At 52.6% G+C, this 61,338-nt stretch overlaps 7 protein-coding genes; all 7 read right to left on the bottom strand.

Annotated features, from left to right (window-relative positions):
• Positions 1–34,495: 34,495 nt before the first annotated feature.
• On the bottom strand, positions 34,496–34,597 carry CHC_T00000074001 (hypothetical protein). Its single transcript, XM_005718887.1, has one exon. It carries the CDS (start codon positions 34,595–34,597, stop codon positions 34,496–34,498), a length of 102 nt encoding a protein of 33 aa, XP_005718944.1.
• Positions 34,598–34,604: 7 nt separating this feature from the next.
• On the bottom strand, positions 34,605–34,712 carry CHC_T00000073001 (hypothetical protein). Its single transcript, XM_005718886.1, has one exon. The coding sequence runs from the start codon at positions 34,710–34,712 to the stop codon at positions 34,605–34,607; it is 108 nt and encodes a 35-aa protein (XP_005718943.1).
• Positions 34,713–34,903: 191 nt separating this feature from the next.
• Positions 34,904–39,263, bottom strand: CHC_T00008789001 (Alpha-glucan water dikinase). XM_005718885.1 is given in 2 exon segments: positions 34,904–35,201; positions 35,202–39,263. 1 exon segment carries the CDS (start codon positions 39,261–39,263, stop codon positions 35,202–35,204), a length of 4,062 nt encoding a protein of 1,353 aa, XP_005718942.1. The 3' UTR covers positions 34,904–35,201.
• Positions 39,264–40,585: 1,322 nt separating this feature from the next.
• On the bottom strand, positions 40,586–40,783 carry CHC_T00000072001 (hypothetical protein). Its single transcript, XM_005718884.1, has one exon. The coding sequence runs from the start codon at positions 40,781–40,783 to the stop codon at positions 40,586–40,588; it is 198 nt and encodes a 65-aa protein (XP_005718941.1).
• Positions 40,784–40,820: 37 nt separating this feature from the next.
• On the bottom strand, positions 40,821–42,940 carry CHC_T00000071001 (hypothetical protein). XM_005718883.1 is given in 2 exon segments: positions 40,821–41,317; positions 41,318–42,940. The coding sequence occupies 1 exon segment, from the start codon at positions 42,938–42,940 to the stop codon at positions 41,318–41,320; it is 1,623 nt and encodes a 540-aa protein (XP_005718940.1). The 3' UTR covers positions 40,821–41,317.
• A 939-nt stretch (positions 42,941–43,879) lies between these two features.
• CHC_T00000070001 (hypothetical protein) lies at positions 43,880–45,493 on the bottom strand. The gene has a single exon (XM_005718882.1). The coding sequence runs from the start codon at positions 45,491–45,493 to the stop codon at positions 43,880–43,882; it is 1,614 nt and encodes a 537-aa protein (XP_005718939.1).
• Positions 45,494–48,645: 3,152 nt separating this feature from the next.
• CHC_T00009194001 (ATP synthase subunit alpha, mitochondrial) lies at positions 48,646–50,506 on the bottom strand. XM_005718881.1 is given in 2 exon segments: positions 48,646–48,862; positions 48,863–50,506. The coding sequence occupies 1 exon segment, from the start codon at positions 50,504–50,506 to the stop codon at positions 48,863–48,865; it is 1,644 nt and encodes a 547-aa protein (XP_005718938.1). The 3' UTR covers positions 48,646–48,862.
• Between the last annotated feature and the right edge of the window lie 10,832 nt (positions 50,507–61,338).

Below are 61,338 nucleotides of genomic sequence, written 5' to 3'. Positions count from 1 at the left end.
AAGATGAGTGGCAGGCCGACCCTGTCCTCATCACGCAAGGCTTCGAACGGGCAGGGGGCCGACCCCCTACGCCAGCTTCCACCGGTTCGACCGGAAGCTTCGCAACGGCGTTCGCACATACGCCGAGGGCCATGGGTGGTCCGAACCACAACATGGCCGAGCTGGATATCTCCCGTCGAGAAGGAGAACGCGGGCTGCCTAACGTGCCTCGACTCACCGATGAGGAGGCACGCCACGCGGCGACTTTCGCGTCGACCGATGGCAGCGCGTACATTTGTTGGCTGTGCCGGACGTACGGCCACGCCATGTACGCGTGCCCGTTCCTGTCTCCTGAACAACGTCAGTTCACGGCGTACAGGAACTACCGCTATCAGATGGAGACGCGCCCCGGAATGCGCAATCTCATCCAGCAGTCTACGCGGGCAGACCGAGGCCCGCGTCGAGGTGACCCGAGCCGATCGGGTGGGGGCGTCCGTTTTGCCCCTCGTGAAGGCGGGTACCGATACCCGGGGACCGATCAAAGGGATCGACGTGACCCTCGTCGGATGGATACGCGATATCTTCGTCGAGATGGGCGAGGCGACCGGGGCCGACCCCCGTTGCCCCAAGGGATACAGAACGCCATCATGTACCTCCAAGACTGGGCTGGTGAGACGCACCCCCAGCCCACGGAAGGAGGCGGAGGGGAGCCCGTTCTCTCCGCCCCTCGAATATTGCAACGGCCGGACGTTGCAATCCAAGGCCACGAAGTATCCGATTACTTCGTAGAAGATGCCCAGTCGGGGTGGGGAAACCGTCCCCATCCGCGCGGCCAGGGGCCCGTCGACGCGCTAGCTAAGGATAGCCAAGCGAATAGCACTGACAGCTCGGGTAGTTCGAAAAACCGGTAAAGACGGTTACGTTCGCGCGGTCGCGTGAACCGTCTTGTCAAACCAACCTTGACCCGCCCCTATTTGTCCCCGGCGGGGGAGGGGAATGTTTACCGATATTATTCCCCTCAACCCCGCACAAGCGCACCGAGACACCCGTAAGCTCGGTGCGAAAGGACGAAGACGCTGAGGCAACCGTGAGCCCGGCGCACATGAAGGAAGGCACTGTGGCAACCGTGAGCCAAGTGCCTAACAAGAAGCGCATCGAACGCGCCAGCGGCCCGACCCAGGGGGACCCGGGGCCGCCAGAAGAATTCAAGCCGCGTACGAACGCGACTTGTCGCGGGGACGCGGCCGACCGAAGGGCGCCCCGCGACCAAGGCCGAAGGACGCGGAAGAGAAGTCGGAACCGGCGCCAGCGGCCCAGGCGGAACGATCTCACCGAGCCGGGCACGCCGAAGGTAGTCGACGGCGCCATTTGCCTTATGACGTCGAAGATTTACAACGTCCTCGGCTCGATAGCCACGGAGGGAAATGCCCTCAAGCCCCGCACGATCGCCGTTGATACGTGGTCAGGGTACAATCTGGTGAGGAAGGCGGACCTTCCTCCCGATTGGTCGCGGTACGTCATCCGCGACGCGCCACTGCCCCGATTGGCAGGCGCGAATAGCAACCCGCTTAAGCTCTCGGCCGTCGTACGCCTGGCCGTGCGGTTGAGGAACACGACGTTCCGAATTCCGTTCGTCGTGGCGGACCAGCTCGCCGTGCCGGTCCTCCTTGGTACGGCCTTCATCGATACACACGTACGAAGTATCGACATCGAAGCTCAACGGTTGGAGCTCCGCCAAGGTGGCTCCGTTGCCATCGTCGACGGGAAGGGGGAGCCGACTCCCCCAACCAGGCGGCACGGACGTCAGACAAGCCGGGCTGACGCACGCGAAGAAGCCCCGCAGGCGATCCGAATCGCCCGCTGGGTTACCATTCCCGCGAGGTCGCAGGCCCGTGTGCGCGTTACTACGACGGGGAGGGGACTCGTGTTTATAGAGCCGAAGCCGTCACTCCAACACCGACATGGAGTGAGGCTGACGAACGGCGTCGTCGAGGTCCTGCCGAACCAGACCTTCGACGTCATCGTCGCGAACTTTTCGCGACAGGAAAGGCGGCTTCCGAAGCACACCGTCGTGGGATACGCGAAGCGCAACCCCCTCGCGATCTTGACGCCCGAACGTCGCATCGCCGAGGGGATCGCGCACGCGCTACACCTCACCGACTTGACCGATCAAGTCGGAACGGCAGGAGCTGGTCGACCAGGCTCCGCCCAGGGGGCAACCGTTGAGAAGAGAGGAGCCGGTACGGACGGCCGACCGGCGAAGTGTCCGCCGCCGGAAGGGGGCACCACACCCGCCTCTGAAAAGGATCCCGAAAATCCGCCGGAGGATTGGGAAAAAGAAATCGACTTGTCATACATCGATGATGACAAGTTCCGGGTCCACGTGCTCAAGATGCTCCGTAAGCACTCGAGTCTGTGGAGCGGGGCGCTCGGAACGATCCGAGCGACCGAACACCGCATTCCCCTCGAACCGGGTACGAAGCCGATACGTTCAATGCCCTACCGAAAGGGGCCGGCTATGCGTGAGATGGTCGCCAAGGAAGTCAACAAAATGTTGAACGCAGGGGTAATCGAACCTGCGAGCACCGAGTGGGCGTCCCCCGTGGTGCTCGTACAGAAGAAAGACGGCTCTCTTCGGTTCTGCGTGGACTACCGGCGTCTCAACGCAAAGACAGCAGCGGATTCGTATCCGCTGCCCCGGATGGACGACTGCATCGATTCGCTCGGAGATGCAGCCGTCTTTACGACGTTGGACTGCAATTCCGGTTATTGGCAGATCCCCGTCGCTCCGGACGACCGGGACAAGACCACGTTCACTACGCATATGGGAACGTTTCGCCACTTGCGTATGCCGTTCGGGCTAAAAGGGGCACCGGCCACCTTCCAACGTGCCCTCGACATCATCCTATCTGGCGTCCGATGGCAGATATGCCTCGTCTACCTGGATGATGTCATCGTGTTCTCCCGTACGCACGGAGAACACGCAAAGCATCTCGACACTGTCTTGAGCTTGCTGAGGAGCGCCGGAATCTCCCTCAAGCTCAAGAAGTGTAGCTTCTTCCAACCGAAGGTGCACTACCTGGGGCACGTCATTTCCCCAGGTAAGCTGAGCGTCGCCGAAGCGGCGGCGGACGCCTTCAAGACGTTCACCTTTCCGAGGACGTTGACGCAGGTGCGCTCGTACCTCGGAGCGTGCAACGTCTACCGCCGCTTCGTGAAGGGGTTCGCGAAGATTGCGCGCCCATTAACGGACATGGCGCGCAAGGACGCGGACCCCAACTTCGACGACCCGACCGAGCTACAACTTCAAGCGTTCGAAGCGTTGAAGGAGCGGATGATTTCCCCGCCGATCCTAGCATTGCCGCGGTACGGTCGGCCGTACATGATCGACACGGATGCTAGTGCCTACCAACTGGGCTGTACATTGCTCCAGGAACACGAAGGCGCCAACGACTGGCGCCCCGTGGGGTATTGGTCGTACTCACTGTCCGATAGTGAGCGCAACTACAGCGCTACGGAGCGCGAATGCTTTGCCGTAGTGTGGGCCGTCCGCACACTACGGCCGTACATCGAAGGTACCAAGTTCATCGTCCGGACGGACCATGATGCCCTCCGATGGCTTATGTCCCTCACCGAAAGTTCCGGAAGGCTTACCCGGTGGCGACTGCGGTTGGCGGAATACGACTTCACCATACAGTACCGCCCCGGGCGCGTGCACCAGGTGCCCGATGCCCTTTCACGCCTCGTGTCGCCAAGGGTCACCGACGACCCTCGCCCAGTCGTCGAAGTGGATGACGACATTCCCACCTTCGATGCGGGTACGACCGTCCGTGACATGTCGGACGAGCTCGCGGACCACGTCTGTACCGCGAGCTGCGATCACAAGGCCGTCCATGTCTTCGTGACAACAAGGAACCAAGCCGGATCGCGAAGAGGGTCGCGCGTCCGTACGCGCGACGAGCCGAGGGGCGACGACGAGGCCCCCGCTCTTGAAGGACCCACCTCGTTCTGGGAGGAGAACGACGAGTTCGACGCTGTCGACATCGAGCGCGCCGAACAACCCGAAGTGGGCGCGCCCGCCTCCACGGTCGCCCCTCCGCAGGACGACCTTCCGGCCCCTCTTACGTTAGAGGAGATAGCCGAAGAGCAACGCGTGGATGACTTCTGCCAGACCGTACTGGCACGACAGTCAGAGTCCAGGGACTCCGCGTTCTTCGAGGACCACCACGGGGTGCTCAAACGGAGACACCCCTTCGACCCTGACATCGTGCAGGTCGTGGTGCCACGGACGCTACGAGCTCGGCTTCTCCAGCTCTGCCACACACCAACCATCGCGGGGCACCCGGGCCAGAACCGTATGTACTTCGCGCTCCGTCGCGAGTACTACTGGCCCCATCTCGCTGCAGATGTGGCAGCTACGGTGCGAGGGTGCCGAACATGCGCGATGAACCGTGTTAAGTTGCGGAAACACCTCAACCGCTTGAAGTTGTTTCCGGCAACACAGCCGCTTGAGAGCCTCGCCATCGACATCTTGGGACCGCTACCCAAGACGAAGGCAGGGAAACGGTTCCTTCTCGTAATTACGGACCGTTTCACCAAGATGACTCAAGTTGTGGCACTGCGGACCGTAACCGCGTACACGGTAGCCGTCGCGTTCTGCGACGCGTGGGTATTTAAATACGGCGTCCCACGCTCGCTACTGTCGGATAACGGACCGCAGTTTAACGCGAAGTTCTTCCACAGCACGTGCCGTGTCCTGGGGGTGACGAACCTGTACACTTCGGCGTACCACCCCCAGACGAACGGGCAAGTCGAGCGATACAACCGGACCATCGCTTCGATGTTACGCAATTACGTCGGCGAACATCAGGACGACTGGGACGTGTACGTGGGGCCGCTCACGTACGCGTACAACTCCCACGTACATCGTACGACGAGTACCACGCCCTTCGAGCTCGTCCTCAGCCGACCCCCGCCGGAGTTCTCTCTACGTAGAGCCGACGGTGACGCGCCCCCGTCCGATAGGGGCAACGCGCGCGCTGAGTTCCTCAAGACGTTGGATGACACGATCCAGAAGGCGTACGGGAGCCTGCGCCGGACGCAGGCTCGGTACAAGCGCGACTTCGATAAGCGCGTCAGGCGGCTCAACGCACGTATCAAGCCAGGTAATTACGTCTACCTGAACCCCACCGATGGGGCAACGACGTCTAACAAACTCGCGTCGCCCGCCGTTGGGCCATACCAGGTACTCGCCAACGACCGGCGAACCATCACGATCGATCGTGATGGTGTCACCGAGCGCGTCTCCGCAGACCGCTGCGTGTACGCCCCACCACCGACGGGCGCGGCGCGGGCGAGCACGACAACCCCAAGTGACCTTGCCGACAAGGTCACCAAGGGCACGCAGTACGCGGTCAAACGACTACTCCGGCATCGAGCCTTGGAGGACGGACCTACGGAGTTCCTCATCAAGTGGGCGGATTACGACACGCTCACCTGGACCGCGCGGACTCACGTCCCGGAGGAGTTGGTGTCTCGTTACGCCCAACGCCTCCGGAGACGCACCGGCAGAGACCTCGTCTCAGACGCGAACGCGGACGCTCGCGCTTAAGGAGGGGGCCCTCCACCGCTCTGCTCCGTTGCAGTTAAAGGCAGCCCCTCGCGGTATGACAGAAACCTTAAGAACGGAAGGACAGGTGTCTCGAGAGGCACCAGCGAACTCGCGAGGATGCGAAGACGTCGAGGCGCACCGGCGGTCAAGCCATCCGACAGCCGCCGCCGGCAAGAGGGAGGAGGACAGACAGTACGTACGGCAAAATAGCACACCCGCCGAACCGCCGGCAAGGTGCGGGATGCCCTGGTCTCACCAGGGCCGTCAACCAGCAGGCGAGCCGGTACACCCGACGGAAGACCGGATCATCGTCCGGTCGCTGTGCGCAGTGTACGAGGAGACGGGCGACACATGCAGACGGAGGTTATGCAGCATAGGGCCGCATTCGGTGGAGCGCGCCACAAGACAGTTGCCAAAGGGGGATCGGGCAAGAGCAACCCGATCGGAGGGGCAGTGTTATACCCCCACGGACTCGAAACACCTCGAAACAGCCACCGACGCGTGCCTCATGATACGGAAAATGACGAAAAGAGGAGAACGTTACACGTGAGCGGCGCTCGGCGATGCACGACACGCGCCAACCACGCTTGCGCCGTCACCAAATCACCGCCTCCCCCAGCCTGCGAAATTAGCAAAAAATAATTAAGGGGAGGAAATTACACTGGCACGTGCCTTGCGCGCATGGGCACGGTAGCACCTCCACCGACGACCCGTAACAAGGTGAACGACGCCGCCCCATGGGTACACACGTCCGCCCCCGGTCCGAATACCGGACGGACACCGCAACACCATACGCGCGCGCCCTTGCCCCGAGTGGCGAGGGACGCGCGACAGGTAAAGACCTCCGTTCGGCACTGCGCCCTCGCCCCCGACTGGCGAGGGGCGTGGGGCCTCAGACATACCCCGCCGCGCACGCCCTCGCCGCTGACGGCGAGAGGCCTCAACAAGGACGACCGCCGCACGCGCCCTCGCAACCGATAACGAATGGCGCCGGGTAAAGAAATTGGCCGAGGGCTCGCGCTCCCGTCACAGACGGCGAGAGACGCGAGCAAAGAAGAAGACGTACGCCGACGCGTCCGCCCCGTCGCCCCGATGGCGAGGGGCGCGCGGGCGAGAAGAAGAATGCCGTTCGCGCTCGCGCCTCGCCCCGATGGCGAGAAGCGCGAGCGACGAAAAGGACGAACGGCGCACGCGCAGCGCCCCCGCCACCGATGGCGGACGTCGCGCGAAGAAGAAAACGTACGTCCACGCGTTCGCCCTCTCGCCCTGATGGCGGGGAGGGCACGCGCGAAGAAGAATAAGTACGTCCACGCGTCCACGCCCTCGCGCGCCGCGCCCTCGCCATCGGCGGTGAGGGCCGGCAAACATAAGGAACGCCGCTGTGCGTCGTCTGGCGCCGTGCCCTCGCCACCGGCGGCGAGGGCCGGCAAACATAAGGAACGTCGCTGTGCGTCGTCTCGCGCCGTGCCCTCGCCACCGGCGGCGAGGGCCGGCAAACATAAGGAACGTCGCTGTGCGTCGTCTCGCGCCGTGCCCTCGCCATCGGCGGCGAGGGCCGGCAAACATAAGGAACGTCGCTGTGCGTCGTCTCGCGCCGTGCCCTCGCCGCCGACGGCGAGAGGCCCCAAGAAGGACGACTGTCGCGCGCGCCCTCGCCCCGAACGGCGAGGGACGCGCGAGACGAAGACAATGCGCTGTGCTCCGCCCCGGACGATGAAGGGGCGGGACGTGAAGACAGACGTTCGCTGCGCCGCGCGCCCTCGCCCCGAATGGCGAGGGACGTGATAGATAAGAGCGTTCGTTGTGCGCTAGGCCCTCGCCACCGATGGCGAGAGGCCTCAAGGAGAATATGAGTTCGCGCGCGCCCCTGCCCTCGCTACTGGATGGCGAAGAGGGACGAGGGGAACGCGATCTGCCATCGCCCCTTCCTCCTCCGCTTTGAGGAAAGCACGGGCGGGCGTGCTGTGTCACGCCGATGACAAAGGGGAATTAGAAGCAACGAACAGACTCGAAGAAACACGTCACGATGGAAGCAATGTTTACTGTGTCGTCCTCGACGACGTAAGGGAAGAAGGGCACCGCGCGGTTGACGACCAGACCGCGCGGTCAGCGACTCGCATTGTTCGAGGGCCCGCGAGACCCCGAAGCATGTTTATCCGGGGGACAATACCCCGGATGCCGAGGTGTCTCGGTGTCCAGTTCGGCGAGGCTAGGCATGAAGACATGCGGCGTGCCCTCCCCGGACGCCCAGCTTCGGGGAGGGGGAGGACCGGGCTCATAATCAGCGTACGGATCGCGCCTGACGGGAGGGACCAGAGCGTTAGTAGGAGCGCCACCCGCCGGCAAGGGTACCGACTGAACCGAACGCAGACGGTCGCGTTCGCGTCGATAGCGCTCGCGTTCGTGCAGGACTCGCTCGTAGACGACCGCCTGGCGTTCGGACGCCTCGCGTATAGCGGCCACCTCCTGGGTCACCCGTTGAAGTTCTGTAGAGCGCGCCGCCAGGTCGTCACGAAGACCGCGCGCTTCGTCACTCCGAGCCAGAAACCAGTCTGCAAGGGTGCCCACCAGCCCGCCTACCGTCCAGGTCCGCTGGCTGGCGACCCCCAAGGCCCGTACTACCTTGGGAACGGTCACCAGCTCCCCTCGGGGGAGCACGAGGTCGCGTACACAGTGCGCCGGCGGCGTGGCCTGCGCCACCTCGTCAAGAGGCGGGACGGGGAGGATGGCCCCTGTAGAGGCAAGGCCCCCTGTCCCGGGGCGACCGACCCCTGACATCGTACGGTAGGGGTTCAGGTTGAGACCAGCGGGGTCCACGCACGCGGCGTCGAGGTCCCGGTAGCGCTTTCGCCGGTCCCGCCGACTCTCGCACCCGACGCCTCCCCTCTTCCCCGTGTTGCCGACAACCAAGGGGACAGGAACGGAGCGAGCGACGAAGGCATCCGACGCCGGTTCGTATGTGACGAAGGAAGCCCGGGCCCCGGTGGTATAGTCCATCCACGGGTGATGGTTCCGCGAGCTGATCTCGCCAGCACGGACCATGAGGCCCACGGCCTGGGCGAACGTCCAGGGGACGTGGGAGGACCCGTGCTCTGTCGAATGGAGGACGGCATCAGGAAGGCCGGACACGACGCGTCCTACGAACGTGACCGTAGAGTCCGCCTGAATGAAGACTCGCTTGTTCATGTGCGCCTCGGCCATGAACGCGCAGCACACCGACCAAGCCCACTCGCGCTCATAATTATACGCGAGCCGCGAGTGGGCTGGGTGCTGCGGGTTGGCACATGCAATCCCGAAATGCTTCAAGACCGGAGGCAGAAGCGGGTGCACTCCGAGCGAGGGAAAGCTCTCCCTCACGTCGACAGGGAGAGCGGGGAAGTCTTCCGGAGACAGGCCGGACGCGAAGGCAGACGTCGTAACAACACGACCGTCCGCCTCGTTCTCCCGCCGATAGGCGGACCAATCGTGGTGGGCGAATCCCACACCGTGGAGACGCATCAAGGAGCACGAAGACTTCTGCAGAGCCACCCGGGGCTTAGTGAACGCATAGGGGCGGGGCGACACGTACAGCCCCACCACCTCCGGTAACACGAACCGCCGGGGGTCGACCTGTCTTGCGTTAGACAGGAACGATCCCATCCGGTCGACGAAGAGGACCTCCGCGACACTGTACGCGAAGGTACGATCTCCGATCAGCTCGTCCGGCAGCTGGTACCCGGAGCCGCCGCCTTCGCCCATCAACCGGTGTAGAATGGACGACGCCTCCTGCACACCACCGGCTTCGCGAACCTTGAACACGCGGGCTAGGTCGGAACGAAGCCACGTGCAGGAAGAAAGTTCCTCGACGGTTACCCCCGAGCGGCCGCGGCGGCGCCAGGGGTACCGTAGCTCGCTGATGGGAGCGGTGGGACTTCGAACGACGGTACCCCTAGCCACCGAGTGGCAGAGGGCGACTCCCCCTCCCCATTGACGGTAGAGGGAAGGGGATCACGGGGTGGAGGACCGAAGGACGCGCCATCCATCTTGCGGGCCGCCCCCGACGCGAGGGGAGCGGCCGAGCCGCACCGGGCGGCAGAGAGAGCGGAAGGCGGGATGTCAGCTGCTGGGACGGAAGGGGTAGCCGGGCGAAACGAAAGGACCGGCTTGGATGGCCCCTCACCGGGGGCCACCAGTTCCAAAGACACGGTCGTGGACCGCGAGCGGGACTTCTGGAAACCCGGCGGAGGGAGCGGACCCGCTTGGGCCAGGACGACGCCACCCTCACGCCGTCCGGATGACGCACTTGGGAGTCTGAGCCCGCTCGAAGGCGGGGTCCCGACGGCCACCGCCTCCGCCATAGTTGGCTTCACGACGCCCGGGGGTGACTGCGGGAGAGGAATAGACCGCGGGTCGGCCATGCTGACACGGGCGGTGACGCGAGAGGGGACGACCAAATGGCGCTGTCAAGGACGAAGTGGGACAGTGCGCAAAGGGGGGGGAAACTCGTATACCAGGTCGGATCTGCTCGGGGTTCAGGGAGTGGGACGGACAGGTTCTGCAAGCCTCAGGAGTGAACGCGGACGTTCACTCTTGAGGGGGGGGTGATGTGGTATAACCCCAAACGCAAATTAGATTAGGATTGGATCAGGGACAGTAAGGCAACGAGCCTTACAGCCATGCGCGCACACACGTGTCCTCCACGTGTACGGGACGCGTACTACACGTGGACTGTCAGCCCCGCCGGCTGACAGCGCTACAGTGTCGGTAGACCGGCACTACTGTAGAGTTATGATAGACTACGATGTACATTAAATATGAGCGGACCGCCGGCGGTGGAGGACGACAAGCACGGACTTGTCAAGGATCCTCCACCTTGGTCCGCCCGCTTACTTTTAGGTACTTCCGTCCGTTTTACCTAGGAGTCGCACCGCGCGCGGGTTGAGGACGCGCGTAGCACGCCCACGAGCCGGCTCCGCCTCCGCCCGTCGGTACTGGATCGTCACCCAGTACCTCTCCGGGGCGTCGAGGCGTAGAACCGCTCGCGCGTGCGCGCGTCCTCCCCGATCCCGCTCTACCACCGCTACCTCGAGCCCGTGCTCGGTACCGTGGGTGGGCCGTGCTTCTGTCTTCCCGCCGATCGGGGTCTTCCCGAACTGTCAGTACTCACCCCCCTCGTCGTTGGGGGTGATTATACTACACTACAGTACAAACATGTATTCAAAGAGAGCGAAAAAGTAACACTTGCTAACTACTTTGGAGTACGCGTTTTTGGAGTACACGTGCCTAACAGTTCTTGCGGAGGCACTACAAGCTCACACGTGTATCATCCGGCATGGTTCAGTACTCAAAGGATGAAGTTATTTAGTTGTGTTATACTGTACAGGCTTTGTCGTGTTTGTGTTAGCAGTGTGCTTTGTCCCCAAATATATGTATTCGAGCCTCCTTTATATAGTGCCATCCCCCCAATAGTGCCATAGCTAGAGTTATGTCACGCTATAGCACTACAGTAGTCTCTCTTTAAAAGAATGACCCGCAAAAGAATATTCTTTTTATTAGAATACATACACTGTTTCCCGTCCTGGGAATGGCCAAAACAACCATATTTTCATGACATTTATTCATATGCGACATAAGAATATAGTATGTCGAATGTCGCTTTATCCCATGTAGTACAGTATGTAGGAGGGAACATATTTTGGTCCTCTAAAACGGCTAAACAGATGTCCGATATCTGGTTGGTATAATGGTCAGACAGATGTTCCGAATTTGGCTGTACTACGCTACCTTCGGTGCATCAAAAGAGATCTCTCAGCTGCCAAAGTGCAGAAGCAGAAGCAAACGAGAATTGATTCCTTCTTTTCAGGGGCCAGTAACCTTGCTAGACAAGCATCATATGTAACTGCCGCCATAGGAATATTCTCTTTACATGAATAATAATGTCCTTTCCCGTCCTCATTCTTATAAAGAGAGATTACTGTATATCGTAGGAGGCACTGTAACTGAATTTCAGTTGTTGAGACAAACACATTTTGTAATGCAGATGCTGGATTGAAAGGACTCCAGAAGAGAGCAACTTTTGAAAGAGGTTTCAGATATAGTAAGATAGTTTTTGCATCTGCAGTGAGTGATCTGTTCCTATTTGTGAAATAATTATCTGCAAATCGTGCAGTATGGTATCAAAGACCCATACTCCTGATTATCAAAACATAACTGAATTTTAGGCTCATCGAATGCTCATATTGTTTCCATGTCAGATGTCGCGGACATCTCCCTGATGAAAATGCCCTCGACGAAGAGGTGTAGTTCGTCATTTAATCGTTAGAAAAGTCTAAACCGCCGCATGAGTGGTGGATTATGTGCGGAAGGGCCTCCCCTTTGCGTTGTGTGGTTTAAAAACGGAATCTCGGAGTATCGCGAACACAATCAGAATTTTCTGCCAAACATGGCAGGTGTCGCGATAATCCTACACAACCGCATGCACATTTTTCATTATTGTTATCCGATGAACAAAACACATTCCATTATCTACCGCCATCCTATCCCGCAAGCATATCCTTTTGGGAGCTTCGTCCCTTATCGTATTAGTGCTGCCACGTCGTCTTGTACGAGCTCCATGCTTCCAGCGGAGGATTGCCGGGTATCCAACAGGCTAACATCCGACTGCAATTCACTCTCCGCATCCTCCTCAATTTGAATGATTCGTAAAGTGGGGTTTGTCGCAATTGGGTTTTCTTGTCCACTCTCCTGAACTACTCTCGCATTCTGACCTGATTGATATCCATTCCTACGGTTCTTGCATAGATCTTCGCTGCACCTGCATCCAATACAACTCTCCTTTTTTCTGAAGCACGAGCATCTGCGAGACAAGCAATTGCCTTTGCAACTGCAACAAGTCATGACGTTTTTGATATTGACCACAACATCCTTCACAGCTTGCTCCTCTTCAAGCGCAATAGACCCATCCATATCATATCCATTCTCTATCCCACATCCTCCTACCACGGACAGAGATATGTCCCGTTCGCTCGCTATTTCTCTGAACGCAGCCTCTTGAGAATAGCGGCTGTGGTTGATGTGGATGTAACAAAGATAATATTTGGAGGGGTCTTCGACCAATTCCCGCACGGTCTCAAAGTCACAACCTGTGCGTCTTCGAAACTCCATCATAAACACGTCATATAGTAAGGAGTCTTCTCTGGAGATAATGTTGTATAATTTCCAGTCACAGCTCGGGGTTCTAACAACATCTTCATCCACAGTTGATGCGTTCCTTATTGATGAGCATATATGACATACTTTTCTTTTTGACCTTTCCCGATCTGGAGCACACCTCGTCTGCCATGCAGGTAATGCGCGGGCAGCATTGTTTTTCCGGTACTTTCTGTCATACGAAATGACATTCCAACCCCAACGCTTGTGACGACAAGGAGTGCAAAGCGAAATAGTCCGGTTTCCGGTCCGTTTGAGCCTGACAAACGGGTTTAGAATGCCCCCTGTATCATCGCTTGCGTATGTCTCTAACTTTGCATTTGTTAGTGTAACTGCCTTGGTCGGTTTCTGTGGGTGACAAAGACTACAGGCAAAGCACGGAGTAACAGTCCCATTGCCAAGAATGTGAGGGTCGGCTGATACCCTCTCCACATTAATCATTACGAAGCAGATCTCCTTAAATTTCGGATGGACAGTTGTAGACACGACGAATGATCGATTGCATAATGTGAGGGGGTTGTCGTCGCTTTGAGAAACGAAACACTTCAAATCAAAGGAGAGGGATCAAGAAAGGCGAGAAAAGCGACGTCGGCGATGTAATTAGGGCAGGTTTTTCGGGGAGTTTCGAACAAGTGGTCACACTATGGTAGGCAGGAGTGCACAAGGATGTTAGTAGCACTGCTGGAATGCGGTCGCGCGTAGCGGCGAATGATAACAGGGGAAGAGGGAGGCGAACGTTGGGGATTTTGCCGACGGGAAAAGATCGTCTCGAGATGGTGCTCGAGAGGATTGGCCGGCGAGAGGAGAATGAGTAGCGGATACCCCCGGGGAATCAGATGGACGCCGGACTTGAGCCCTCTATTTATTCGCCGCCGCACCAGCGGCGACCACAGTACAGCCACATTAAATTTAAATGTTTTTCGGGGCTACCCGCCGTCGGCAGACTGTCCCCTCCAACACACCCCCTGCTGGCCCGAGAAACAACTGCGATTTTCGCTGCCGCCACGCTGACTTCCGCCGCGCCGACGGCCCCCGTGTCGCCCTTGAACCTACAGAGAGCCGGAAGGCCCGGGATCGGGCGGCACATTCGGGTCAGCGATGAAGCTCGTCGTTCGCATGCCGGGTTTGCGGAGGAGTGTCGAAGCCGATGCTGTCACGTTCATGAGCACAAAGTGGAAGTCGACGGCGGTTCGCGTGCGCTACGGAGTGGAGGAGTCGCACATGAGCGTCCAGATGTTAGAGTTGGCTCTGTCGGTGAGTCCGAGCAGGATTTCAGATCTTGTCCAGTGGCTGCGTAGAGAAGCTCGTCTTGAGGCTTTAACCTGGAGTTCTGGCTGCCTGTGTTGGAGACAGGAACCATCTCGACGAAGTTGCTGAGGTAAGGAGATTGGAAATCTAGAAATCCGGCAAAGGGAAAAACAACCACCGCAAGTCCAGACCGAAGCGTGGCGAAGAGAAGAAAAGGGAAGTGGAACATGTTGTACGAAAGGCTGTATTTAGAAGGAAGAAGAGGGCTATTGAGTGTGAAGACGAAGAATAAATATCCACTTCTCAAGTAGATGGATTGTACTTCGACATACGTCGGGCATTGCGTAACAGCTCTTCGTGTACAACTCCACCCTTCATCAACGTGTTCAAGAGACGAAACATGACGACGTTTCGCTTAGTTAATGCGTCTTCTGGATTCTGCTGTCCACCAATCATGTACCTTGACTGGCATCAGAGAAGGCCAAATAGCAAGGTTGTTCGAGAGATTTAGGGCTTTTGAAGGTCAGAGTTTGCGCAAGTGTTTTCAGTTCGGAAAGTAGCTGGTTGGCGACGATCAGGTTGGAAACTTTGAGACGTCCGATGGCCTTTTGAAGATAGCTTGCTGCGAAGGCAGCTTGCGGAAGGATTCCATGACCTAAGAAGTTTAAGCTACCAGCTAAACCTTGATAAGCGGTAAGCTCTTCGATAGTGGCTCTGTGTGAGCTCTGCCGCCTGCGTTCCCTTGTAAATGGCAGAGGATTGATACTGTCAACATATTCCTGCATGCCAAGGACGAGCGACCCATGTGAAGCCTGTTGAAGACTAAGTCTTTGTTCATCACGAAACTCCCGACCACAAATCGTTGAGAGATCGAGTCATGAAACTGCTGAATATGGCGTGCCCAGCCGGCGATAAGGAAGTCATCGACGACTTTGGCCACCAATACCTCAATAGTTCCTCTATTGGAGTAACGGACAAATAGCTGCAGGAGACCAGGTATTGGGAGGAACCCATTACTGGAGAGCCAGTCCTCGGCAACTAGTTGCCATAATCGTCCAGACTCCACTATGCCGTAAGCGGGCTTGAGAAGTTTCCATAGCATTTGTGGAGATGATGCCCAGCCTGAAGGTGGACGAACGTATATATCGCGAGGGAGATTTACTGCCTGGAGGTAAGCACCCTTTATGTCGATGGAGGCGACCGATAGGGACAGAATGGTCGCCAAGGAGAGAAGCAGGCGGACGATCGGAAATTGGGCTGTTGCGGAGTCTTTTCGCACAGAGTCTTTCTCTCTGTCCCGGTTTCCATAAGGAACCAAGCGGCATTTCAGACGGAGCCGTCCTTCCTCTGCCTGGTTCTTGATCTGGAAGAAGTGATGCGAGGTGACCACGTTTGCACCTTTTGGAATTTCTCTAAAATGTAACTCCTTGTACGCTCCTGCGTCATGGTAGTTACTCGTTTCGTCAGCAATAGCTCTGTCTATGATCCACCAAGGCGCGAACTGGAGCTTGAACTCGGAGACTGGACCGTCTCCGATAACTCGCTTCATGTCATGGAGCACCACTTGCTCCGACGATTGCAAGGAATGAGGAAGTTGAGGTGGAGACACTAGCGCAGTATCACCAATGTCTTTTTCCGGTTCTGGCGGTTCATGTGTGCGAGTAATGTTGACTTGAGAGTTTTCCTTGGATTTTGGATATTCTGTACCAAACAATGCATTGCAGCGCTCTACTGCGTACAGACTGACGTCCTGAAGCGGTTTGTTATTGCGATGGGGCTTTTTAACTGAAGACCCCGTGGGGGAAGGCGAGTGTGCGACCCAGTTAGACCATTCTTTGTCAATATCCAGATGGTCATTGCCTGCTCCTGGAGCGGGAATGTTCGGAAGCAACTGCGATTGACAGGGCTTCCGTGTTGTCAATGGAGGGGTGGTATTCGAGGCATTATTCGCAAGTTCTGGATATATTTCCGGTAGATCAGCAGTGATAGGTATTTCACTATCCTCATAATCCTCGTCAACCACGGAATATGACCTGGGGAAGATGAAGTCAATGCGGTCGAGCTTTTGAAGAAGAGTGGAGCTCGGGGCCTTCCGTATATCTTCACAGGCGGCCCGGATGGGCTTTCCGGCATGATCTTGCTTTCTGGAAAGAACTGCGAAGTGAGGATGGCAGTCTCGAATGTACGCGCTTACTCAGAGACCAAATTTCGCGCTGCGTTTGAAGAAATAGACTCCGTCATTCTTCGTCAGATCTTCAGCCGTTAGTGTAACAGGCACGCGTGACTTTTGGAACAGGCTGAGAGCTCTCCTGGCCATCTGCTCATTGTAGGCGAGAAGGAGTTTGGAAGGAACCTTGGCTTGAGGAAGACTGAGAAGGGCGGGGGTGTAACCGCGGGCGAGCTCAAAGCTGCTCATCGACCGACTTCCGTACAAGATGTTGCTGAGATAAACTGCTCGTGAGAGGATATCCTCTTGCTCCGGCTTCCTATCTCGACTTGGATCGAAGTAGTCAGCGTCCTTGAGGAGCCGCTGGATAAGTGTGCGAACGACAGAGTTCTTGCGTTCAACGACCCCCAGCTTATTGTGACGGCGGGCCGGTCTTGGTTGGAATTGAATGTCGAAGTACCTTAAGGCTTCCGCGAACCTCGAGTTAAAGAACTCAGGGTCTGCCGACACGACTGCGGGGGAGCCATGGAGATTGATCCAATTAACTTCCAAAGCGCGTGCAAAAAGGGTCATTTCCCTGGACGGCATGAGGTGAGCGGCGGAGAGGCCAGTATGAACATCGAAGATGTGAAGGATTGAGATATTATCAAACTCATTCGCGAAGAAGAAGCACTACGAAGTAAATCTGGCCCGTAACGTTACGATTAATTTAAGTTTTGATTTGGCGGTACCAATGATAGTCAAGACATTTTTTGAGCAAAATTTTTGATACTGATTTTGCACCGAATTCCGTGCAAGCCGTAATCTATTGGTACTCTTCCAATACCTTGCCGTCGCTGGGCCAACTGAAAAAAATCGCAGATTTACCATTGGACATGGCAGTGCCTCATTGTAATATTTGGCGGTACTGCCATACGTGCTGGGCTGATCCATCTCAAAAACATCCCAGATTAACCACTGGGCATGGGCATGCAGTAGTTTATTGCGTTTTGGTACTGCTAAACAGACTGGAATGATCCAACGTTTGTTTCTGGTCGGCGATGTGCACACGTAGGATCGGGTCAATGCACCGCACCCGTGGTACCAGTTGTCATATAGGATGGGAGCAGTGTGAATTGCGAGCAAGAGTCAGTAGTCGGTTTAACACCATGTTACCTCCTTATCTACATACGCTACGCAGCGCAATATACAGTCTCCTTGCCGCTTCAAGCTCCGACGACCAAATGTTGTGGGGACAAGCGCATTTGTAAACTGAAGTACGTTAGATACTGCGTGCAGCAGGCATGTCCGGCCGGACTGATTCGCGAAGCGTCAACGACAACTTACAATCCATCCAACACTTTCACGCAACAAGAACTGCCTAACTTCCGGCGCCGATGCCATGTGACACTTCTAATCATGACGGAGTTCAGTTTACCATGCCTTCAAGTTCCGACGACCAACTGTTGTGGAGAGAAGCGCAGATGTAAACTGAAGTAGGTAAGATACTGTGTGCAGCACGCCTGTCCGGCCGGACTGATTCGCGAAGCGTCAACGACAACTTACAATCCATCCAACACTTTCACGCAACAAGAACTGCCTAACTTCCGGCGCCGACGCCATGTGACACTTCCAATTATGACGGAGTTCAGTTTCCATGACTTCAAGTTCCGACGACCAACTGTTGTGGGGACAAGCGCAGATGTAAACTGAAGTAGGTAAGATACTGTGTGCAGCACGCCTGTCCGGCCGGACTGATTCGCGAAGCGTCAACGACAACTTACAATCCATCCAACACTTTCACAAGACAAACACGGTTTTAATTCCGTCAGGTTCGCACGCAGACAAAGGCGATCTCATCACAAGAATATGAAGATAGTCAGATAGTGCGGACATACGCCGACAAAAATGCTACCCACGTGCGTGCATATCAACCTACTTTCAGCGCGTTTCCTATCACGACGGCATCGACATCGATCAACTGTAGATCGACCGTTCGCAGCCCCATCCACAAGCAATAGCACTGGCGATCTCTCGCTATCCTGATCACCCATACACCACAAGCGGGCCCGCCGTGACCCTATGGCATCGATCTTGCGCCCTCATAGGCGAAACGAACTGCGTGGTTGTTTGTGTCCAAAGATACTTTCAGTCAGCAGTAGATTGGCCAAGGAAGAGCGAGGTGTCCAACTCTTGACGCGATCGGCGAGACGTGTAACCAGAAGTCCGCCCAATTTCAATTCAGATGGGATGGGTGCTGAAATCTGATAATTTTCCAGTAGAAAACGCCACTCCCCGAATAATCAGGTTTTCCAGCGTCTGAAACACCAGGTCCCTATCTCCTTCATGCCATTCTTGCAGGGTAACCTTTTCTCCTCGTCTGAAAGTAGAATGCCCCGCCACCCAAAACATTGGCAGAGTGTTTGATGGAGTTGTCCCTCGATACGTGACAGGAGTTGGCTGAGCAGGCGTGGTACAGCGCCACGCGACGGACGCCATCAGTGAGACAGAGCACCTGTATAGACTCTGAGTTCAGTTCCGCGGATATCTCTTCAGAGTTTTACGATCATCCACTCTGCATCTTACGACAGCCGCGTGAGGACTCTCGTCCTCTCTCTGCAAGACCCCAACAACTGCGAACAGGTTCAATGACGATCCGACCGCCCCATTTGCATGCAAAAGCAATCCCTTCGTCCCTCCGCGCGGTAACATAACCTGGACGACACATCCCGGCTCAATCGTGTCATGCGAGTACGTCCGTGGGGACGCACTCAAGTAGCTTCTGCGAACGCGCCGAGCAGACGAGAACAACTTGACTTCCGACTTCTTTGACGTATCAAATTATGGACGGAGATTTTCCAGGATGTTTGTAGCCCGTGACAAAAGCTGCGACAAAAGCTGAGATGAATCTATTGTTTCTGTTTCTGATATGCAACATCTGGACAGCTAATTGACATCCTTTTCACAATTCCCCTCCCATCGTACGGAATCTCCCGTCCAAGCGGGGTTGACCTTCCCATTCGACCGCATCTCATCCATCAACGGTTTGACAAATAAATCAGATATACTAACCTCTGTGTCCTTCAGGAATCCCTTCAATTCATCCGAAGCCTGTGACAACTCGTTGCAAGCTTCGCCGAGAAGCAAGCGTCGAAGGCCTCTCCTGCATTCCATCTTCAGTCCGGCATCCGAAGTTTGTGTCATAGTGCTGGACAGCAACGCCAACCGCCCTTGCCAATCATTCCCCAAACAATGACCCACGGCCGCTAAATGTCCTTTTTGGTGATTACCCCGGACTATGCACCTCTTCAAAGGTTGATGAGCATTCTCGAACACCAGTTCCATAAAGTGACGTACATGCCCGAAGGCAGGAATTGTGTGGTTGTACAACTCGATTAACCTGTGCAGGTTCGGCTTGTCCAAGCTGGGGCGACCTTTACCCACTCCTTGGCAATAATTTGCGCAAAACTTGTCTGCCTCAGTCACATACTTCTCAGCCCTTTCCAGCAAGTCTGCATGGTATTGAGCTCCATTATCACTTGTCACATACAAATAATCTGAGACACCATCCGCCTCTTCCGATGGCCACCAGTACGTCAACGCAATCAATTCCTGCAATTGCGTCAATAGATCCAACACAACAGTGGTTTCTTCACTCTGGATCCCCGGGAACAGTTGGTAGAAAACCGGAACGCACACGAGAAGGACACAGAACACACTTGACAGAGTCATGGAATTGAGTTCATTCTTGGAACTAAAAACTGATGATTGCCTCTTCAACCCATTGTCTCGGAGGGCTCCGCATATTGCCATATCAGCTTTTGCCCTGAACTGAACGCGGCCGCGTTTCCTTGTCGGTTAATGACGTGGAAGCCTACCTCGATAACGTTCTTCGCGAGACCGGCCAGCAAATGGTCAGGCGCGACGACGTTGCAGCGATATGCCTCAAAACGTCCTGACACCACACGCTTTCCATCGCTTGTTAACGGTATGTCAACTCGTATGCGCTCAAGTTCCCTTTGCAATGCAAGAAGAGGAGAACTTTCGTCACTAACCTTGTTGCTGTCTTTCATACCAAGCCGGTTTGTGTCTCGACTGTCAATTTCGCTGTTGCGAAGAACTTCATGGCGTTCCATGCACCTCAAGGACGCCGTGCGGTGTGCATGGACTTTTGTCGTATAGCCGTATCCGCTCTCACCGACGCCGGTGTTCTTCCGAAATGTACAAAGAGTGCAGGGCGTATTTGCTGTATGTCCCATAACATCCAATGTTTCAGCGGCCGCTGGATAGTCAGCCACAAAACCCACAACGTCGACAAAGATTCTTACTCTCTCGCCGGTAGGCGTGTGTGCTTCCACACCTTCTGTTGTACACTTAACTAAGTCTGGAATGATTGAGAGCAGTATATTGTTCGTTGATACACCTGGAGGAGTTAATCCAATGATTCTGACAGACGATCGCGTGTTACGACTTCGCGGTGGTAGTCCAAGCGGGATCATGTAGCATCCACCTGTTGAACCCTGCGGATACAATGAAAAGAATGGGGAAAAGTCATCGCAGTATAGGAGAGCGCGATAGACCACGAACTTTGTTCCATCCATTAGGCGGCCGCTGTTTTGCATTCTTCTGTCAATGTTGCGGGTGCATCCCGATATTTTGGGCTCTTGGAGGAGGAAAGGCAGCCCTTTCAAATGTTGAGTACCGAGCAGACGAAAGGTTTGTCTGGAGTTCCATCGCCACCATCATTGAAACGCTGACCGGCCCCGTTTGTACTCATGTTTTGAATTCAAAACAAAGTGTCTGAGCTGAGACCTTCCTTGTGTTTCCAAAACCTAGAAACCAACATACACATTCTCGACGTTGCCACTACTTCACTTTCTGTAGGTCGAAGGAGGGTACAAATATCCCCGGCAACACCTTCTTCGAAGAACGAGCCCTTGCTTCAATATCTATCCCTCCATCTCTACGCCTCACAGATCTATTATACTTTTCCAATGGCGGTGCTGTACAAAACTGCCTGGCCAGGCAATTCTCCACGCCACGGAGAACCTTCATCGCCATGTTGGCGCTTCTTGTAACATTTCCCTCACTTCCCACGCACCACACGGCTGAAATTATACACTTCATTACAAAGTTATTCTCTGCGTTCTCATGAACACGATAGCCCAGCTTGCGCACGTCAGGTGACAAACGTGATGGAAGCAGTTTTGACAGTTCCAGTCGAATCACGGCACCCGGGAACGCCTGCACAGTACATGAACCATTGTGGATGTAAAGTGCTGTCGTAGCTTCCGATATTATCTGCCGCTCTGCAACCAGCTTCGAGCTTTCTATGCATTCTGCGTCCGCCACACCACCATGCCATTGACTGGATTTCGGATACATTGAGTTGAAGAACGGAGCCATCATGATGTCCACTTTCGCCCATTCACTTGGTGGAACGATACGAACAGGAGTTTTAGACCCGTTCGAATATTGCGATGCGGTCTCCTCGTTACCCCCCAAATTTTCCACCAATGACGTTCGGTTGAATGCCATCTTCTTTCGTCGGACGACAAAGTGCTTGAGGTCACTCTTGGGAAAAAGATACTTCAAAGCATGCGGAAAGAGAGTCCTCTGCACGGTGGAATGAGATGGGAACTTAATAGAAGGAGAAACCCAAGACAGTATATCTCTCAGGAGGTTATACTGTTTGACCGTATAGCGGACGCTACCGCAAACTATTACGAAGCCCAAAAGGTTGTACCATGGTTCGAAAAGCTTCCGTCACGATAGAAATAATCGCAAAACTTTCTGGCTGTCCAGCCTGCTTCCCATTTCGGGATCGTCACTTGATAAACTCGGAAGGCACTCCATCCCCTCACAGCTCTCTTGATAAATACTTGGAATAATGATATTGTCATTTCCCACTAAAACACTGTTTGGGTCGCTCTCGGGAGCGAATTGTTCCGAGTCACCAAGTTTTGGGAAGTGGCCTTCATCATAGTCGACAAGATCTATTCCTTCTTCGACGACAACCGTTTCTCGATGTTCCGAGCCCTTTATCTTCGATCTAGTACCATGATCTCCAGTCTGATTGTTCGACGAAGCGTGCCCATTCAACACTCCCAAAATATCAGCCGCTTCGCCAGTTTCCGGAAGCTCGAGAGCTGGGGTTTCTTCTGCTTCCATAAGTGCGGCCGCATCTGCATCCCCATCGAGATCGCATCCTGGTCGTGTATGAACGTCATGGAACAGGGCTGCCAGGTCTGGCAAGTTAGGGACGTTGTCCATCCAAGTAGTGCCCATCGTACGACGTCTCTTTCTTCGACCTGACATATGAGGAACGGTGGTGCTGTCGTCCGATATTTTCGTGTGGATTATGGTGTTGGAAGAAGTGAGAGTGTAGGATGTTGTTGAAGGAACAGTGCGCAGGGGTCCCCAGGCCTGGCGGTTTAGATTTTGCACACCAAATAATTACATTACAAGTGGCGGTCTGCTAGTGTCTATCCGACTGTGAGGACAAAATTTGAGGACAAAGGGATTTTTCTTCGAACTCCTTGCTTGTTTTTTAGTTCTGATTTGACTACTGGGTACTCCACATAGCCCTTGACACAATCAGCATAAATCGTTTGTTGTGGAGACAAGTTCTACCTCCAAAAGTGAAGCAGAACCTGGAAATATTCACCGTAAGCAGTTTTTCTTTGTAGTACGAAATTGAAAATGGCTTCTTCGTGATTTACAAGGTATTTCATTGACAACCGCGCCGTTCAAGTACGATATGGCTGTCTTGAAGTATTCTTTCAGAAGAATTCGTGTCGGCTAAATGATGAAAAATTATTAAATTTGTCGGATCTGTTGAGGTATGATAAGCTTGGTCGGTCGGATACACACTACAGTACAGGGTATTAACTCTGCCTTTCTCTGTCCACCGTTGTTTCCTCCGGTATCCCCCAACCTCCTCTTTCTTTCCCCTCACTAATCCACCATGACCACTGCCCTCGCATCTCCTCCCGTCCTTCTCTGCTTCTGTCTTTCTCTGCGCCCTCTCACGCAAGCCACACCCTCGCTGTCGCACCGGCCCCACCCCTCGCATGGGGCCCTGGAAGGCCGGCCGTAATCCTCCCGAAACAGCAGAGCCGGTATCTTAGACATGTTGCTGGACTGTCTCACTTCGCGAATAACACCTTCGGATTGCAGTCGAATCCTCCGACTCAGCCCTGCTTTCCCAGGTCTATGGAGCCGAACAACTTTTTAACTGCATCAAATGCACTTGCGACAGCTGTTTCCCTATCCATTCGTCTTGCTGAACCCTCTTGTGAGTTTTTATCAACTTCCGACGAGTTGCGTCCTTGAGCGTCCAAACTGGAATTATCCACGACTCGTTATCCCGGGCCTGCCTCTTACCTAGAATAGAATCCACCGTCAATATTATCATCAATATCAATAGACTCGCCATCTCGAGCATCTGGATCCTCTAGGATAATCTTCTCATCAATGCCAGCTGAGTCACCATCGGGTTTTGCTGTTCCCTCTTCAAAGGAGTTCTCGCCCTCTGCCCCCTTCGAATCGTTAACACTTTCTCTCCGGCGAGATCTTGGCCGCTCCGGCCGCTTTTGTGCTAGATTTGGGATATCCTGATCGCCATTCTCCTCTCCGTCAAAAAATCCGAACAAATCACTAGCAGACCGAGAGGCAGAAGCAGTTGGCTGACTTTGCTGAGGGCTTCGTCGGCGATTCTGATTGCGCTGGTTAGAACCTGGGAGAGAACCGGATGAGCGCGGCACAGCGTCTGAATTTTCATCGGCAGGGCCCTCTGTGGGACGCCGCGGTTGGCTCCGATTTGCATATGGGATAGTTCTGCGAACCGGGAGGTACGTCACGAAGCTGAGAGCTGAAGCTTGCGGTAGCGCAGACATAGCTGCCTCATGTTACCCCGAAAGACGACGCGCTCATCAAATGGGGAGCGATCAACCTCTGTGCAGAAAAAGGTGTTAATGCCACACAACTTGTCCCTAATGACATTAATATCGCTCTCACTGACCCTCGGAAACTCGCTCCCCAGCAAATCGGACAGGGTGGTGGTAAGCGGTTGCAGGCCCTGGGACTTTCCCTGCTTTACAACATTGACAACCTGGGGCGATGAATTCTTCCTGTCGTAGGGGTTTGGCTCCCCCACGTGCTCCTTGGTGCCGGCCATGTCCTTCATGTTCTTGGCCTTATCGAGCTCAAGGCGCTTGCGATCGGCCTTGAGTTCTGCGCTTTCGAACTCGAGACGGGCCTTGGCGGCCATCAGCTCGAGGCGCTCGGCCTCAATGCGTGCCTTTCGCGCGCGCTCCTTGCGCTGCTCGGGGGATTCGGACGACTCGGAGGATTCGGGGATGTGAGGGAGCTGGGATGGGAGGGGGGTCTGCTCCTCCTTTGCGACGCAGATGGGGGGGCGCCGCACGACGGCGCGATGCGGGCGCCGGAGTCATCGTTTTTGATCTGCTCATCGTTTGCGTACAGATGTTGGCGGAGAAAAGTTTGCCTGGAGACAAAAGTTGTAGTACAGCTCTGTGCCTTCGCTTTTTGTGTGGACAAAAGTATTGCGTTCACCGTAGATTGCTCCGACGCCGCTATGTGGAAGGCGAGATAGGAAAAAAATCCTAGTCAATCAAAATTGATGGGCTTGCGCATCACGCAAATTTAGTACCGCTGGAGGGTACTTGTAGTTGAGCCCGTGCCGCACCTTCCACCTTCCACCCCCCCGTGCCGACCTTCCACCTTCCACCCCCCCGTGCCGACCTTCAACCTTCCACCTTCCTAACTCAAACATCACACATTCTCAGCCTTCCCTACGACGACTGATCCTGACCCAAACGCATCACTCCCACCCCAGTTGCAACTCCATTTCCGACCCCTCATCCCCCCCCGTTTATTGGAAACTTGGAAACACCTGCCATGTCTGCGCCTTCTGCAGTACCTTTCGTAGTTGACCTCACAACTGGACAGCCGTCCTCACCAGCACCCCAGTCACCGCAGTCGCCAACGGACCACACACTACCACGCACCCCACTTCCTGACGCCGAACACTTACAACCCACCGGCGGCGTTGTAACACCACGGTGCACAGCACCGCTTGTTGACTTTTGTATCCATGGGGGCCTCGTTTTGTCCAGAGGTAATACGGTACAGGATAAAAATCCTGTGCTTCCTACATTTGATTCGACATGGGCAGGCCTGCCTTGTGTACAGTCACGGGCAGACCGTATATTGTGCACGAATGTGAGGGATGGCCCTGAGCCCATGAGGTTGGATATTGGAAGGATGAGGGGCCGGCACAACTGGCACTCGGTTCCCGTTCAGGATTTAAGTTTTCGGAAGTATGTGCTGCAGCACACAGTGCACCAGAAAGGAGATGTGAAGCGGTTCTGTCAGCTCGCGATGCAGGATAATGCATCGGCCATGGAAGGGTGGAGTCAGTTTGCTGCCAATAGCAACTATTGGGAGGTGCCCAGTACATTGACGTGCGGCCGCACTTTCGCCAGAGATGTACTCGATTGTTATTATCTTGACGAAATGGACTACGTGTTGCAGTCCCGTCATACCCTACGTCGCCACAAGTTCCCTCTTTTCGCTGATCCATTGATGGGGCGTTGGTGGAATGCTTTCAAGCACAGAGCAAACTTCTCATCCGAGCGTTATACGAGGAATCGCTATGGACTGCTTATACCTTTCGACTGTTACGAGACCATGTACTTTGACGATGCTTCGTATAAAGAGGTGTTTCCCCAATGCCCACATTGGCTGCAAGCTCTGAAGTTCCCTGAGGGAGTTCCGCTACCACTGCCGCCGGTCATCTACTACTACCATGAAGAAATTGTCGTAAGGGAGGGAGGCGTGATGTCAGAAAGATGTCGCAGGCTTTGGCAAATGTTTCGCATGGAGATATGCCCCATGTTTTGTGCGTTTTGGTTCAACGAGGCAACAAGGGGCGGCCGCCTATTCTTGGTGGGCAAGGGTACCATTACAGTGCTGAAGGACGTATGCAAGGATGTGAAGTGGGTGAATGGGAGCCAGATGCTCTTTCCTCTCATGGAGTTTGTGCATAAGCTGCCACGACATCTGGAATGCAATATGGTGAGCACAAATCCGCATCTATCTAACTGCGTGTACTTCCACGCGTTGCATGGAACGGGAGAGGCGGATATGAGGAAGGCAGGAGGAGAAGTGCGATACCTTTCTTTCAAATCGAGAAGGATTTGATTGGCTGCGCGTCAGCAGCGGCGCATGGAGGAGAGGCGGTCCTCGCCTATGACCCTAAGTCTTCATCCACAGGATTTGTCGTTAGTGGAAGGCCTTCCCGCGCTCGTCATTGCCAAGCAGTGGGACCTCCACGGTAGTCTGACTGTTAGAGGGCTGGTATCATTGCTGTATGATACAGCAAGCAAAACGACCAGAACTGTTGACCAGATCTCTCAAGAAGTGGGCAGGCTGCAGCAGGAGAATGAATCGCTGCGCAGCTTCATTAATGGAACGGCAACTGGGCATCCGTCGGCTGTCCGCGCCAAACATTTACACCATAGGCCGAGTATAACCCCGTTCCATGGCCCGTTCAATGTACCTCATGTACACCCACCCCAGAGGACGGACAGCGGATATGATGGATACAATGATGACAGGAGAGGAGAACAAAGGGGCGGCCGCCATCATTATGTTCGAGATGAAGGGGACTGGCGAGATCGGAACGAGTGGGTTGGTAGGGGACGGGATAATCGTGAACGATATCAACGTCAAGGCATTGGCTATGGCACAGGGCAGAGAATAGAAGCAAACGATGAACTTCTATACGGATACGGTTACCATGATGTTTCTCCGTTTCGTGGTCGAGCTCGGCAGAGGGAATGGACTGCTCCGGAACCAGAGAGGACCAGATTCAGGCGCTCGAGTATGGACAATGACTACTAGTAAACACTTTGGCCAAAGTGAAGTAAAGATTCATTGACTGTACCTATGCTAAATGGCGAACACACCGCCATCCACTGAAGGCTGTATCTCTCGCGCTGATGTGTCCCTGGTACGCTGCCTTTCGACACCGTTCACACCTGCTTCAGTACCATCATTGCGAGGACTCGCCCCAACGTTTAGCTTGCAGTACAAATTATCCTTCATGCGGAGAACTGTCCCCGAAAGGGATCTGATCTGTGATGAACGACCTGGTATGAGCTCGGATAGTCTCAAATTTCCACATTTGATACTTGTGGTGTCCATGTTGTTGATATCACGGACGCGACCGTTTTCACAGTTCTTCACCAAAAACTGAGACGTCAAGTCTTTGAAGACTAAGGCGATTCCGAGAATACAGCGGAGTGCATCTTTGTGACCAAGGAGGAATGAGATTGGACTTCTTTCCGAATCGGAACTTTGCGCAAACTCCGTGCAAAACTTGGCGGCCGCCTCCACAACGTTGATAGCTTTGTTGCTAACACTCTTTTTCGTTCTGTTTCTCTTTCTTTTAGACGAACCTAAGGCCTCAGTCACTTGTACCTCGTGAGAAACAACAAGAATAATGTCCTGTCGCTTCCCGTACAGCTCACTCAGAAGGCTGGAATTGTATTCATTAAGGTTGATATCGCCGGAAGACTTCGTCTTTGTGTTTTTGATGTCTTGAAGGCGGCCGCCCCTTGACTTGGAAGCATCAACTTCTGGGAACCCCCAACGAACCGTAAGCTTTGATTGATCAACTGACACACCAGATCCCGACCATGGCACCATCAGGAAACCTAATTGTTCGAGGAATGCTGACTTGCGCTTCTTCCTGGACTGGTTCAAGTGCTTGCCCATGAGCTTGTATATCTTCCAAGCTCCGTGCCTGGCAACGTCCCGCATCGTCGGAACCTCCTTTACCACAACTTTCTCTGGCGCTTGCATGTTCCCGGGCCCGGGCGTGTATTCACCATCCTCTTCTTCCCCAGAATCACTTTCACTTTCGACATCCTTCAGTCTACGTTTCGAGGCTTCAGACTTACTGTAATCCTGCACCAACCTGGCGTGCTCGATGTCGGTTTCAAGGATGAATCCTTTCTTCAGCCAGTCTGGTTGGCGCAAACTCACAGCTTTCCCGGTGCAACTGAAATCGACGGGAGTGTCCGTTTTACAAGTGTGGCCCTCAGGATTTTCAGCAGTTTCACGAACGGCGTCGGCTGCGATAACATTCTGATCTGCTCTGGCCTCCCCTTCCTCGCCGTCATCCGCAAACATTCCAAAGCTGTTCAGCTGCACATTGTATATGAAGTTGAGGACAATATTCTTCCTGAAGCGACTGTGGCGTCCGCCAATACCCTCTCTGAACTGCTTTCTTGTCTCCCTTGGATTTTTCCCGCACAGCAAAACCTGTACTGCAGTTGAAAAACGAAACAAGACCCGTTCCTTGGCCAAGGTGTTATCACGAGCTGTCCGAAGAACTTCGAAGGGTACGATGCTGCATAGAATTCGATGACAAGCATCTCGGTTGACAACAAGGCCATCACCAGGAGTGAGTTTGTCCAGAAGCTTGTTAAATCGGCTGAGGGGGGTGTCTGTGGATTTGTTAGACGTGTTTGTTCTGGACACAATGGCATGAATATCTGCTAGCTGGGTGCCCACCTCATCAAATCTTTTGTCTGTCTTATCCATTCTTTCAACAAGACTGCTTGTCAGCGTACTGAGCCTTGCATTGAGCACGCCCTCGAGTTTTCGGAACATGGACTGTAAAATGGAATTTGTAGTTGTCACCGCTCCCAATGCATGAGGTTGTTCCGTGCTTTCTATATCGATATCCAGGTCGTCTCCAGGCTGATGTCGGCTGACGCTTGTCCCAGGAACTTCCGTAATTCCCCCGTCATCGCTTTCCGAACAGTATTCCGCCCGGAGATGTTTCTTAAGCTCTCTTACGCCGCGCTCAGCCATAGCTGTGGAACCCTCTTCCTCAAACAAACTTTCGGCGTCTGATTCCAAGATGCGTGCGCGTCGTTCCATCAGTCTGAATCTATCCTTTTCTTCGCGGTCACGTCTCTCCATTTCTGCTTCTCTCTCAGCGTCTTGAGCTGCCAAATCCTCATCTTCTTCATCGTCTGAATCCATGATCATTTCTGGCACTTTGCGAACAGGCTGCTCTTGCAACGCTGTTTTTGTTCTGGGTGAACGTCGGGGTGATGGTTCTAATGTATCCTCTTGCCCGGGACGGGGAATCAGGTTTTTGACTGGTGTGATTTCTGGGGTAATTGGGTGCACTCGCGCTTGTCTAGGTACCATTTCCTCATTCTGCAAATGAAGCACCCGCCTTGACGATCTCACAGTCGTGACTGGGCGCTCATCGCCCTGCGTTGCGTTGGATTCCGGAGCGGCCGCTCCCCGAGACTTCCGGGCTAACGCCCGGTTACGGGGGGATCTTCTACGGCTGTTTCGAGGGGTCAACTGCGAGAGAATAGCCCTTGTTTTGGGCGGAGAAACGTTTGGCCGGCGACGAACCTCCGAACTGTTGCGACGCATCTTCTTAGAGCCTGGTGAAGCATTGGCTGCTTCGGGTATAGCACGTTTCTTGGCGGCCCGTGTATTCGACATTGGGAAAAAGGGGCGGTGTTCTTCAATTTCTGGATACGAAGAACCTGCAGCTATAACAGCATGTGAAAAAGTTGGCCGGCTGGCCTAAAGGCCACCCATTACAGTATTGGTGAATATCAATGTGAAAACGCCCACAAACGTACTGTGAATGGCCACGACTCTTCCATTTTGTTAGAAAATTCCTGTTCGGGGGTGCTTGAATGAGTCGTTGGACAATAGAAATCTCCCCGGAGAATGCTTGGATTGCGGATATCTGGGGTATGCCCAGACCGAATCCGCGCTCGCCACACGACAAGGCTATTTCCCGTCCGAACCATCTCAGAGATCGCCTATCGCGTATCTTCGACAAGATAAGTGGCGTCCGCCTTGACAGAGGAATGCAACGCCTTCGGGCATGCCGAGAAAGAGAAGCGCTGCCTCTACCGAATGATTTCGTCGAGGTTCTATGGATGTTGGAAGACGATGACGACGAAGCAACGTGGTGCAGCGCGCAAGTAACGGATATTGAGGATGCTCCCGCCACGGCCGCAAACGATAAGGTTCAGGTGTTGGCGACAGGTACTATGGAATACGAGGAGAAGGCTGCATACGGTGATCATATTCATCAAGTGGAATTCGTTGTTGGCCGTTTATTGAGACGCGCGGAGCTGGATGGAGACGAGAATAAAAATCCGGTACTGACATGGCGGACGCTAGTTATTCCACAGGCTCATGACGGGATGGATGAAGCGGATAGAGACTGGACTGGAGATGATATTGCAAAAAACAGTAAGAGGCGGAGAGTTGTTGACCAGTACCGGATGAAAGAACTCGCAGATATCGTTGATCGACTGAGGAAAAGCCATGCACAAGTACTTGGCCAAGTAGACATGCTAAATCGGAAGGTCGAGCTAAACAGTTGTCGGATATCGGAGGGGCTGTCGTCGACAAGGGATGAGTCCGTGCTGGAGATAGTGAACTTTCTGCGCCACCGCCTGGAAGTCGCAGTGCAGAAGTCGCTGCGTAAGCCGTCAAGTCATATTGAACAAACGTCGGCCGACAAAATGAATATAGGGACCTTATGGGGTATGACGCAGAGCTTCATTCGGGTCGTTGCGGATTGCGAGCTGGCAGATTTTGAGTTGATAGCGAGGAATCTATACGGCTGCATGGTCGAGGACTCGACATTGCGCCTGGTGTTCTATCCTGAGTATGCAGAGACACAGGGCCCAGCCGGGACATCGCAGACATTCTACATACTGTTCAATCGCATGGCAGGGCTTTGTTCATTTCTGGGATTATACCATAAGGCGGACCGTCTTGCGATGTTGAAGAAGGAGGGCAGTGCGGGGGTCGGAATGTTGAGGTTGATGGGTACGTATGTATATTCGAACGATGTCGGGGCCCCCGCTGCAGGTTTTGTAGGGCACAGTTGCGGAAACACCTTCGAAAGGGATGTTGCTAACCCCGGGAGCGGAGAGCTTGTGTTGTTCAGGAACAACCGCATATGGGACTCGGAAAGCAAGACCTTCGATGCAGGCCTGCGTTGTACTAGGCGGAGGCCGTCCATAGTGGAAGACCCAAATGTGTCAAGCGCAGTTCCTCTGCCCAGTCGGGCTTTTCATTTGGTGTGGCGGAGAGCGCAAGAGGTTTCCGGGCACTGGTCTAAGAGGGACAGGAAAAGGCTCGAGCGGCCGCCAGTGTGCTGGAAAGTATGCCATATGTGATGTTTGTGGGGGACTCGCATTGCGCGGACGCGCGTCGAGAGCTGAACGAAGATGCGATGAACGAAATTGTCAGTCCGGTGCACCCGGGAACTGTTGGTCAACAGGATGTGCCGGGTTCACCCAACACCGCTGGCGGTAATGTATAGTAATGTAGTTTACGGCTACTAATAAACGACGCTGCGATACATTTACACTGAAGCGATCTCGAGCAATGAACTAAGCTCCTTCCCATTTTCCACACGTGGATGGCCACACTATGCAGCTTCAAAGTGTTGGTGCGCACCAGTACAATATCAGCCTGGATCTAGTAGAAACTAACAGATATCCGTCCTATACTATATTTTACATTAAGAATGGCTCATCAAGCTTGACCAGCGGTAGGTTTGATACGATCAGAAAAGTGTGCTGCGCGCGCGCCAAAAAATCTAAAACAAATTTCGAACCACTAAATCTACCGGGCCATTCTAAAAAATCATTTCAGATATTGAAAATCTGACCTCGTAGTGAGTCGAGCTGGACGTGTTTGTTGAACGATCCCAATATCCTTGAAAATGATATTTTCCTGGAGTTTGCCGGTCTTCCAGTTTGCTTACAACTTGAGCAGCGGCTATCTGCTTTCCGAAGCGCTTGTTCAAGCATTGGTGTCAATACGTCACCACGCTGGCAAAGCGTCTTCATATCTTCGAAAGATAAATGCGAGTACCCATGGAGCTTGGAGGCAAATCTGCCCGCGATTTTGCCATAGGTAAATCGTTTCTCCATGTGGTCTGTTCTGCTCTCAGTTGATGATGCGAAGGAAGACACAGATGTGAAGAAAGTTCGAAAGGATGAAGTTTTCGAAGGGACAACCAAGAGATACGTCCTGACAGCATCCTGATAGGACGAAGAAGTGGGCTCAATGTATGTTTGAAAGCACAGTTCCTTCGCTGACAGGCCTCGGACTTTTGTGGGAATAACTAGGAGGTTCTTGGGTCCGAGTTGATATGAACTGATGGAGGATTTCATTTCCTACGAGCAGCGTTCCATTTCCTTTTGTCACATAGAATGGAACTCGGACATGGATGCCGGACAAATCGATGAGGGGTAGATCCCGGACTCCTATAGTGAGTTGAGCGTCGCTACAGTTCTCGCCGTAACCATGAAGAAAAGGCTCTCAGTCGAGCGGTCGGAGATGCAATGGCATATCCAGTGCCTTGCAGAGTGCTGCAACTGAAGTGATGCCACCTACGCTTCGCAGACATCCCGGATCAATAATGGGATTAGGGTCCATGAAGGCAGGTTGTACTTGTGAGGGGGCTCCGGGTTGCGAAATTAGGCTGATCTGCCTTGACCCATTCGGGAGCCTTTCCGAAAAAAACCTGGTCCGTTTGATCCAGTAGGAGGGCGGTCGGCGGTATTCTCCGACTGGCGAAGCTTCTTCTTTCGAGTGAAGGCACTTGGCTCTCTACAAATTTCGTCGCCACGATAGTGACCGGTCTCACCGCAGTCGTAACAAATAGCGCTGTTGCCTTGCGCTCCATTCCAAGACCTCTTCTGTCTGTTGTGAAGAGAGCTCCCGTTTCCTTTCTTGGATCCGCGTTGATAAGAAGGGACTCCTGATGTCTTTGACAGGTTGATGCCACCCAAACAAGACAACACTGGTGCCGTAGGGGTATTGGACTGCGAGGTAAGGAAGGTTCTGACCTTTCTGTCAACCATGGCCTGAACATCCTTCATTGAAAACTGGGGGGAGTCCATAGTCGACGTTTGGGTCAAATTGCGGAGGACGATAACCGCATCGTCTAAAGGGAGACGACAAGACTTGTTCTGAGACAAGAAACGATCGGCAACACTTGTTATGACCGAAGCGGCTTCAGTGTTGACCTTCATCTGCTTCACGACCTTGTTCAGTTGGCGACAAATGCTGACGTTTTTCGAGCGGTAGTCCATGAGTGCTTTCTTAAAGTCTGCAGACGACATGTCGGATTCACAAATTGGAGCATCAAGACTATGAAGCTGGTCGTTCAGCTTTTGAAGTTCCAACAGACCTTCCTTAGGAACTGACTCGATAGAAGCAGCATCTTTTTTCTTCTCCTTGGAACGTGCTTCGGCGTGCGAAATTAGCTGGAGCTTTGCGTTTGTCAGTGTTCTGTCCTCCAGATTGGCATTATTGAGCAAAGTTATGGCCAAAACTTCCCCTATTTGGGACGAGGAGCATGCATTGGAGTGTAAAAGATGCTTCGCAGCGAGGCCTCAAAATCTTGATACGAAGGTAGAGAGCTTTTCACTTCGATCTCTCCTACAGGATATCACCTTTTGGTATGAGGATATAAGGCGGGTGAACATTGAGATGGGAGGATCTACAGCCACAAGTTTGACAATTTGTAAAGCTGCTTCAACCGGATCTTCCATCTGCAAGTAGTCCACTTGCCCTTTCGATTGAGCTTCATCAACGATGGCCTTTTGCGCATCGGGAAAACCGCAATCGTAGAGTGTTCGCCCCAAGAGCTTGAAGATAGTTTGGAAGGTCCTATCTGTGCCTTCTTCATGCGCCACTTTGAGAGAGTCCGCCCATTGACCAACTCTCTTGCGCCATGACTCTAGGTCCCCATCCGGTGAGAAGACAGGTGGATCGAAGAAACCGGATAATTTTCCTGACTTTCCTCCCGGGCCCATAACTATGGTAGGCGGGAGTGCACAAGGATGTTAGTAGCACTGCTGGAATGCGGTCGCGCGTAGCGGCGAAGGATAACAGGGGAAGAGGGAGGCGAACGTTGGGGATTTCGCCGACGGGGAAAGATCGTCTCGAGATGGTGCTCGAGAGGATTGGCCGGCGAGAGGAGAATGGGTAGCGGATACCCCCGGGGAATCAGATGGACGCCGGACTTGAGCCCTCTATTTATTCGCCGCCGCACCAGCGGCGACCACAGTACAGCCACATTAAATTTAGATGTTTTTCGGGGCTACCCGCCATCGGCAGACTGTCCCCTCCATCACACACACAAATTTTATCATATTCCCAAATTGAAGAATAAAGGATTGGTCGAATAAAGGTTTGGTCACTGACTGTCTGAACTACTGGAATAGCTTCACACTGGTTCTGAACGAGATTACCAGAGGGAGAGATCTTCTCAATGTTGGCCATTGCTGCTCAGTGTCCTTCTTACAACGTTTCATGCTTCCATCAGTCTAAACGCGTGAAAGAGGTCACGGGGCCTGTGTCTGGTCCGGTTTTCTCCGAGACTTCTGCTGCTCCGCTTCGTTGGATACATTCTTCTACGACCACATCCATCGCGTGAAGATGACTTCATCGCCCTCCCAGAGATCCACCAAGCTTTCATGTGAGCTATGCACGGTATGCATCTAGAACTTCTGAATATCGGGGCTCAATCCGTATCTGTTCCTAGACCCTAGACCTTAACATAAAAGTTCAAAAGACAGACGAAGAACAAGGACTTTGCGCAAAAACAGGGCATGTTGATGTCTGTGATGGCTCTTCATTTCAATGACAAAGGGCTGATGAAGATATTAGACTTCCTTTTTAAGCTCAGGTTCTTCCATATGAATCAGCGGGGCACAATTCATTGAAATGCGACATAGCAATCGAGCTACTGTATCAGTTAATGATGTCAACCATCCACACAACAACGAATGGGGTCAAGCACGTCACATCCACGCGGGTCGTTACGTCGATGGTGCATGTGTTTCAATGATAACACATTCGCATGAACGTCCGCCTATTCTGTAAGGTGCGGTGCCAGTACTACGTCTACACATTAAACTACACTTGCGGTCTGGATTGAACAACATAGAACTCGCCGTCCTTGAAGCATCCTTCGATGTCCTGCGCAATGCCGCCCATTGTTTCCTCAACTTCCACGCCAATCTTAGCAATACCTCTCATCAAGAAATTGCGAAATTCGTCGTCCTTCATTATCCTTTCCTCTGCGTAGTCAATATGGACAGCCCCGTTCTTAGCGAGTGGAATGGAATCGTGAAGGCCGGCTCCAGCAAATCCGTCTAAATCTTCAGCGTTACTGTCCGAGCGGAAAATGAACTCTCCGCCAACCAACGCGATCGGCTTGCTGGGGTAGCAGCGCACAATCGGTGTTACGGTATCCAAGTCTTGATCTTTCCTTACGGTGAAACCCAAGGCCTGGCCTGGTGCATTACCGACTAGTGTTTCCCCAAGCCCAATCACAACCTCGGCGTAAATCTCGTTTTGATCACCTGTTAAAGGATTAGTGGTGTGTATGACGAAAGCGAAATCTGCGTCTATGACTTTTTGACATAAAACCGCCATTTCCACATCATCAGCACTAAGCTTCAGTTTATAACGCGCGAGGTGCGCCCTGTCATTCCAAATGCTTGCCCAGACTCCCTTGATGGCTGTCCAAGCACCTGGCAGAGACTCATCAATCGTTTCACAGCCAAGGTCGTCGAGTACACCTCGCAGGGTCTCTTTCAATCCGTCGGGAGATTCCAGGCTCAAGATCACATCCTTAATCTTCTGACAGAGCTTCACCTCTGCCCGAAGATTAGAGATGTGATCGATGGATTTGGCTACTGGTTTGGCTGCTGCAATCTCTTTTTTCAAGCGCTCATACTCCTGGAACAAGTCCGAATTTGTGTCGAAATTCATTACCTTTCGCATCGCCCCGTTCGGGATAGCCACCGAGGGAGGGGTTTTGATCCAGTCAGGTAGACCGAGGGCTCTCAGCCTTTGCAAGTTCAAAGATTTCGAGCCAACCAATTCAGTGTTAAATTCCGACGGACGAATTGCCCACGGAGCAGCAGTTTGTCGAAAAGAAACTGCCTTCTTCTTCTTGCCAAGTTCTTGCAACGACCGGTCACTTAGCTGCTTCATGAAGCCAAAAGCATCTCGGGCCCTCAGCTTATCTTTAGAGGCAACAAGTCCTCCCGGTGGTGACATCAGACCACTTGGAGGCGTGATTAGGCCCGAAGACTTCACCCTTTTCATGACAGGTTGAATACCAACGCTCGGATGCATGCGCCCAGAGTCATCGATGATATCAACTACAAAGTCTTCGCCAGTCAGTTTGGCTTTAACAATGCAGCCGTGAAGTAATCGGAGTTCAGCCAACTTCTCAGCATCCAGACAGGCTACAAGCCCGTGGTGTTCGTTGCGGGCACGAACGGCAACATGGGATAGGACATCGACAGAAGAACCAATGACCACGTATGCGGTCTTTTCTGGAACATCCTCATCGCCATCACATGTGTTTGCTATGACAACGGTTCCACGCTTAAATTTCGCTCCTTCAGACTCACGCAGCTTGTCGAAGACAACTACTGGCCCCTTTGTTTCCTTCTCCAAAGGAGAAATGACGGAGAATGGACCAAGTTGTGCAACTCGGCGTACGGCTGGGTCTGCCCTTCTCAGCAGGTAAGACAGTGAATAGGCTGGACCACCGCGAACAGCTTCCTCAATGAAAGTGTCAACAATGTGCCTCTCACCATGAAAAGCCATTCCCAAGCATTTGGCCAGTGGCCCCAATTTTCTTGCATATCGATCAACAATGTCGGTCAAAGCGTTTCTCATGATTGACATTGCAGCTGCTGCCCTGAGCCCGACATCGTGGGATTCCCCTTGCTGACCGAGTCGATCTATGACAGCCATTGTATCGTTTATTGCTCTGTCAAGTTCCCCTTCTGTGTTCTGCCCTGCTTCGGAAATCTTCAAGGCAGTAGCTGCTGCTCGGATGGCTGTGAGATGAGACCATAAAGTCCCGTCATGGCCGACACCATGCGTACCTTCCAGTAAGCGCCTGGATTCCGATTCTATGGCCAAATCCAGGAAGATCATGTCACGCCTCTGTTCATCACTCAAGTGGTCCGAGAACGTGACTTGATTGGCAACCCCCTTTCGCGCGTGCGCAACAGAGCGGAGGATGTCCGTTATGGTTGATCCTGAAGACCGCGCGTGCATGAAGCCATTCACTTGGTCCCGAACCCCTCCGTCAAGGAAACCCTGGCATCGATGCACAATTGAATTCAAGTCCGTACCGAGATGGACTTGTCTCAACAGATCCCCGTACCTACCAAGCTCATGAAGCATCGTGCCCTTCAAGTGCGAAGGATGGTCTGGCTCAGCAGTAATAGGTTGCTCATACGCGGCCATCCTTTCCTTGTTCAAGCCATTGGAATAAATGACATGCCAGTATGCTCCCATGTCACCGTTTGCGTTCCAAAACGCAATGAGGGCATCACAAATGATGACATCATCCGGGCTTGTATTGTTGTGAAGCTTCTGATGCCACTGTTCCATCATGGAACCATGTTTCCAGTCCCTGTGGTGTCGAAGGATTACAAGAATATCGTCACGGATCCGTTGACCAAGGTCTCCAGAGCCACCGCGGCCAACGCAGGACATGACTAAACGAGCTAACCATCGAACTTCCGGCACGTTCTTGAACTTGTTCGCAAGAAGCGTGACGAGGGAGAGTTGCGACCAGCTGAGTTGACGAGGCTGAGTGTTATACCTCCGCTGCCAGTCGAGCACTCGAACTTGAGAATACCTCATCCATACGTACAGGGCACCCCAGCAGTCCACATCTGTTCCAATAACAGAGTCAACTAGATGCCGGGCGTATCCATATCTGTGCATTAGGGTCCATGAACCGTACTCCATCTCTCGTTCAATCACGCCCTCCAACATTGACTTGCACAGATCTGTAACATCGTCTTTCGAGGACAACCCAGGGAGTGGCGGCGGAGGAATCGTGGGTATGAAGAGATCCCCGCCCTGCGCCGCTTTGATCCACATCAAATGGCTAGGTGCGGACGGTGCATGAATGACTGCGAAGATCCCGAGAACTTCCAGGGACAAGTTCTTGATGATAGCGATGCGGACACCAGACGAGCCATGTGGTTCCAATTTGGTCTGCACTGCCTTTCCATCGTCCGTGGCATTAGTATTTGGGGGCCAAGCGTCCGGCTTGGGCGCATGCCATTCTGAGTTACGGCCGTGCTTAACACCCCAGTGTAAGAAAACATCCGAGCCTTGGAGCGCGAGTGTCGACACGACATGAATGATAGATGAACTCTTCTTCCCTGGCACCTCATCCTTGCTTTCACCAGGATTATCGTCCTTTGGAATGAGCACGCGAATCAATAAGCGGCCAAACTCGTAGTCCTCATCCATGCTCTTGAAGATTTCCATACCCATGACGTCTGTGGCCTTCTGCAAATACGTATCGGCCTCCTCCTCCCTCTTCGATTTCATATCCTCCTCCATCTTCTTGATTCTCTCCTTCTCCTCCTCCTCTTTCCTGACCCTCTCCTCCTCTTCCTTCTTTTCCCGGTCTTCTCTCATCTTGGCCTCCTCCAATACCTTGACCCTCCGCGACTTCTCTTCTTCGCTAATCGCGTTCGTCAGATCCACATAAAAGCTCCCGCCATCGATGCGTTTGAACCACTGTCCCTTCCACCCGTTGCCCTCTTGAATGAAAACCAGAAAGACAATACCCGCGGGGGCGTGCTCCTCCGGAATATCCCATTCCAGGACGCCCTCGTCGTCAAACGGGGTCTGCAAGCTGGGCTCGCCGTGGCGCGGTTCCTGTTTCGGGGGCCAGATTTTCTGCGGCGGGCGAATGTAAACAGAGCGGTCATCGCCTTCGTTGAGGACGACACCCCAGTGCATCATGAGGGGCTCGCCGGCTCGCTGGATCGGGGGCCCATCGCGGACAAGACGTAGACGCAAGTTTGGGGAGGAATCTTGGGGGGAGACGGTGACGGAGAGCTTGAGGGGGTGGGCGATGATCTCTGATGTGTGCTTGCAGTCGGCGGCGAGGGTGGTAGCCGAACCGTTACCGGCGCCCATGATGTGATGAGAGGAGGCCTACTGAGCGTTGCACGAAGCAAGGGAGGAAGTGAAGCGTGAGCCAAATGTTAGGGGGACAGTTCGATGTGTCTCGAAGGTGTTAAGGGGCCGAGGGGAGGGGGAGGGGCGGTGTGATCTTGAAGGGTGTGCGGTGGCTCGGGCAGATGGGCATGCTTTGTGCGGGTTGCTGGCAGTGGGGGTAGTGGCGTTTGGTTGGTCAGACGCGAGATATTTCGATATTTGGTGGCGCATTTCTTGAGTGCATCGCGAGCTCAAGGCAATCGTTGGACTCGTTGTGGGGCTCCATGTTTGGCTGGAGGGTGCCGGCAGTCTCATACCGCAGCTGTAGATACCTTTCGTCGATTGACTGGGTTGAACGCCTCCCGCTGATGTGATGGAGGCCCGCTCAATGGTGGAAATTGGTGGGAATTTTCCGGTCTACTTTTGTGCAAATATTTGCTTGGCCCGGTCATGACACAAAGGAAAAGGCTGCCTCCCTGCGTAGATGTATTGCCGGGTGATCAACCCCAGGCTTATTCCGATCTTGCTCGGCGTCAGTCTGTTTTTTCCGACTGCTCTATTCCTATGGTGATTCATTTTTGTGCTGCTACGATTGCATCAAGAATGAACTCTCCGACGTCCTCGGGCTCCCAAAGAAAAGGTTTTCAATACCCCATGGCAAGATTATCCGAGACACTTCGTCCTTCTTACTCACAACTTATTTCTCGGGCCTGCGTCTTCGAACATCACGAGGCAACCTCTATCTCCCATAGCTTCTATCTCAGCCTTCTTTCGTCAATTATTGACACAATGCGGTCTTGAGCTTGAAACAATCTGCAATACCTATCGACAAGTCTCATATTTGTCCAAATCATGGCGGCGTTTTCAAGGTCCTGCGCTCATACTGTAATCTCATCCCGGACTACTTGTTGGAATTACTTTCAACCATTGATATCTGCGCTAGTCTTTGTCGCAATTTTGATGCCTTCATCATGCAGCTTATTTGTATTCATGAAACGACGGGGCTCAATATACTGTAGAGCAACCTTTGCTCGTCTCTTTGCCTCACTCATACAAACTAATATCATTAGAGAGACATCTGCCGCACGACAGTGGTCCACTGGTCCACACTTGTACTTATTTCTTTTTGTGCACACATCATTCGCTGCGGCGTCCAAGAGGCTTCCTCACTATGATTTATTAGTTCCGGATGCCGACATTCCTCGTAGGTGTGCCGCATACCGCAGGTTTTCGACTAATGTTCTGCGAGTACTTTGAATCTCCCAGCAGCACATCTACTGTACATTACTTGTTTAGGTACATTACGTTCCACAGGCTTCTGAGCTGCGGTTTTGTTCACAAGAGCTGTCGACAGAGCTTTTGATTAGAGCCTGGGGTGAACAAAGCCTACAAGGAGTGTGTCTCTGCAGCCGAATAAGTCGATGCCCCAAGAGTTCGAGATTACCCGTGGTAGGATGATCGAAAGCACCGAAACCATGCAAGGTGCGCCGCACTCTCATCAGCTTGCGTGCCCACTGTCACTCTATGTGGCATCCATTACAGACAGATGGTTTAGTGCACAAAGCCTTGTGCTCAAGCCAGTGGAACTATCCTATTTACCGCAACACACCAAGCTTTCGACTTGTACAGTTTTGTATCTAAACCTATCAACCCGACTAGTAATCTTACTGTAAGATGACGTCCCGGCGGTACAGCCATGCTGCCACGGTTTTATACTCGCCGTCGTCCCGGCTCTTGGGGCCCAATGAAGTCCTGAAAAGCACTGCTGATGTCCTTCTAGAAAGGGAGCGCATGTCATTCTTTTTCACCTTCTCCGACGCGGAATCTTCGTACTCACGGTCGTGAGTCCTTCGTTCCAATGGTGATATCATTTCTACCCAGGAGAAATGGATAAAAGTGACTACAGGCGCTCACCCGCACATCATGCAGAGCATCTAGCTCAGGTTAAGACAAGTGCAACCCGAGGCAACAAGAAAACGTTCCGACACCAATGGCTGCAATATCTGCATCTCACGAGCTCCAACTCACGGTAGCTAAAGGACGGCAGCGTACCCGTCCGCGCGATTATCGGACCCAGCTTCGACTACATCTTCCCCTCTCCTAACGATAACCTGGCCACGCCCGAAAATATGCCGCTCCCCAATCCGAACTTCATGCCCTCTCGAGGTCAACGCCTCAACAACATTCTCTCCTATTTCCGGCTCTACAAATACAGCGTCATCTCCCATGCCCACCTCAACAGCGGAAAATGCCCCAGTTACGCGAAAGCGCGAGTGATCGAGTGCTTTTTGCGCATCAAGTCCCTCGTCGACAAGCCTCCGAATTACTTGCACATGCCCCTGTGGCTGCATGAAAGAGCCCATCACGCCTAACACGGCGAACAGTCCACCATCACCCCTTGTCATCAAAGCCGGGATGATCGTGTGATACGGCTTCTTCCCGCCATGGGCAGCATTCGGATGGCCCTTCACTGATGAAAAGTTTAAGCCGCGGTTGTTCAAACTGAAGCCCATGTTTCGAGGAACCAATCCCGTGCCGAAGGGCATGTAGTTGCTCTGAATCATCGACACGGCATTCCCTTCCGCATCCACTGCACAAAACTGTACCGTGCCCCCTGAGGGCCATTTTTCATCGCCATCGCGGAGTTCGCATAATGTATTATCCCTCATTCGAGCCCTCAGCTGATCTGCGTACTTCTTGCTAACAAGGTCGCGAGTCCTGTCGGGCATGACCTTGGGATCTGCGATAACCTTAGCTGCTTCAGAGTATGCAAGCCTCAAAGCATCGATCATAATGTGCGTGGCACGGCCCTCATCGCTGAGCTCCTCCGGCGTGTAGCCATCAAGGATATTAAGGGCCATAAGAGCTACAACGCCGTGGGTGGGCAAGCCGGTTTCGTACACAGTATACTCCCTAAAGCGAGTCGCCAATGAGTCGCGATCTTCCGTGCGATGCTTGGCAAGATCCTCGAGGGTCATTACGCCGCCCATTGCTCTTACGACAGCAACGATGGCACTCGCGACGGGCCCCTCATAAAAGCCACGCTTCCCGGTCTTGGCGACGCGGCGTAGCGTGGCGGCCAAGCCCGGGGCGCGGAATACCTCTCCAGAATGCGGGGCGCGCCAACTGCTTCCTTCCGCGATAAGCAGCTCTTTCCCCCCTCTCGCAGCGCGTAGTATAGAGGTTGAAGCCTTCCATGCATCTGCAGTTTGCGGGGCGACGGGAAATCCATTAGAAGCGAGATCGATAGCAGGTTGGAGCAAATCGGCCAGGCTGAGATTGCCGCTTCCATGGCGTTCGATCATGTCCGCCCACAGGGCGACTGCGCCGGGGACTGTGACGGCGTGCGGAGAGGATGTTGCGACTGGAGGCTGGAGCAAACCAGGGGTGAGAGCGGCAGGGGCAGCGCCGTTGCCGTGCATGGCGGAGACGCCGCGGGAGGAGGCCTTGTAGACCAGGGCGAAGGCATCGCCGCCTATGCCATTGGAACATGGCTCTGTAACAGCGAGGGCCGCTGCGACGGTGACGGCAGCGTCGACAGCATTGCCGCCGCGCAAAAGGGCGCGCAGGCCCGCAGAGGTGGCGAGCGGCTGGGAGCTGGCGACTGCGGCGCGGCCGTACACGGCTCGGCGGGATGGAGTGGGGACGATGACCATGGGGTGGAGGGGTTAGAGTGTGGAGATGGAGGGGAGATCGACGTGCGGAGGCATCGATGCGGGGGGGAGGGAGCGGGAGGGGAGGACCTGTTGTGGGGACTGGAAGGAGAGGTTGGTGAGGTTGTATCGCATCGACTGGTTGACCGGCAGGTGTGAGATCTCGGCGCATGCTTATCACACACTCACCTGCTCCTCACGACGTTGTCATACTGTACGTCCATGTCCAGCCGCGCCCTATTTTTATACTCGTCCCGCCCCGCCTGTCCCGCCTGGCTCTAGAGCTGGAACGGGTTCTCCCCGGAACGGGTTCTCCCTGGTTGTAATAAAGTTTTTTATCATACGCGATATGCACCGTGATTTTAATACAATTCTCAATAAACTCAATTACAATACGTAGGGGCAAAAGAAGCCATTTAACTTAATGTGTACCTTATCATATACCTTACATCTTTATTTACGACAGAGCTAAGACCCAGAACTGGCTGGCTCTAGAACTGGCTGGCTCTAGAACTGGCTGGCTCTAGAACTGGCTGGCTCTAGAACTGGACACGTGTCTCCTGTCCATCTCCATGCAATCAAGCACCGTGCATCGCAGCCGCAAGAACACGGCACTACGGTACCCTTGGTACAGTACCCAAGGCTAGTTCCATCACGTCGAGCCGAAGGATACTGTACCTTCGTGCGTGCGGATACAGTACCAACCACGAGCCCTTACCTTCTCGCTACTGTACACTATTGGACTCCCATCAGTTCCCACTCTTCCACGGAACATCTATTTCATCGATACACTTGAAAAGGCAGTGTGAGTCGAAACCCCGCGGAACAGCAAACGAAATGCCTCCCCGCCTTTTGGATGCGGCTCTTCCTCGACTCTCATTTGCATGCGGTCCAACCTATTGGTTCAATCTCCTCGACTCGCTGCACAAAACGCCCTTCTCCTCAAGCACAAATAAGCTTAATACCCTCCCCTTCATCTCCAAAACTCAGCCAATAGTCGATATCCCGTGACTCATCTTCAACCTCCTTGATATCCCCCCCTACCTGAATGAACACCTCCTCCGTCACGCCCTTAATCCTCAGCAATCGGTTCGCAATCCGCTTCACCCGTTCAATCGTCACATTCCTCGGAACATGCCGAGTCACACACTGCCGCCCCGCCCCCGCTTTCGCAGTCGCTTCCATCTGCACTTTAATGAGGTCGTCCTTCATAGATCCCGTCACTCCCTTGCGCCCCGCACCCATTCCACCGTTGTCATCCAACTCGAACTTTGCCCACAGCTCCTCCAGCCGGGGGTTCTCCAGCTTCGCTTGCGCCATACCGCGTGCGTTTGCTCCCGCTGCGCACACCTCAATCACATACTTCTTTTCTGCATACAGTCGCTCATCCTCAGATATACTCGACCCGTCCAACAACTGCATCTGTCCAACTCTTGCGATCGCGTGCATCCGCCCCGTCATAACTAAAACCCCACACTTCAGACTCTCCCGTTCCACGTCTTCCTCGTCTGCCATGACAGGGTTCCCGGCCAAGCGCAACTGCCTGAGCGCCGGCAACGCGTGCAGTGCCGTGACCACGCGCCACCCGTCCAGCTTATTCCCTGCCAAGCTCAAAATTTCCAGCCGTCTGAACACGGCCCCTCCACCCGCCTCGGTCGCGAGCAGCGCGTCGCAGTCCTCCAGTCCATTCCTGCTGAGGTACAGTTCCCTCAAGTGCGGCAACGCGCCGAGGTGGCTGACCACCGTCGCCCATGACACACCGTTCTGGTCTAGGTCCAGCAGCTGGAGCCGTGCAAACGTCTGCACGAAAGCCTCGGGCTGCTGTAATGACGTGATCGAACAGTTGTACACGCGCAGTTCGCGCAAATTTGGTGTCCGCCCGCACAGCGTTCGTATATCCTTCCACGCCACATTGCAGCTATTCATGATCAAGGTGTGTAGGCAGTCATGCCTTGCCCCTTCGATCGCCTCCGCGGGCGAATCGCTTCCGCCCAACACGTTGCGCGACACGTCCAGCACGGCCAACTTTAAAAACTCGTTGAGTATTTGGTGCACAAACCGCATAGACTCAAACAGCGAGTCCGCCAGACGTAGTTCTCGCATCGCGACGAGCAGGTCTCCCGGCTGCTTCTCCTCCTCCAGCCCCGCAGCGACGCCCAGCCCCGATAAGTCGACAAACTTGAGGCGTCGCATCGGCAGCATGCAGTCCCCAAACCGAAACTCGACCTTGCCACCGGAGCCGCCGATCTCATGGCGCTGCTCGCGATAACTGGTGTCGGAAGCGTCTGTGACGTAGCGTTGCCTCAGCGCGGCCTCGAACGACACGCGGCCGGCCGCGCCCAGCTTGGACTTCTTGATGAAACTGGCGGAGCCGGGGCGATCGACTTGGAAGTATTGGACGCCGTCGACGGCACCTGAGTGCTTCCCGCGCGTGTGGTCGTCCCATTCCAAGCCGACCCAGGTGTCTGCGGGGCGGCCTTTCAAACGGCCGAGGAAGCGCACAGTGGCGCGGTGGCCGAGGTGCTCGACGCGTGCGCCGACGGAAAGGTCGGACATTGTTGGTGGAGTCGGTTGGCGGGTTTGGATGACGCTTTGTATGGTCGCTAAGCGGAATGTCGGTTCCATCGGCGGGGATTGAGACGGCGTAGTGGGCGCTTTTGTGGGCGTGGCCAGCTTGTCCGTGGGCGGGGTGGAGTTTCTTCCTATCGACACGCAGGTGATGAGGCTTCAAAAGTAGTCGATAAGGCTGTGGGATTGATGCATCACGGGTAGTGCTGACTCTCTACAGATAGTGCAGCTGTGTAGGCAGCTGTGTAGGTGAAGACTGTGTCCCGCGAAATTTGATGCGGGCAGTGAAACGTGTCACTACGCGTACGTGTACATGTGTATACGTGTACACTGCATCCGTAGGGACGGCAGAGTGGACTACCCTTCCCAGCACCTTCCCGTGAAAGCTGAAGCATTGGTAATAATATGTTTACTCGTCCTGCAACATTCACGCCGCATTCCTCAGGAACACGGGCGCGATAACTCAACAACAAATATTAAAAAAGATATATGCGTTGCTGCACCCCCCTGCTGCTAAGCCGGGCCGGCAACTAGGCCAGTTAATGAGAAACGGGGAGGGTGTGGTTGACCAACACTATACCTCTGGCGGGGTACCTTGGGTCGGGGTTCTCGTCATTGGGGATAACGTTCCACGCGATGGAGGTTCCCTGGTTGTGGCAATCCTGGTATCCGCTGAACCAGAGCATCTCTCCGGGGGTCTCCGGCATCCTGATGCGGAGGTTGAAGAGCTGGTAATAGTCATCCGGGAGGAAGCCGAGGTAGGTGACGGCTCTGATGTACTCGTGCACGGGGCCCGGCATGGGCGGCTTGGCCTCGGCCTTGTGGATGATGGTCCTCCAGTTGGGCGACTGCTCGACGCTGACGTACGCCAGACGCGGCGGTAGCTCGATCGTGAAATTGGTCGTGCCGATCGTGTCGTCGCCGCAGTCGTGCCCGATGCGCAGCGTGACGATGGCGGACTCGCCGATCTGCGCCTCGGTGGGCGTGAGACCCATGTGCGCGCGCGCGCACAGGGCGGCGGAGAGGACGGCGGCGATGAAGAGATTGAGCTTCATTTTGAGGTGCAGGAGTGCAGGAGTGGGGGGAAGTGGTGCTGGGAGAGGGAGGGGACGCAGGGCGGGCGGGCTTATAACAAAGTCTGGGAGGGGGAGGTATAAGCCGCGAAGGGCTGGGAAGGTCGTATGCTGGCGCGGCGACAGGCAGGCGAAGCTTCCGGCGACAGCACACCGTGCCGGTAGGTTGCGCAGTTGGCACTAAGAACAGGTGTACCTTCCCGATGAGTTGACAAGGCGGGGGCGGCCGGGTATGTACCGTACAATGTTGTACCGGACCCGGCGGGCGCGGGACTGTATGCCATAGGCGCGGGCGGGGACGGCGTGAGCACGCGGGTTGGCGTGGCGGGAGATTGGGGGGCGGCGGGGGAAGGGGAGGGGTGCGAGATCGTGCAACGGGGTGCGTGAGAGTGGGGCGGGTGGATTTTGCAGCGGGCGGCGGCACGGCAGCTGACGCGGCCGGATCGCGCGTAAACGCTGCGGACGGGCGTCGGGCGTGAGGACTGACGCAAAGGCGGCGCCGTGCATGTAACGGGCGATCGGTGAGGTAAGGGCGCGGCGGGGATACGGCGTGCACAGGGCGGAGGGCGAGGCGCGGCGTGCGCGGACGACTGTAGGGGCGCGGTGCGGCGGGTGGCGGTGCGGCAGGTGCCGGCTCTCTCAACCGCCTCTCTCTGGGAAATATCTCGGAGCCTAAACCGCCCCGATGCTGCAGCACGGCGCGTGCAAGATGAGCAGCTCCCGTCGGTAGACCCCGTCGGTACGGCAGCGGGCACACGTGGACACGAGGTGGAAAGAGCGCGGATTCATTCGATGGTTTGCACCAATTAGAGGCGGCCGCCTGGAGGATTCGTTGCGAGGCATGAGAGAGCCCCGCCGTTTTCGAGAAAATTTGAAAAAGGCTGAACCGGATTACCCGGAATTACACAGGCGGGATCGGGACTCCCGATCCAGCTGTGTAAAATGAAATTTGAAAAGGGCTGAATCATCTCCCATGCACTGTAAGAAGTGTAATTCCTCACTTCGCCAACCATTGCTTGCATCGCCAAAGATGCATCTTGCATCTCGTTCCTCTTCTTGCTCTCGTGCCTGTTGGCTTTTACCGCTAATTTGTACAGTACCCTTGGTACAGTACAGTAGCTGAAATGGCGCATGCGAAAAAGCATTCTCAATGTCGGCACCGCATGGAAACAGCCTGATTGTCCTTCCACCAGGATATATGTCTATCTGGAATATCGTATTACATTTAGTATGTAATAGTATGTAGTACTGTACGGCAGGTTGCATGGTGCCAGAGAAAGTATTCAGTCGAGGGTGTTGCTGGTGAGAAAGAGATGTGCGCAATTCTAGTAAGAATGAAGCGTACATGTATGGTGTGCGAGGAATGTGTCGACGTTTTTGCTCCCCTTCCATACCCTTAATAAACGTAAAGTGACGTTTAGTACTGTTGAAGGGTTGGCTGCTATAGGCATAACCATCTGGCTTGATACTGTATGTACGTATGTACTGCAGAGGCTGAAAGGGTCAACTACCGCTCCTGTCGACCACCCATTGTTCTATGACTTCGAATGTGTATGGCAAGCATCCTTTTCAAGGCAAGCATCAAAATCCCAAAACCTACGCAGCCCCCTGTCCACTTGCAATCCTCTAGACTGCTTCTTCTGTTGTGCCTCGCATGCCTGCCTTTTTTTTTTAGTCTTCACTGCTCTATACACATTGTGAATTGCTTCAATAGTTTTCGCCTAAAGGTCATCACGACCAAGGCTGTCCAGCCACCGCCATTTTCTAACGTCACAAACAACGACACACTCACGTGATCCTAACTTTCCAATTGACCCTCTATGGCTCATGGGATTACTGCAGATGCATGCTTCTGTGCGCGTACTATGAGCTGTCCTTCACCATTTCTCATTATATGAGAAATGGTGAATGACTCCATATTATGGAGTTGCACCGCTCCTGCTACCGGCTATGCCGCAATAGATAATGATTTGCGGATACAATTCAAATGCACCACAGTCACCCTTCGTGTAAAAGTAGGAATCAAGGCTTACTTGCCACGTTTCACTCAACTTATCGCCCAGCTAATTTTCAAGATCCCGTAACCTTCGCGCTATCTCATGCGTGAACGCAAACTCGGGGACAAAAACAACTGGTTTACCAAATAGCTCTCCACTTTCATAGGCAGATTAATCTGAGCACAACCGCCAGCCCCTAAACCCTAGAAGAAAAAACCGCTACTCAAACTACGGGGCAGCGTCGCATAGCCGGCTATTCTGCAGACAAGCGCTCCACACCCAGCCCGTTACACGTTGAAAGTCTCCAAAAAGGTCGTAAGTGCGTTCTTCAGAGAGCCATCCGTCTTGTCTGACACACTTCCCTCCTTCCTGATAGTCTCCAACAAATCGTTATGGTTTGCACGCATGTACTTGAGGTATGAAGTCTCGAATTCCTTGATCTTTCCAACCGGCATCTTGTCAAGGAATCCTCGAACACCTGCATACAAAGTCACAACCTGCTCCTCTGGTGGCATCGGAACAAACTGATCCTGCTTGAGCAACTCATTGAGGCGATCACCTCTGTTAAGCATTTGCTGTGTTGATGCATCAAGATCAGAACCGAACTGAGCGAACGCAGCAACCTCCCGATGCTGGGCCAGCTCCAACTTCATGGAACCAGCCACTTGCTTCATCGCCTTCATCTGAGCAGCAGACCCGACACGAGACACGGACAAACCGACATTAATAGCTGGACGTTGTCCCTTGTAGAACAGCTCAGTCTCCAAGAAAACCTGTCCATCAGTGATAGAAATAACGTTGGTCGGCACGTAAGCGGACACATCACCAGCCTGCGTCTCAATGATGGGGAGCGCAGTCAGGGATCCTCCGCCAACCTCCTTGTTCATCTTAGCGGCACGTTCAAGCAGACGGGAATGCAGGTAGAAAATATCTCCGGGGTAGGCTTCACGACCAGGAGGACGACGAAGAAGAAGAGACATCTGACGGTAGGCGACAGCCTGCTTGGAGAGATCGTCATAGACGATGAGGGCGTGCTTGCCATTGTCGCGGAAATACTCACCAATGGCGCAGCCAGCGTAGGGTGCGAGGAACTGCAGCGGAGCTGCATCAGAAGCAGTGGCAGCAACAATGATCGAATACTTGAGAGCGCCAGCTTCTTCAAGAGTCTTGGCAAGCTGAGCAACAGTTGACCGCTTTTGGCCGATGGCAACATAAACGCAGTATAGCTGCTTCTCGACATCACCGCTATCAAAATTCACCTTTTGGTTGAGAATTGTGTCAAGCGCGACGGCAGTCTTACCAGTCTGACGATCACCGATGATGAGCTCACGCTGGCCACGACCAATAGGGACGAGGGCATCAACGGCCTTGAGCCCGGTCTGCATAGGCTCATGCACACCCATACGGGGCATGATACCTGGGGCCTTCACCTCAACACGCTCGCGAGTGACGTTCTGGATGGGGCCCTTACCATCGATCGGGTTGCCAAGGGCATCGACGACTCGGCCAAGCATTCCACTACCGACGGGAACATCGACAATGGCACCAGTACGCTTGCAAGTCTGGCCTTCCGCGATTTCACGATCGTTTCCAAAGACGACAATACCACAGTTTCCGACTTCGAGGTTGAGAGCCATTCCCTTGAGACCCGACTCGAACTCAACCATTTCTCCTGCCTTGCAATTGTTGAGGCCATAGACACGCGCGATACCGTCACCAATAGAGAGGACACGACCGACCTCATCGAGATCGATCTTCTGCTGATAGTTGATAATGCGATCCTCGATGATGGAGGAGACCTCAGCTGGATCCATGGCGGCCTGGACCGGAGCCGAGGTCCGGAGGGTGGCGATCGGGGCGGAACGAGCACGCATTGGGACGGCGCCCGCACGAACGGCGGAGCGCACGCCAGTAAGAAGTCCGCGCATCATGACGGAACAGAAAGCCAAAGCAAGGGCGAGGAAGATGGGGTTGTCGCGAAGGCGGCAGGCAGACGTGGTGGGATGCAGGAACGAGGTGTGTGTGGCGATCGCAGCGAGTAGCGGTGAGAGACCTCGAGGGGCTTGCTGTGGATCGCATCCGAGCAACTGAAAGCCATCTGGTCCAAAGAGGCATTTGTGTGATAGCTATTGGATCCCATGCCGGCTGGCGTGCTCTCCTGCCAAAATCTCACAATAGCCCAATTTCTAATTTTTACTTCTTATTTTAGGCTTACAGTCACCCCGTAAAGAAGCATCAAGTAAGTGCTACGTTCCATATTGCAGTGTTTAATTTTTTCGCGCCCATCCTAATTGGAAAGTATCTGGTCATGAAAAGGCTCATCTGGTTTGACGGTCTCCTCCAAACGTACGGTGCGCAATCCTTCTTTTATCTGAATTCGATTTGTCATGTAGCGTTCCGAACATCCCGGCTCTGTCCCGAAGCTATGCGCTTCAAGGTCGAGAGCACTCTCGATCTACTTTTCTTTGAGGCGCCGTCAGATTGTACAATTTCCAATCCCTGGATCTTTTTAAGAAGATCTCGTCCCAGCTTTTGCACAGCAATGCTCGTCGATAGAAGGTTGAGCTGCAGCTCTACAACGTCCTTAAGCGCATTCATGGATAAGCCTATTCTCCTCTCATCATACTCTCCATGAATTCCATTGATAACGATTGCAAAAGCCTGCTCAGAAATCCCTGCGTTCTGCTGAAACCTCTCAATACTATCTACAGCGTATTTGAACACATTCCCGTTTTCAAGGAGCTGGCAATTCACCCCGCTCGTGTCCGAAACATTTCGAAACACTCGTAAACCAGATTCGATTACTTCTGCCTCGTCCTCTAGATCAGTCAACACCTTCATAATATCACCAACTCCCCCGCATCTGGCAATAACCTCCTTATTTGCATCAGGACCGAAAGTAGCGTTCGTAAGAGCCTGCAACACTGTTACTACGTCACCTCTCTCCCCATTCTTGGACACGGGTTCCAAAATGCTTAGCAACAGAATAAGAGCCCCATTCCTTCCTATTGCTTCTCGTGTCTCTTCTTCAAAGCATATGTATCGCAAGGTTGAGCACAACATGACAATCAGTTTGGTTTCTGTTCTGTACTTTCGCAGTATCTCGGTCAGCAACTCAACACCCCCCGATTGCCTTACTGCTCTCTGGTTACTGCTGTTGTCCTTGCATACCTCTTTTATGGCCACGACGCATCTCTCCTGAACAGTAACGCTTTCTGAAAACCGTTTCATTGTATCAACAATCACATCAATGCACCCGCAGTCCCTCAGTTTCTTTTGATAATCGAGACCTGCGCACGCGACATTTCCAATAGTTGAAATCCCGTCTGTTTGCAGAGCCTTATTCCAGTAAAACCTTTTTAGAGATCGTTGCAAAACTGCCGATATCCCACATTCTCCCGCTACTTTTTGGTTTTCTTCGCAATGCTGCGTCAAATGCTTCAGGGCATTACAGGCCGAGCATTGTATTTCTTCTTCGTATTCGCACCGACTCATGAGGGCAATGAGCATCTCGATCCCTCGGCCACGGCTGATTCTCTTCTTGTTTTCTAATGAGTCGCGTGCCGCAGTTGCCAGAAGCAGGTTTCCCCTGCATAACAGCCGAGAAGAATTTGGGAAGTTTCGCATCGCTGTCATGGCGGCTTGAAGGCATCCACTCTCGCCAACAAGCGTCCTTTCTTCTTCTCTTCCAGACATGCGAATGAGAGACAGAATTGCTCTCACCTGCAAATCTTCATCGTTGGCATTCGCAAGCATCGAGTCTAGTAGAATGACAACAGCCTGGTGTGGTTCTGGGCGACTGTATACAGGATCTGCAACGACTGTACTTTTTTCGCTACCTTTCCCAGAATCCAATGTGTCACTCGCTTTCCATCTCATGTTTTCCATGTGTTCCTGGGCAGCCACTTCTCAATCTTTCAAGAGAAACAGAGTTGTGTGAGCTGCGTCGCTTGTCTGAGCTCATAAGCAAGAGTGTAACTTGCATATATGTTCCCCGCCTGTAGTGAGATCTTTTCCTTCTCTAGTTATCCAACTGTATATGATATACTTGACAATTTCGTTTTTACTGAAGGCATGTCACGTTTAAAGCCTGCCCTTACATTGTATGCAAGTCTCCTTCAGAAGGGACTGTAGGTTCATTGCGTACGTCAGCTGTCAACGTGGTACATTTAATCTTGGTTCCACCACAACAAGCGTTGAAACGTGAAGGGATGATTTACTCAGTTCGCATCTGCATCGGAATCGATAGTCGCTTGAATTGAGTGCGTGACGTAAATTCTGCCACAGGGATAACTAAAGACCTCTCTGAGCATCGGGTTCTCCCTGGTTGTAAATAAAGTTTTTTATCATACGCGATATGCACCGTGATTTTAATACAATTCTCAATAAACTCAATTACAGTAGGGGCAAAAGAAGCCATTGAATTTCTTGAAAAACTCAAAGTATTGCAACCTATCACAGCACTCCGCCTGTCCAGTCCAAATATCCGTCAACAAGTAAACATTTACTTGCCAACAAGTAAACATTTACTTTCCACGGGGTAAAAATTGACCCCCGATCAACAAGTAAACATTTACTTGCCACTGGGTAAACATTGACCAACCGTCTAATTTTCTAGTAAACATTTACTTGCCACTGGGTAAACATTGACCACCCGTCTAATTTTCTAGTAAACATGTTCCCGCTACTGGGCAAATCAATATGAGAATACCATTTCCACTGCTGCATGCGCATGGACACTCTATATTACCTATGTACCGCACTTGATCTTCTGGATGATATAAACTGGACTGTTTTCGGTAGTGAAAAATCGATACAATCTTGGTAAATCATACAAATAGATGAAGTTTTAACAATTCTCATGAGTTCGATCTGTAAAGTCCAGTTCTCTACCATTGGTGAAGCTGTCACGGATTACGCTGCGCTAATGAGATTAAATTACTTAGTAATAAAGCGCAAATGAGAAGGCAACATCCTGCAAACTTTAATATACTTAATGCGACTTCAAGATAGTGAGTGTTTTTCTATGGCAAAGACGCTTGATCGTGGCGACATACATACTGTGCTCTCTTCATGTGTATTGAAACTCCAAAAAGGACCCAAAACTCATTATGAGATTTGGAAGGCCGAAAAGGGACCCAAAACTCATTATGAGTTTCGAACCCCCACAAAAAGGTATTTGAAACTCATTATGAGTTTCGAATACCAAAAAAAGGGGTTCGAAACTCATAATGAGTTTCGAACCCCCAAGAAAAGGTATTCAATATTCAAAATGAGGTTGACACTACATATTCCGTAAACAGGTTAACATTTGCCTGCTGCTCACTTAACATTAACCACCTCAGCAAAGGACAAATGCAAACATCGACCCTGAAAACAGGTGGCTTACTCAATTCATGAGTATAGGACCCATGAAACAGGGCGTTCCATACTCGAAGTGGTAGTTTAGTCAGTCTTTTAACAGGACTATACGCTTTTTCAAAGTCCGTAGGTCGCTGGGTGATCTTCAGAAGAAATATGGGACTCAATAGGATAGCACAGATAGCTTCAACACATAAGTCTCGATACCATTTTACTTTCGTGCCTACTCAGAGATCTCTATCAGAAGCATCAACATCAATACAGTTTACGGCAGAATCATTCTTTTCCAAGCCTTGAGCATTCTTGATATCGTCGCCACTCGTTTTAATTTTCAAGAACAACGTCGAGATAACTTTGCGCAGGAGAAGATCCTGTGTTACTTCCTTCAGGCAACTCAGAATCTCAATTCGGGCATCAAATGCTGATAACGCATTTTCAACTTTCATTGTCAGATCGGTAAGCTTTTCCATCTGTACAGCTGAAGCTTCTTCGACAATTTCGTTCATTGCCTCAGCTACATTCTTCTGAATCATTTTCATTTCCAACAAGTCTCCCTTCATTGTGTTCCGACTTTTATGCTTCGTGTCTGAACGAGATACGGAGGCTTTAATTTTTCTTTCGGAACTGCCTGGGATATTACCAAGAAACTTGGATCTCTTCTGTTTTTTCTGCGGAGATTTCGATCCAGATGGGGCAACCAAAGAGTCAAACCGCTGTCGCTTGCGAAGGATGTTGTACGCGCCAACCCCGCTATCCAATCCAAGCGATTCCTCGACTGAAATGTTGTCGAGGTCTTCGAGTCGTTTGGCGGCAATGGCTGGATTAATCTGCACGCCACAGATGTGATGTCCTCTCCTATTTTGGCTCTCAACGATGTTTGTGTCCTGAAATCCAGTGCGGAAATTTTGATCAGCCATATTTGAAAACGCTGTAATTGCCAACGTCTTGAAGGGGTATTTTAGTACCCAATCTGCCCAAGACCTGTCCAGCGATCTGACGTAGTCCAGAGCCTCGTTTGCCTCCATAACGCTTCTGCAGTTGCGCATTTTCATCATCGTTCTATAGAACACATCTCTGATATTCACCGGTAGTCGGGCCGCTCGTCGCCTTGCATCCCTGTCAAAATGAACAGTACAACCAATCATGATGTTTTCCACATGCATACGTGCTGAACCTCCGATTGTCGATTGAAGGGCCAGGGCAATTCCTTCTATTTCGGCGGCATCGAAGTCAGTAGTTATTGACCTGATTTCGATGCACCGGATCCCGCATTGGTCTACATTGAACACGTATGGTACGCGTATTAAGCATAAACTTTGCGGCGCACTCACAGCTCTTCTCCAGTATGTCTGCATGTGATCCAGGAACAGTTTCCATCCCATACAGTACGAATCACGCGTAAGTCGGTTCATCATGAATCTGGCGACGACAATTCCCTTCGTTCCTGATAGGCCGGGATGAGCTTGTGCTACAACATTGTATAAATACCACGAAACTTTAGCCGACAATCGAAATGGCTTGAAACTTTCTTTTGTCGACATGACAACCTTCACCATAGAAACGTCATTTTCCAATGTCTTGAAGGTCGCATCTCCGGCAAAGCTAGATGACGTCGCTCCTTTTGCGATCATTGAATTAGTTGCTAAAAGAACCACCGCTCCTCCTTTTTCCACAGTTCTGGCTTCTCTCACATATTCGTTTCTCTCATCCGCTGCCATTTCAAACAAAGTTCCAATGCTTTCTCTTTCTTTTGCGCCAGATTGCATTGCCGTGCAGATATCGTAAATTCTGTGGTCACTTACAGAAACCCCGGAACCTCTAGCTCCAAAGCTATGCAATAGTTTCTTCTGAACCTCCAATTTGATGTGGGCTGCGGGGGCTCCTCTCGACTTGCGAGCTTCTTCAACAATAAGAGTATCTTTCGCGAAAGAGGATACAGGCGGGGGTGGCGGGGGATGGTTGTGTATTCCTTGAAAGTAGGCAAAACAAATTGTGTTTTGTTCTCCAGGCAGTCCTCGCAATATATCACCTCTTTTGTAGACCGCGGTATCGCACGACACCTGACCGACCGGTTGCATGAGGATTAATTTTACAGGGCAAGCCCCAGTCTCGATAAGAGATGTTCCGTGATCCGGACATTGAGCAGTTCTCTTTCCCTTGCTGAGGAAGAACATACAGTCCTCTTTGCTGCAGTCTGCGACTCTCCCGCTATGTAACATCTCTTGCAATTCAACCAGAGCCTCATCTGTCAACGCATGTAGAGATTGAGATGAGTGCTTCCGCGACGCCCAACCTTCGATGCTAGACCGTTTATCCCCATCTCCCTTTCGAAAACCAGAACAACCAAGGAAATATTCTCCAGTGGATCTGTTTTTCCTTAATTTAGGGACTCCTCGACATTTTTGCACTACCCCTGGAGCTCCTTGTGATGCAGTTGGAGTCCTGATGTATTGACAATACCCACCCGCACTGTTGACTTTTTTTTGTACCGACAAAAACAAAGTCCTTGCCAAACGCTTAGCGGTATGCTTCGCAGAAGCGCTACCATCCTTCCTCTCCCTCTGTTCGGAAAGAAGCTGCTCAAACGTTTCACTATTTCCATGGCTTCTCCCGCTAAATGAAGATGGTACCAGCGCACAATGCTTCACTCCGAGGCACTTGTATCTCCGCTTCTGCATGATTTCGCTGCTTTCCAGAAATGGAACGCGCCCATCCCAATTTCCGTTAGCCTTGAAGCGATAAACCAATTGATTTAAAACCTGACTGCTTGTCTGACCGCGGATTACATGCAGAACGCCATCTTCACTTGTTTCAAGCATGGAAATAACGAGAGAATTATGAGATTGCAGGCTCTCTGCCATCATTCTTGAACAAACATGGTACATGACAGACGCAGACTCTCTCATAATCCCAATAACAGAAGTCTTTGGGAGCCACTTGGTCTCCTTCACGTCCATGACCGAAGTAATTTGTGACTTATCATGACATGACGATGTCAGTATAGGAGTTCGAACATCAGAAGGGAAAGAGGAGACTCTCTGGTCTTCACTTTGGGACGTCTGTGGATGAGTTAGATCAATGACTTCCTCTAGCTCATCCACTGTTGCGTAATTGGTACTGCTCATCCTGTTCGATCTGCAAAATGCGACTTTACAAATCAGTGAGACTATACTTTTCTGAAGATAGGGATTGACGTACAAATCTTCTCTGACTCTACACAGTTTTGGTAAACAAACACCACACTAAAATGGTCTCAATGAAAAGGCTACACTCGACGAAGAACCACAAAAAAGTAACGTTACAAGCGAGTACAGGAATTGTATATTCTACAGTCAAGAGTTAAGAGTAAGCAAGAGTTATAGCTCGGGCTCGAAAAGGTTAACGGCTTCAAAATGGTCTAGATCAAAGAAAGGCCCACTCTACCCCTCTGCGTGGGTGCGGGGTGCGTGGGGGTATGCCATACCGTTCTCGTTGGGGCATTCAACCCAGCAACAACGGTTCATTAATGATCAAAGGTACAGGTATATAAGTTACAAACCACATCACCCACGGGGGTCCCGACCCACGGCAGCTATCCTGGCTTATTTTTGGTCCAAAAGCAAACGCAAATAACACTGTGCGTGGATTATACAAATGAAGGACAGATGATGTACTCTCATTATGAGTTTACCAAAAAAGCAAAGCAGGGGACTCGAAACTAAAAATGAGAATGGCCTCGAATCATGCGCCAGGCCCTTTCAGGGGCGGGGCAGGTACTGTACTGTACTGTGCGCATGTACAGTATCGCCATTTTGAGTTTCGAGTACCAAAAAAAGGGGCTCGAAACTCATTTTGAGTTTCGAGTACCAAAAAAAAGGGGTTCGAAACTCATAATGAGTTTCGAGTACCAAAAAAAAGGGACTCGAAACTCATAATGAGTTTCGAACCCCCGAAAAAAGGTACTCAAAACTCAAAATGAGAATTTTCTCGAAGTATGCACAGGGGGCCCGGGGGGCGCTTCAGGGACGGGGCAGGTACTGTACTGTGCGCATGTACAGTATCGCCATTTTGAGTTTCCAGTACCAAAAAAAGGGGCTCGAAACTCATTTTGAGTTTCGAGTACCAAAAAAAAGGGGTTCGAAACTCATAATGAGTTTCGAGTACCAAAAAAAAGGTACTCGAAACTCAAAATGAGAATTGTCTCGAAGTATGTGCATGGGGCGCTTCAGGGGAGGGGCAGGTACTGTACTGTGCGCATGTACAGTATCGCCATTTTGAGTTTCGAGTACCAAAAAAAGGGGCTCGAAACTCATTTTGAGTTTCGAGTACCAAAAAAAAGGGGTTCGAAACTCATAATGAGTTTCGAGTACCAAAAAAAAGGGACTCGAAACTCATAATGAGTTTCGAACCCCCGAAAAAAGGTACTCAAAACTCAAAATGAGAATTTTCTCGAAGTATGCACAGGGGGCCCGGGGGGCGCTTCAGGGACGGGGCAGGTACTGTACTGTGCGCATGTACAGTATCGCCATTTTGAGTTTCGAGTACCAAAAAAAGGGGCTCGAAACTCATTTTGAGTTTCGAGTACCAAAAAAAGGGGTTCGAAACTCATAATGAGTTTCGAACCCCCGAAAAAAGGTACTCAAAACTCAAAATGAGAATTTTCTCGAAGTATGCACAGGGGGGCCAGGGGGCGCTTCAGGGACGGGGCAGGTACTGTACTGTGCTCATGTACAGTATTGCCATTTTGAGTTTCGAGTACCAAAAAAAGGGACTCGAAACTCAAAATGAGCTTGAAACCCCCAAAACAAGTGATTCGAAACTCAGAATGAGTTTTGGAGTTTCGAACCCCACGAAGGGACGCGAAACTCAAAATGAGAATTGACCTCGCAGCATGCGCAGGTGTGCTCTAAGGGCGCAGCAGGATTTGCAATTTTCGCGTGTGCTGTAGGTTAATATTGCGTTTCGCAGCCTCAAAATGGTGCGGGCGATTCTCATGTTGGGAATGCCCTTAGTGTGTGCTTGGGAGTGTGCTGGGGCCCGTAGAACAGTACACTAAATATGCGTTGGGAACCCATGTTTTTTTGCTTTGAAACGCAAGATATGTTTCAATAAGTCAGATGTATGTTTAGTTAGAAAGAAGGTTCGGTCTCTACAGCTAGCGTCAATACCTCTTCCCGTCTGCGACTCTTCATTTGTGGTTCAAGGTACAAGAAATCTTTGACGTCAGAATCATCAGATTGAGGGAAATGCCGGTGACTTGTCAGGTACTTTTTCCAAAGGGGACTCCCAACAGCAATTTTCTGAAGCTTTCCTAAAACGATTAGCACTTCTCTTGCGCGTGAAATTGCCACACACGCGGAGTGCTTGTCGTTTAGAAAAGTCAATTGTGTAGGCTTGTTTCCGGCACCACTGTGCTCAACGTATGTTCTCACTAATGAAAGGAAAACAACATCAAACTCTTTTCCTTGGGCCGATGCGAATGTCAATACCGACGCATTGCGAAGGTTTGATTTTTCCAGAGCCTGTGTCAGAAAGTTTTTCTGAGAAATATACGGAGTGAGAATTCCAATCGACATCTTACTTGATGGGGATGCCGACTGCCATTCTTTCAGCATTTCAATGATGACATGACACTCGTATTCATTCCTATAACCGCCTCTTGGATCATGTACCTCATTGTTTGTGGCATTCAAGGCATGGCATTGCTTCGTGTTCACGAAGTTCACTACCCGCAACGGAAAGCGGTCGGAAGAAATAGTCTCCATACAATTCTCAGTTGCCCAATACCTTTGCGGTAACCGTGGTCCATTCAATATTTTCCCAGCGTAGAAGTTGTCGCTGACATACCGTCCGATAGATGGCGCACTTCTCATCTGCTTCTGAAACTGGAACATGACACGTGGTGTCTGCTCCCACATAGCTACATGCTGTGCGCTCGTTTCTGGAGGAAACGAGGGTTTCATTGTCATCACAGACATCGCCTTGGAAAAGAAGTGAGGAGTACTAGCTCTGTGTCTCGTCCAGATATGAAACGTCTTATCGTCGTATGGCGGAAGCTGAGCTTGATCGCCAACCAAGACCACAGAGGTACCAAGCACCGGTTCGCCAACGTTTTCGAGAACCCGGCAGAGTACCGCAGTTGTTTCCGTTTCACACGCGTAAGCAGCCTCATCAATAACAATGAGATCAAAACCATGAATGTTTTGATTCCAGTCAAACGACATTGCTGACCCAAGAGTGCTAAAGGTTGCTTTTCTCTCGTTGATGATAGCGTCCGGTCCCAATTTTTCGGATTGAGATAGTTTGTGTATCTGGAACTGCTGAGCTGCCTCTTCTGTACTCATGGAACCCAGACGCAAGGGCGAGTACTCAGAATCAATGTCATTGCCGCCTGCCGTGAAGTACTTCATCAGAAGATCATCGATCGCGGCGTTTGTAACTGTCAAAACCAAGGCCCTTCCAGTTAGGAGATCAGAAACACTAGAATGCCGATTCCTCTCATCTCCAGAACCAGGAATTAACAAAGAACCGAGAGATTTTCGAGTTGTGGCCCAGACAAGAATCGTGACGACGTGAGACTTGCCAGTACCGGGCGGGCCTTGGCAGAAAAACATCGATGATGAAAAGTTCACGTCTCCCTTTCTCCCTGGACCAGTCGAGTTGCCAATATCGCACCACCACCTTTGTGCGCTCTGGGAAAGAAGATGGTATGCTGTGACATGAGAACACCACGACACAAGAAACTGGAGCTGACTGTCGTTGACTGTGGTTTTCATAGCCCGGAGGACTTTAAAAATCGACTCACGGGCAAACCGGAGAACTGTTTTGGCAACAGCACAAGGGTCGACTGACAAAACGGGTCGATGTTGAACGCTGGTTTGATGTAATGCTTTCCGTATGGTTAAGCAATGCTTATTTGCATTTTCCTGCACCAAGCGCCATTGAACAATCGAAACCATGTCCCAGAATCTCTGCGTATACGAGCAAACGAGAGAAGACGGGTCCGACAATCCAAGAATCTTGAAGCGATCCAATTTGAAAAACCCCTTCCATATTGCAATGAACGATTTCGAGTATTGACGGATGCTTTCGGTTCCAAGTTTTTGGATGAAAAGCCTGTTTTCCATGTCCCTATTCTTCGAGAAAGAGAGTAAATTATGGAAACCCCCGAATCGCAAACCACCTTCTTCGTTGTTTAGGATGGCAACTCGAACCATTCGAGTTTCTGCGTTTTGCTGAACATGCGTGGGGTTTTCCAACAGTATCCCGAAACGCGTTTCGGTTGCACCCTTGTCAAGATGCGAAAGAGCCACGAAGTCTAGTTCCATGAAGTCAAAAGCACGTCCTCTGGAATCTTTAGGGACTCGCTTTCCACTAGGGCTCCATACCAATTTGTACGACACCTCCACTTCTATCAGGTTCG

The sequence above is a fragment of the Chondrus crispus genome, genomic scaffold (assembly GCF_000350225.1).
Source record: "Chondrus crispus Stackhouse genomic scaffold, scaffold_438, whole genome shotgun sequence".
NCBI lineage: Eukaryota > Rhodophyta > Florideophyceae > Gigartinales > Gigartinaceae > Chondrus > Chondrus crispus.
This window is presented reverse-complemented; position numbering and strand designations above follow the sequence as displayed.

Excerpts from the sequence above, each read along its gene's own strand:
- CHC_T00009194001 (XM_005718881.1), bottom strand. The coding sequence starts at position 50,506 with ATGATGCGCGGACTTCTTACTGGCGTGCGCTCCGCCGTTCGTGCGGGC.
- CHC_T00000074001 (XM_005718887.1), bottom strand. The coding sequence starts at position 34,597 with ATGAAACGTTGTAAGAAGGACACTGAGCAGCAATGGCCAACATTGAGA.
- CHC_T00000071001 (XM_005718883.1), bottom strand. The coding sequence starts at position 42,940 with ATGGTCATCGTCCCCACTCCATCCCGCCGAGCCGTGTACGGCCGCGCC.
- CHC_T00000070001 (XM_005718882.1), bottom strand. The coding sequence starts at position 45,493 with ATGTCCGACCTTTCCGTCGGCGCACGCGTCGAGCACCTCGGCCACCGC.
- CHC_T00000072001 (XM_005718884.1), bottom strand. The coding sequence starts at position 40,783 with ATGAGAGTGCGGCGCACCTTGCATGGTTTCGGTGCTTTCGATCATCCT.
- CHC_T00008789001 (XM_005718885.1), bottom strand. The coding sequence starts at position 39,263 with ATGGGCGCCGGTAACGGTTCGGCTACCACCCTCGCCGCCGACTGCAAG.
- CHC_T00000073001 (XM_005718886.1), bottom strand. The coding sequence starts at position 34,712 with ATGGATGTGGTCGTAGAAGAATGTATCCAACGAAGCGGAGCAGCAGAA.